The sequence below is a fragment of the Bombus bifarius genome, unplaced genomic scaffold (assembly GCF_011952205.1).
Source record: "Bombus bifarius isolate JDL3187 unplaced genomic scaffold, Bbif_JDL3187 scf7180000008026, whole genome shotgun sequence".
In the NCBI taxonomy this organism is placed as follows: domain Eukaryota; kingdom Metazoa; phylum Arthropoda; class Insecta; order Hymenoptera; family Apidae; genus Bombus; species Bombus bifarius.
The window spans coordinates 125,184-197,272 of record NW_022884399.1 but is presented as its reverse complement, the minus strand read 5'-3'; the positions used below and the strand labels follow the sequence as shown (position 1 = coordinate 197,272).

General features: G+C 29.0%; 4 protein-coding genes across 16 annotated transcripts; 2 read left to right on the top strand and 2 right to left on the bottom strand.

The window, feature by feature from the left end:
- Positions 1-26,961: 26,961 nt before the first annotated feature.
- Positions 26,962-52,754, bottom strand: LOC117207227 (phospholipid phosphatase 1-like). 4 transcript variants are annotated; one of them, XM_033447211.1, is made up of 7 exons: positions 46,953-47,323; positions 46,304-46,427; positions 41,638-41,800; positions 31,574-31,728; positions 29,813-30,036; positions 29,362-29,482; positions 26,968-27,476 (listed from the first exon to the last, which is right to left on the bottom strand). In XM_033447211.1, exons 3-7 carry the CDS (start codon positions 41,699-41,701, stop codon positions 27,111-27,113), a joined length of 930 nt encoding a protein of 309 aa, XP_033303102.1. In that variant the 5' UTR covers positions 41,702-41,800; positions 46,304-46,427; positions 46,953-47,323; the 3' UTR covers positions 26,968-27,110. The 4 variants fall into 4 exon arrangements, with proteins under 4 accessions (XP_033303100.1, XP_033303098.1, XP_033303102.1 ...); XM_033447207.1 differs by lacking the exons at positions 46,304-46,427; positions 46,953-47,323 and adding an exon at positions 52,422-52,754 and having other exon boundaries at positions 26,966-27,476; XM_033447210.1 differs by lacking the exon at positions 46,953-47,323 and having other exon boundaries at positions 46,304-46,698.
- Positions 52,755-53,783: 1,029 nt separating this feature from the next.
- On the top strand, positions 53,784-56,296 carry LOC117207250. Of its 6 annotated transcripts, XM_033447252.1 has the most exons (6): positions 53,788-53,997; positions 55,038-55,190; positions 55,441-55,530; positions 55,605-55,946; positions 56,023-56,100; positions 56,174-56,183. In XM_033447252.1, exons 2-6 carry the CDS (start codon positions 55,050-55,052, stop codon positions 56,180-56,182), a joined length of 660 nt encoding a protein of 219 aa, XP_033303143.1. In that variant the 5' UTR covers positions 53,788-53,997; positions 55,038-55,049; the 3' UTR covers position 56,183. The 6 variants fall into 6 exon arrangements, with proteins under 6 accessions (XP_033303145.1, XP_033303144.1, XP_033303143.1 ...); XM_033447249.1 differs by having other exon boundaries at positions 56,023-56,296; XM_033447251.1 differs by lacking the exon at positions 53,788-53,997 and adding an exon at positions 54,079-54,100 and having other exon boundaries at positions 56,023-56,296.
- Positions 56,297-58,800: 2,504 nt separating this feature from the next.
- On the bottom strand, positions 58,801-60,932 carry LOC117207249 (leucine-rich repeat protein 1). Of its 2 annotated transcripts, none has more exons than XM_033447247.1 (6): positions 60,874-60,932; positions 60,554-60,700; positions 60,248-60,428; positions 59,588-60,118; positions 59,211-59,506; positions 58,801-59,046 (listed from the first exon to the last, which is right to left on the bottom strand). In XM_033447247.1, exons 3-6 carry the CDS (start codon positions 60,413-60,415, stop codon positions 58,818-58,820), a joined length of 1,224 nt encoding a protein of 407 aa, XP_033303138.1. In that variant the 5' UTR covers positions 60,416-60,428; positions 60,554-60,700; positions 60,874-60,932; the 3' UTR covers positions 58,801-58,817. The 2 variants fall into 2 exon arrangements, with proteins under 2 accessions (XP_033303138.1, XP_033303137.1); XM_033447246.1 differs by having other exon boundaries at positions 60,790-60,876.
- LOC117207247 (DNA (cytosine-5)-methyltransferase 1-like) lies at positions 60,869-71,388 on the top strand. Of its 4 annotated transcripts, none has more exons than XM_033447242.1 (16): positions 60,869-60,921; positions 62,473-62,976; positions 63,046-63,409; positions 63,490-63,816; positions 64,008-64,160; positions 64,231-64,681; positions 64,761-64,960; positions 65,972-66,389; positions 66,486-66,809; positions 66,931-67,082; positions 67,224-67,558; positions 67,637-67,748; positions 67,836-67,985; positions 68,079-68,245; positions 68,319-68,559; positions 71,003-71,388. In XM_033447242.1, exons 2-16 carry the CDS (start codon positions 62,501-62,503, stop codon positions 71,237-71,239), a joined length of 4,107 nt encoding a protein of 1,368 aa, XP_033303133.1. In that variant the 5' UTR covers positions 60,869-60,921; positions 62,473-62,500; the 3' UTR covers positions 71,240-71,388. The 4 variants fall into 4 exon arrangements, with proteins under 4 accessions (XP_033303133.1, XP_033303135.1, XP_033303134.1 ...); XM_033447244.1 differs by lacking the exon at positions 60,869-60,921 and adding an exon at positions 61,098-61,148; XM_033447243.1 differs by lacking the exon at positions 60,869-60,921 and adding an exon at positions 61,129-61,164.
- Positions 71,389-72,089: the final 701 nt, after the last annotated feature.

The window sequence follows — 72,089 nt, the reverse complement described above, 5'->3', positions numbered from 1 at the left end:
ATTAAAGAGCATTGCAAACTGAAATTACAAATATAGGATGTACGTTCTAAACTAAATGATCTCGAATCTCAGCGAAACGTCGAATACACGTATAAAGAAAATATTAATTGTTCCGCGGAAATGAAATTTTCGAGTTCATACAACGTGTAAAAGATATTTCATTGTCGTTTCTTTCGTTCAGGAAACAATTGCAATGTACGTCGAAAATTTTCAATGATATTACGTTTTTATTTAGGAGAAATAATAACGTCACGGGTTCATTCATAAACTTCCTGTCCTGTATATAACGTATGTATGTACCTATACATTAATAGTAAAGCTGCAAAATCGATTAAAAGCCATCAATTTTTAAAAGAAACAACAGTTACTCGATAGATGCGTATTTCATGAAAATAAATATGGAAAAAAAAAGAAAAGACAGGAGATTGAATGATAAACATTCGAACGTCGATAAATACATTTGCTTAAAAAATCAGTGAGTAAGAAAGCTCGACAATATACCAATATACCGTCAAATGAAAACGAAAACGAGGAAAGATGAAATAAGGAGGAGGAGATGAAGGATAAGGAACAAGAACGCGATAAGTCGAAATGTCTCAGCTACGTTTCAACCTATTTTCATTGTTTACTGTTGCATAAGCTTTTATATAAAAATGAACAACGGATCGGAGTGGCTTTTCGGCGCGCCGAATTCAACGATCATTATTATTTAAGTGTCAGGTGGAAAAGAGAAGTGCGTTCGTTATACTTATGTAATAAATTCATTTGCAATTCTCTTACGGGCCAATATTCTCCACTAATCTCCTCTCGATGAACGTTTACGTATAATAGAAGAGAAATGCATGATGATCTGTAACTACATATTACAGTTCCATAACGAGATTCATCAATAATACCATTGTACAAGCCGATCGAATTATTTATAAATTGTATAAGAACTGTGTAATTGGAAATTTACGTTTCCGTTGTCATTTTTTATTTAGATTCAAATATTATCACGTAAAACGCATAAAACGTACAATATCTATTTGAGAAAAAGGAAAATAGTTAAAATTATTCAAGGAAACGCGAGATCAGTTTTTTTACTTTATTTAATTCGGCTACGTCTTTTGGATCAGTGTCGACGTAATCGTATTACTTCGGTGTTAAACAATTTCTTGACTTTGGAAATGACACGAAAGAGATGTCAATACGCGTGATTTCTTGTCCCAATTTTATCTCAAAATATATATATATATATGTATATATATATATATATTTACAAGCCTTCCTGTTTCTTGAAATGACAGCCAAATTGGAACGTAGATGAAAATCGGGGCGATCATGAGCAGGGTTAAATCAATAAGTAGAAGTTGCATGCACTCAGCGAAGAAATGTTCATTTCTAGAAGAAAATTGTATGTGAAAGAAACTGAAGGAAAACTTTATAGATTCTTTTTACTGGGAACGTAAATTTCAAAAATAAAGTCGCTTCAGCGATTGCATCGAATTAACGCTGTAATATTATTTGTAATTGAACGAATGTGTTTGGAAGAGAATAGTACAATAGTTAATCGAATGGTAATTTTTTAAGTTTGTGAATAGCTGTATAAAGAATTTACTTATATCTACGATGCACTTTACATAAGATATGCGGACAATCTCTGCATGACGAAACAAATGTACGAGTGTTATCTTTTCTTTCGTTTGCGTAAAATACACATGTTTATGTTTATCAGAACGCGATCCTATTTGTTTCGATAAGTAAGTAGGAACGAAAAAATTGAAACTGAATTTTCAAAGAAACAATAAAAGCTTAACTAATATGGTATATATGTACATAATAACATCTTGTCAATTTTGTTTAAAAATTTCTGATACGAATGATAACATAGAAATTTACGAAAGTTGTGATGACAGTGTATTTTTTTAACGTTGCTGACCATCAAATATACAATTAGTATACGAACGATCTTCTGTCTAACTTTATACTTAAACATTTTTTTCTAATAAACGAAAAATTTCATTCTCTTAATTTAACATTTGACAATAAAACTTTTAACGATATGTCTTATTATCGAACACAAAGCAGTCGTTCCTACTTTTATCTCTCAATATAAAAACGCATGCACGCGTGCTCAAACCAGAAAGATAAGATTTGAAGCACAAAATCGAGAAATTACGAGCTTCTCATTTGCTACATTTTTCTTTTTTATTTTGACCTCCATAATGATAACTATTTAAGAAGTAAAAATAAGGGAGTAAGACGCGATGGATATCTGTCTGTACGAAATGAAGAACCTTCGTATCCTAACTAAATGACAATTCAACTGGTCGGAACATTGTGAACACTTCCTAAGAAAACTTCCAAATATTCGACTATTATTATAGTTTATTGTATGTATTAGCGCGAAGAACTGAAGAGGAATTCGGCCTGCTGATCGCTCCGTCCGTATCGCACTTTGTAATTATGTACTGTAAATATTCAACGACGAATATGTTAGCAAATACACGCGCATTGTGTGATTGTAAATATCAGACGTGAAGAAGATGTTTGTTAAATATAGAATACGTTACGTTTTTCAAAGTGTCTATCGTTTTTACCCCTTTCAAACTTTTCATACTGTGTACCTTTGATAACGTACTTTCCGCATCATCCAACCCTTTCGTCTTCATTTCCTTTGTGAAGTCTCGAGGCTGATAAAAGTGGCAGAGCATCGTTCAAGGTAAGTTCCAATTTTATTATTACGCGAACCAAATTTTGTGCATTCTGAATTGGATTAAAGAAGCTTTCTGGAATACAGGGTTATGCATATAAAAGATAAATTGCAAGATACAACAAATATAATATACACTTGTGGAGCAAATCACGTTAACAATCTCAAAAAATGCAGCTTTCCATTATCGATTGAAAGATTCAAATATGGAGTAACAATTAATAATTATTAATGTGAATATACGTAATACACATGTATGCAATAGTGTGTAAAGGCATATGTTTAATAATAATGAAATAGACAAGATGCTTGTTAAACAGACAACAATAAGATCCAATTGCTTTTGCTTACTTTTGGAAAATATGTTGACACAAGACAAATCAAGCAATAAAGATTTGGAAAGATAAAACAGCATAGAGTCAATACGAGGTTAATTATATCAAATATTTTTTGCCACAATTTATACTAACATGTTAAGTATATCTTAATCTAATTCTAAGTCTATAGCGTGCTTAGGGTCCAAGCAAGGATTTATTGTTTCTACAGCGTTCAATTATGTTTAATTATATTATATATTAAATAATTCAAATTATTCCACAAATGCTCGATTACTTCAAATCGGTATTCTATGCTAGCCTTCATAGTAGTTCAATAGATACTACATTCATTAAAAAGTTTCAGATCTATTTTTAGTCATCGACGTTCACTATTCATCTTTCTTCAACGGATTATAATAAATAAACTTCACTATAGAATATATGTTTTTTATAATTATTCTAATCGTGGAATGAGTCTCTTCGTTTAATTTCGTTTACAAAAATCAAACATATTCATCTCTTATTCTTGAGTATACTTCTATTAAGGTATCCCGCGAAATATCAAATTTCATAAAAAAAAAAATCAATTTATGTTTTTCCTCTAGGTACTCATGAATTATTAATAATGTTATATAAATTGACGACGGTCGGAAGTAATCGAAAAAGATCCCTTCCATCGATAAGAATTATCGGAAATCAGAAAGCAAAATTCACTCGTCGACGATAATTATCGGTAACTGTAAAGATTACGTCACTCGTAACAGTTATTCGTAATTAATATAAAAAAATTAATATTTTTGAATCACCTAACTTCTTGAAAAATTCCTTTAAGATTTGCCGATCACTGCTTTGCACTTAAATAAAAAAGTTAGCTTTTCGTCGATGATCCTTCTCACAAAGATCTTAGAAACGACTATCGTTTTTGCTTTGTGTGGAATACGGCGAAATTTCTAAAAAGTTTCGAGAGTGAAGTTGTCGGAAAGTTTTTTTTTTCTTATTTATTAAAATTACAATCAATTCTCGCGAAGTTGTCGGAAAGTGGCAGGAATTTTTGTCAGAAATTCGACTGAATATGAGGATAAACTTCGTCTTCGCTGAGACAACATCGAGCTAACTTTCGTCACCTCTTGTTGTTGCATGTTCCAAAATATATCCAACAAACAGCAAACTTGTAGAAATATTTTGCCCACGCTGGCGACTTCTCCAAGAAACACGGAGCAACAACAAAAAGTTGCTCGATGTTGCTTCAGTGGAGAGGAGGCTTCAGGGACCGGCAATTGTTGAAAACTGTCGATAGAAATTTGGGATTTTGTAAGAGAAGAATATGGTGAGTAACGAGTTGGTATTCGAAAATTCGGTGAAAAGCGATTTTTTGAATACGACGATTTTTCGAAACAGTTTTCAGAGCAAATTTCTCCGGAATCGATGGGAACTTCTTTTCGAGATTTACGATTTTCTATTAGAATTAGGATAATAAATACGACGAGAAGGGCAATGGTTCGAAGAAATCTTCGGGCAGGTAGTTGCTTGAATACGAGAATCTTTAGAAATACTTTTAAGAGCGAGTTGCTCGCGAAGGGGCAGAAATTTCTGGCCGAAATTTCAGATTTTGCGTTAGAAGGACATGAGAATGATAGAGAATATACGGAGTTATTATTAGAGATACATATCATCCAATTCATGTTCATGTGGATGATAATGTATAAAGTTTAGTTGAAGAATACCTAAATCGATATTCGGAGATAATTGGTAAAGTATTTTTCGAAAGGAAGCGGGAGTTTTTATTAGAGACGGAATGTAAGGAGATCCGAACAGTGAACGCTAAACGAGACTACCTGAGAAGGGACAAATCCCAGTTGCCGCGTGTGATTAAGTCCTTCTCATAGAGCCAGAGAATCTGAATCAAGGAAAAAAAAAAGATGGAGCAAGGGAGGAAGATGCGGGGTTGGGTTGCACGAGAGAAGGAAGCATTGTGCAGATTCTTCGAGACAAAAGCGCGGGGCACGGTGCGCGCAGGGATCTTCCGGCGTGGGCTTGGCCCGGGGTGTAGAGGGTAAAAGGGAAAGATGGGCATTCATCGTAAAGCAACCCGCTTCAGGACGGACAAGTAAGCGAATTCACCTGAATGTAGGAAACTACCTGAATACCGCGCGCCAGTCCCGTGTTTGTTTCCTCCGTACTCTGACCTTTTCTTCTTTTTTAAAACTACCTACGCATCGATACGAATTTCAACTCTACTTGGCAGTAGTAGTATTTTCTGTTTCCCGAAGCATTCATGGAGGGTTTGAATTTGTCTCAATTAAGTTGAAGTTTGCTTGCACGTATTGTACTACTTCGAAACTTTACTTGCAAGTATGTACTTTTTTCGAATTATTTATAGAAGCTTCGGATCTTATAGGCAACGAATACGCGATCCTGCTTGCGACATACTCGAGCTCGTCGCTAATTCTAACGTAACCAAATTCGTCCAACGCTTTCGTCATTTCCTTTTCTCGTTTTCGATGATAGGAATATGTGATCGAAGCTGTCTCAGCCATATAAATCAAATCTTCGTAACAGATACTCTTCGCCACTTTTCGTTAAGGACATAACCTAACGTACAAACACTCACTACACTAAAGAAATAAATCAATCAAATTCGAAGATGGTATCCCACTGGGGGTAGCCATCCACATGTTATATTACTATATCACTAAGCTATAATATTTTACCAAATGTTCTACTGGACAAATTGTAAAATGTAAATAAATAAATAAAAAAAAAACTTTTCGTTAGACTGTATCTGCTGTTTGTTAGAACGTTCGATCGAGGTTTCGCATGTCTTACCACTAATGCAGCTCTTCGTTTTAGTTTCGATCGTTTAACGTTGTTACGCGTATCAGCAGTAAAAATTTGTCTCGAAAATTTCTACCTTTGAAGGGGTAAACGAAGATGTACTAAAATCACAATTTGTAAGGATTTGGAAGTTTCTTGCTATACGATGAAAATTGCATGCTGTGGTATTGCAAATATGTACATACGTACTACGTTGAAAAGAGAATTGGGGGAGCTTCTTGTATTTAACGAAGTTGAAGGAACGAAGGAACAAACTCGCACGATGTAATAGAAACCGTTTCCATGTGGAACAAGGTAGGTACGTGAATGTGGAGAATGTAATAACAGTGATGTAACACGATGGTTTCAATGCAATCGAAATACTGCAATTTTAATCGCATACTATGCACATCTATCGCATATTGTTACCAACATTTTAAATCCTCGTGCTGAAAAAAAAGAAAATTACAATGAATGTGACGGCGAAGAAATATCTTCTCACTTCGAAAACATATAAAACCGATAAATAATTTAAGTCGTACATCGTATGTAATCCCTTGCAACTATTCTCGTATTACCCTTTTTGAAATGTAGAACAATAAATATGAAAAAATGCGAACGTTGTACTATTCGAAAATCTGTTTGCTTTAACAGTCATGACTCTTTATTACACAATTTATATACCACACGTTCTATATCTATTATACGAATAATTTGTAATACATAATTCCTGCATGATATATACTCACAAATCCACATTTTATTCACTGGCTGACTTTTCGAACGAATCTATGAATTCAGAGACACCCTTCTTACGTTAATAAATATTTGTTTTATTGTAAGGTAGAAACACATGTACACGTGCACGTGCACAGACAAGCGTGTAATTATTAAGTCTTGCAAAGCTATTATGTGAAAAAGGTCGAGTTGAAGAGGAACAAAGTTGAATTGGCGAAATAAATGCAGAATTGTCCGGATGAACGTTAGATGACTGTTACGCAGCAACGACAACATACAGGTGGGTCATATAAGAGTATTTTAAAGAATACTACCGGCGAGACTCGTCTTCTTTCTACTTTAGTCCGGTTGAGCTAGCACCCCGATCCTGCCGGCACAACTTTTTCCCGGGCCTACAGACTTCTACTTCGCGTTGGTAGGTTAGATACCTCTTTTTGCTTCATTGTACGTTCGTCAGTACGTTTTTGTGCACATCTTTCCCACTCCCTAGTTCTTCCCTCAAGCCGCCCTCTCTTCAGCTCTCACCCTGTACCCGAGCGCTCGCTTTTTCCTATTTTTTAACATTTTCTTTTCTTCAATGCCTTAAAATGCAAAAATAAACGAGACCTCATGAACTGGCATGGAATTGTCCATTTGCAATCGTTCTAGTATTTTTTTAGAATTTTAATCGTCCCTTGTAAAAATCAAATTTTTCTCTGGAAATATCCAGTTCGATGAAAATCATCGAATCAGAGAAAAAGATTCTTTTTCCGCAGTTTCTGCGAATTTAGAAAACTATTTACTCTGGGAATCCGTGGACAATAGCAAAACCGTTGGTAGCTCAGAGCCATCGTCTCTGCTATCTTCCTCTTCGTCCCTCTGATTCTCTCTCTCGCACTTTCTCTTTTTCTCTCCTACCCTTCCGTCCTCGCTCTCTCGTTCTCACAGTCTCGTAGCTCCCTTTCTCTCTCATCGTTCGCGGCTTTCGCTCGTGCCGCTACTCTCTTTGTCTTTCAAAGGATAAAACGTGAAATTATTGACCGATGCGTTAATGAAAAACTCGCGACTTCTACTTTCACCGAAAGCCAACGATTCCGCGACATCTCGAATTTTATTCCGTCGGATTTGCCATTCGCAAAAATCATACTATACCCGATAAACAGCGATGTTTAAATTTATTAAAAATCTAGCAATATCCAACCGTTGGTCGATACCTTTTCGAGCGTTTATCGTCTCTCTCTCTCTCTCTCGAACCAGGCCTCCTCTGCCGTCTCTTATGTTCCTCACGCCACCCATCGACGCTACTACTTCCTCTCTTTTTCTTCCTCGTGCTCTTTCTTTCTCTGTCTCTTATGCGCGCACCCCTAACTCACACCCCACCCACGACTCCTCTTTACTCCCCACTCGTTCCCTGCAGCGGCAACTCCATCTCCTTCTCTTCCTCCTCATCCTCCTGTTCCTCCCGTGACTCACCCCACGCACACCGTCCTCCACCTCTTTCTCCCTTAGACTCTCTCACTCGCGCGCGCGCACGTTTGCTCGCACACTCACTCGCTTCCATTCTCTCACTCCTACTCGCTTTATTCGTCGTGAAACTTTTTATGTTGTATATATTAAAGGGAATGTATCAACCGCCTTTCCGTTAAAGCAGATATTGTCAAATTAAGGAAATCAACGGTGTTCGTCGTTGCACTTGCGACTTCCGTTGTTTGAGCAAGTGTAACGAGCGTCTACGTAAACTTCTCCGGCCCTCTCACGTATTTTTGAGCCCTTAAGGGCCAGCAGGTGAAAGTGGCCCGTCGAGCCTCTCAGACTTCTTTCCTTACCTTTCCTCTTTCGTTCTCTCCCTCTCTATCTCGCTCTCTCTCTCCCTCTTTCTCTCTCTTTACTTCCCATCTCCCTTTCGTGTTCTCTTATTTTGTTTCTTTTTTGTTATACAGAACGTACGATCGGAAATATGAAGAAAGTAAGAAAGCTAACTCGTACCATTCGTTCTACCCGATTCGTTCGCTCGTGTATTAGATTGCACTCTAACCTGCTTCGACAATGTTCTTAATTAAAAACGTAAAAACTAATGAGAAGTTAATAAATTTTTAGAACATTCTAAGATTCAATATCTTTAGAGAAACGGAAAACAGGGAGATATATACGTATGTATATGTATATATGCATATATTCTGCCTTATAACCCAAATTATTTACTTATGTATCTCTGTCTAATTTAAACAAAAATTATTTTTACTCGAATTTGAACCTCTATTTGAGTTATTTCTACTTTGAAATGTTCCTATTAGAATGTAAATTATACTTGTAATGTAGTCACAGATAGTTACGTGAAATAATTATACTACATTTTCTAAAACAAACGAAAGACAAGAGTTGAAAGATTCGAATAACTAAAACCAGCACCAATACGCATTCTAGATATTTAATAAACATACGTACATACTGACTATTATACATATGACATATAAAAACATATTATGCGTCTATTAATAAAAGTACTTTTAATACTAATGGTATTGGTTCTTACTCTATAAAAAGGCGAACCAATAAGCCGATTGCAAAATGAAATGTCAATAATTTTGAAAAAAAGGGGAGAATATGATTGTGAAAAAGTTTGGAAAGATAAGCGTATTAAAAAGTAAAATTTCAACTTTGATCATATTTCCCACAGTATTCCTATTAATTTGTTTAATCTGTAAAACGATAGTATTGAAAAATGTATATCTGAATTTCCGAATACTTGTCTCATTCTATAGATATATCATAACTATTAGAGAGGAAAATAATTGTTTTTGAGAGGAAAAGATATTGTTTTACAGCACTTTTTTAATTCCCCACTACATACATATAAAAGATTATATGTATACATTTTTGATTAAATTAAACTGTAGACGTTTTATCATTATATGCTCAACCGAGTGCAATGTAATATACATATACAAAGAATATATGTATATAATAACTAATTCGTGCACTAATTAAAGAATTAATTGAAGAACGCATTTAAGATTAGAGCAATATAATTGGAAATAATTCCAACTATAACCAGTCGTTTAATAACTACGAAATTGAACGAAATCTTTTCGAGATTTATAAAGGTTGTTTTTAAGTTATTATTGTGTCATGTGCAGTTATTTCTATTACGTATAATGTTACTAAGATAATAACATAAGATAAGAATCGAACAAGTATGAATAACCATTTTGATAGAACTTCTAGGAATTCGTGCATTTCATGGCTTCGTATGATTTTCAATGAAACGTGATGTATTCTTCCGTTTTTACTAAAATGAATGAGAAAGCGAGAAAATTATACTACTATTTATATTTCAGCAGATTTTATTTTTCTTTTAACGTTTACTCGGTCCTCGTGTTTCTTCTTTATTTGTTTTATTATTAATTTTCAATTTATGAAAGATATCGTACATCAATTATTCAACGGCATGTGCAGAGCTTTAATAGTTCACGTAACAATCGCATTGAATTAAATAGAATTCCATTTGCTGACGTTTCGCAACTCCCTTCGAATCATGATATATTTTCGATTGTATACGTTCGAATAGTGACAAATAATTATTAATTGTTTCTTTTAAGGTTTCATCTATTTGCATTTATAATAGGTACGTATAAATAAATAAAATATGAGCATTTAGTGAAAATACCTATTTAAAATTTAAGTGTCCGTCTCTACAACAGATAAGCTTAAATATTTCTATTCGAAGAATGGAGTGTATACTATTTTCTATGAGAAAAAAACGATCGCTAGCTGTTTCATTAGAAATTTTATTCCTAGCTAAAATAACTGATCGATTTTGCACGTAATGTAACCCTATATATTATCTTCCAACGGTGCACGAGGGTGCCTTGAGATTTTCAATTGAATGCGTCACAGGACGTCCTTCTGGTCTTGGCGTATATACGTTCTCCCTTGCCTATACCCGACAGCCTGCAAAGTTACTGACTCATTAGTTTCCGTGAAATATTTTCTAGAATTATATCGTGAAAATTATCTCGAACGTTCTCAACGCCACTCGTAAGTTCGAAGAAGGATGCGTCAATTTAGAGAAAAGTTTTTATTTTTTCAACGATCGTTAACGTACGATCGGATATTGTCCTGCGTACATCTTGACAAGAATTTTCCTACGATTCGAACAAACATCGTGAACGGAAAATATTTTGTCGGAAGAGTTGCGTTCCACGCAACTAGTAGCGCCATCTAACGTGACTTATTCGAAATTTTGAATAGCTAGAAAATTGGAGAAAACTGGTCGATGACAGTGACGTTGATTGGTTTTGGATTTGCGCGATCTACGTGAATGTCGACTGCTTTGATGTCACGAACTGTGCCATTATTTTGCCGGCGCATCGTACGTATGGTATATTAGGATTAAAGTGGATCTCGCGTTGTGCTTCGTTCGTTGGTATAAAGGGAATGCCACGATATTAAAGCCTGCAAAGCTACAGTGTCCCGTGCGCCGCGCCGATATCTTCGATACTGCGCGCTTCCTCTTTTCTACTCTCTATACTCTATCGGATGGTCACTCCTATTTCTACTCCTACTCTCAGCCTCGTTTCTAATTTTTACTTTAATTTTAGATATCATATCTGTTTGTTTCATTTGCCATGCTTATTTAGTCAATACAAATAGTGAATCAAATTTTCGAGTCAAATTTTTCAATCTATTTCTTTTCATTTTTTCGTAGAATGGTTCGACACGCGTGTTGCTCTTAACTCTTTCTCGTATTGCTTTCTTCATCAAGATCAATTATATTTGTTGTGGCGATTAAAGAAACGTTCACATTTAATCGACTTCTTTTAACCACTTCAGCGATGTATCGAAATAACATTTTATTTATAACATCGAAATGTTAGAAATGAAATAATTATTCAGGAATGCTTTTACTAAAATGTATTTTTATCCTGTCAAGAATAAAGGTATAATTAGAATGAACAAAAATATTATATATTTCTACCCAAGAAAGAACACGTTGCTTTTTATTCTATATACGATTGTGAACGATCAGATTTTTATATGATCGTCGTAGTTCTCTCGTACATCGCCTTTAGCGACAATTTTATCCTCATAGTTTTTTATTTATATTCATAAACTCGAGAATAGTTTCATCGTTTCTCATTTCCACGGTTTTCACAAAAACAGTCTACAATCTCCGAATATTTGGCACATTGAGTATTGAGATTACTTTTATAAAAGGAGAAAGATAACTTTAGAAATGCTTATAGCTATAGCGTTATTAGGATTAAGAATATACAATAAAGGTACATGTAGAAGGAACGAAAAAAAACCAGTTAATTTCAAAACCTTCCTAGATTAAGAATAATTTGAAACCTAAATAAAATTCGTTATCTTAGCTAGAAAATTTTTTCACACATTAGCTCTCATAATTGAATTGAAAACTGGCAGAAAAGGGAATCGATCCTGGAATATAGACGGAACAAGGTTTACGAATAAGTTGTTTAGGAGAAAGAAATACGTAACTCGATCATAATACGAAAGAAAGAAAGATAGAAATTGTGCGCGCGGCGGTAGTCGACGCTCGCGTTTAAATAAACGAAATAATCAACAGCGATGGCAGCACGGAAGAATTTTAATTTAACCGTATTTTAAGAGCATTAAAAATTGTTAGGAAGGAAAAAAAGAGACAGAGGGGAGGAGAGTGGGGAGAAAAAAAGGTGGGAGGGAGAGAGAAGCGATAAAAAGAGTGGAGAGCAACATGGATTGGCTTACATGCCACCTGTAGCATGGTGCCAGAGTAGCAGGGGAATGCGGTCGACTCGATCGCTGCGATATCGCTTAAAGGTCGGGAAGGGATTCATCAATAAAGTTTACTATTTTTCCGATATCGCTTTTCCAATTCTATAAATCGCCGTATAGAGGAGGTTTGCGTATACATAGGCGGTTCGGAGCGCGCACGGCCAGAAGAGAGGCCAGTTATGAATGGGCTACGTCGGTTGACGTTAATCTACCACTTCATCTCTCTCATCCAACTCCGTGCTGCTGCACCGCGCTCCGCGGCAATCTCACCACTCTCCCGCCACCCCATTTCAAGCCTCCATCCTCCTGCCATGTCATCCCCGTTCCACATCTGTGTCTGTATGATGTAGCTGTATGAGTACGTTTGTGTGTGTGCGTACATGCGCGCCGTTTCTCGTGTTCACCCCTGACCAATTGTTTCGTTGGCAAAAGAGAAGAGAAAAAGCGCTACGGGTACGGAACGCGGCGCGCGAATGCGAACCTTTGACGAAAAAATACTTCCACCATCGTGTTGTTGTATACGACTGCCTGGCTACTAAATTAAATCGCTCGTTTTCGACGCATCCGTCCGTTTACGCGCGAACAAAAAGAAAAACAAGCAACGAAAGAGAAAGTTTTAAACGAACGATAAAACCACGTGTTTACATCAACACCTATACCAACTCGATTAAGCCGTTGAATGGAGAACCTAGCTTTACCGCGTCTAATCATTCTACCCCAACGAATTCATCTATTTTCTATCGTCGTTCTAAATTGTCATAAATGGAACAAGACGTTAACTAGCGATAAATTTGCTTATCAAAAATCGAACCTTTCTTTTCTCCCTTCCAATTTTATGGCATTATTGTACTTAGAATATGATACATTCGCGTAAAACGATATACTAAACTCTATAATTATCTATGTTTTAATCTATACAGCGTCACAACGCACGGGCACAAAGGACTTTATCTGTCCGTGGATAAAAGTTAGCTGTTACATTTTTCGAAGTTAGTATCATCGAAATCAAAGATATCAGTAGAAGAACATAATAGGAAAAAGAAAAAAAAATTATATTTCCGTACAGTAGATAAAAAAAATTATTTTCAGGTCAAGAGCATCACAGCGTTATTCTACATTTTGCAACTTTGTATCGGTAGAGATCTATAAAGCAAAGTTGCCCCAAAATTCAAAGACAAATTTCTTTTTATCATATCGGATTCTATTCATTATGAGGACAAATAATGTTACAGTTCCATTAGCTTTTGGACTCACTTTATTTACAATGTGCTTTCATATCGCAATTAGATGCAGGGTAAATAGCATCTGTCGTCGCACGTAGATACCTCAGTTACACCATTAGCTATTCTACCTCTTCGTTTCTTTCTTCCCTATGTACTTCAGTTTTCGAGTTAAAGATGTTTAACCCTGTTACGATCCTCTATTCAACTATTATATATAACCATATATAACTATACGCTTAACGATAAAAAAGGACCTGTATATGCGAGAATCGTATTTCCAATTTTACGATTTAATTAAAGGATGAACAGAAAGACCTGAATTTAAACAATGATCGTTAATCCCAATTCAATTGCTCTAATCGGTTATTGTCGATTAGTTAACGGCCAATTGTAGAGTGTAAAACAAACATCTTTGGCAGTATATATTTTTCGTTGACTTGATACAAGTTCAAACACGATTTACCAAGACAATGCAAGATCACATGTGTCAATCGTCACACCACAAAAATTACTGAAACTTGGATGGGATATTCTACCTCGTCTACCATATTCTGCCCATCTTCCACGCTCAGATTATCATTTATTCCGCTCGTTAGAAAACTACCTCGATAATAAGAACCTGTCTTCTATGGGGGACTGCGAAAACGAATTGAGGTGTTTCTTTTCCTCAAAGGACTAAACATTTCTACGCCGACGTAATAACGAAATTGCCACGATGATGGCGAAAATTCATTAGAAGGAATAGTTCACACGTTGATTAAAAACAATACACGTAATGGAGAAAACACATGCTTCAGTTTGGCCGTAAAAATGGAACGAACTTTCCGTTCAATCCAATATGTTATTATACTTTTTAGAATGCTTTTTATTCCAAAAAATCACATACAGATACGTATATCTATGTACACTGATATAGAAAGTCTCGCATTACGTTAGATATACGATGACAAAAGGGATTTTTGCGTTATAGCAAAATTTGAATCTCAATTAAGAATTCATATTTTAGACAAAGATAGAACTATTTTAATGTTATTTTATATTATTTATCTTTCCATTCGAATTTACTGCCAGTCATGACTTCGAAATACTTCACTGTAATAGTTGATTTCCATCATTAACTTACGTCTTAATTACGTACAAATGTAAACAAAACAGATCCGTAGACCTTATATCATGCCTTCTTGATATAATTATTCCTACTTCCAACGTACAATTTGAACAGAGAAAATAGAATTTGATATAATGTCAAGAGAACATAAACATACATAATAATTCATTCATAATAAAACATTCATAATAGTTTCGATAGATATATTTTATAGTATATATGAAGTTAGCTTCCCATTCCATCCTATCGATCGGTGTTCAATAATTTGTTCAATAATTTTCAGTTGCTAAGGAATGTTCTTACTGTAATAGGTCTTTATTTACCTTCGTGTTTAGTTTTACCCCTTTGACATACATTTATGAATCATCTTGTATATAATATTTGTTACGTCGCGTGAGATGGTCCGTGCGACGTCCTTCATTGTCTGACCGTCAAGGTCTAAGCACAGACCCTCAATTAGATCCTCCATTAGACAAAAAGACCCTTATACAGACCCTCGATAAACCTAAGGCCCCGACGTAAACTGAATCTTATTAGTTTGCAGGAACCTTTAATCCTGCAAATATTGTCGGTTTATAACTGGTACTTAAAACTGGTATTTAGGTTTATTGCACGTTGTTACAAATTACGGAGAAAGCAGGTAGTTACCTAATGGGAAAAACGAATAGTTGTCCAACGGAAAAGCCATGAACAAGGTCACCCCCGAGCCACGTCGGTAGGAGGCTTCCTCTTCCAATCTTCATTTATTAACGTTAGCTATAACCAATGGGCATCGCGGATCGTTACCCTCACTTTTCTAACGAAAAGTGTGAACAACGAATCCACGTCCTTAGTTCAACAGACACACCCACACCGAGCTTTCCTCCGTAATCACACAAGAACGAACTTCACTTGTTCTCATAACGACAGTGCAGTCACTTCATCCCTCTAGACTTGTGCTCTAAACTACAGAGCAGTCACTTCATATCTATACTTAGTCTATTCAATTGCTACTTCTGCTACATCAAGAAAGTCATCTTCGTCTTATATTCAACTGTAAGGGCCTTGCTCTAATACGAAAGAACATTGTGCTCATTTATCGGAGTTTCATACGTCAAAGTATCGTCTACGATATTTATATTATACGTAACGGTGTAACTATTTAGTGTATTAAGTGTTGGAAACATAAATTTTATAACCCTGTTAATCGCAGTGTTATACCACATCAATCACCCCTATTATTCCACAAGAAATAAGGGGATCGATCTGTTCGTGGCGTCGATTCTTATAATCGTAACGGGAATTTATGACTCCCGTCGACGCGCTTCTTCGCGATCGCGTCTCCCCGCGATAGATCGAAAATACAATATTACTTAAAAAAATTTCTCGGGAAATAAATTGGAAATGCAGTTTGATACAAAATACATGTTTTTATTTACATATAAAAAATAAACATTTATTGGCAACTGCTTATCTACAATATATGTTACATATTACAGTGAAAATACTTTCTCACAACTTCTTCCAACGCTTATACTTATGCATATTACATATCGTTTAAAAGTAATGTATTTAGTAAGTTAACTGTTTGTTTTTCTATGTACTGATACAAATATGATATTTGTAGAATGATATTAATACTATGGTTGGAAACTAAGTGATTGCGGAATTTGTCAATAGGCGGTCTTAGCTCATTCTTTTGTTTTGTCAACGAGTTCAAAGCATCTAACCTATATCGTTTTTTCGTTGTTTGGACTCCCACCTTTAATTTAGTAAAAAATTGTGTCGATTAGTTATTTAGTTCCGTTTTTATCCCAATCTAAATATGGAAGAACAAGACGCGCATTTCAGACGTATTTCATTGTACTATTTCCGAAAAGACAAGAACAAGAAGTTATGTGCCGTATATGGGAATGAAGCCTTGAAAGAAAGGCAGTGTCAAAATTGGTTTGCCAAATTTTGTTCTGCTGATTTTTCACTGAAAAATGTTCTGGCCGTTCAGTTGAAGATGATGAGACCCATATGAAGGCCATTATCGATTCAGATCGTCATAGCACAACGCGTGAGATTACAGAGAAGCTCAATGCATCGCATACATGCATTCAAAAAAAATTAAAACAGCTTGGCTATGTGAGGAAACTCGATTTATGGATCCCCTTATTTTAAATAATAAGGATTTAAATCCTTCTTATTTAAAATATGGAATCGCTTAGTTGCCAACTATAGTTCCAATAATTAAATAAGAAAGATTTAAAATATGCAATCACCTAGTTGCCAACCATAGTTCCAATAATTTTTGGCGAGTGACCAAAGATGTGCGGGGCTTTGCATTATCATGCTGGAAGAGAACACCCTTACCATTTGCCAAGTCTGGCCGCTGTTAATGAACTGCATCACTCAGTTTAGCGAGTTATTGAACGTACACGTTTGAATGAATTGTTTGGTTTCTTGGTAAAAGTTCAAAATATAGAATTCCTTTATAATCCTACCAAACTGACAGCATAATCTTTTTTTGACGAATCTCAGCTTTTGGTGTCGTCTGGGCTGGTTCATCTTGCATTACCTACGATCTTTTCCGACTAACGTTGTTTTAAACTATTCACTTTTCGTCGCCAGTAATCAGTCGTTTCAGAAATGGATCAATTTCGTTGCGTTTCAGAAGCGAATCGCAGATGCTAATGCGTTGCGTCAAATGAATTTCCTTAAGCTAATGGGGGATTCATAAATCGAGTTTCCTGACATAGCCAAGCTGTTTTAATTTTTTTGAATGCATGTATGCGATGCATTGAGCTTCTCTGCAATCTCACGCGTTGTGCTATGACGATCTGAATCGATAATGGCCTTCATATGGGTCTCATCATCTTCAACTGAACGGCCAGAACATATTTCAGTGAAAAATCAGCAGAACAAAATTTGGCAAACCAATTTTGACACTGCCTTTCTTTCAAGGCTTCATTCCCATATACGGCACATAACTTCTTGTTCTTGTCTTTTCGGAAATAATACAATGAAATACGTCTGAAATGCGCGTCTTGTTCTTCCATATTTAGATTGGGATAAAAACGGAACTAAATAACTAATCGACACAATTTTTTTACTAAATTAAAGGTGGGAGTCCAAACAACAAAAAAACGATATATGTTAGATGCTTTGAACTCGTTGACAAAACAAAAGAATGAGCTAAGACCACCTATTGACAAATTCCGCAATCACTTAGTTGCCTACCAATAGTACATAGAGGTATTAAAAATACTTAAACACGTTTTGAATGATGCGGAAACTTTGTGCCAATGTCATTACATATGATGGTATTAGACATATTACAATTTGTACTCTTCTTGTATATTGTATATTATAAAGAATTATTACTTAATACAAAGTTTATCTGAACATCTGTTGTTTTGTAAAACCTCGAAGAATTCATAAAACAAATCTCCTTTTTTATTTTTAAGCATGCTTTTTTCCTTTGACCCAAGTGAAAAATAATGAACATCTAAAAATTGCATATTTTCATATACATATAAGTTTTATAATACATTTGTTCACTTCGAAAAAGCTTGCTTTTACAATAACTATGTATTTTATTCTAAAGTTTGAAAAATTACGTACTCAACATCTGAACGCATATTATAACAATATTAAATGTATAAATTTTATAGCTGAATCACAAATGGAATGTTGGAATAATACATAAAAATCATATTATCGTAAATTATTATTTAAAGAAATTGGTCTTTTTTTATATTTGTATCAATTCGTATTAATTCTTTTTCTATTTGTACTAACTGCAATAGTTGTGTTAACTGTGTTTGTACGAGTACAGTATTAAGTTAATATAATACAACTATTATTATAATAAGTTACTAATATTCAACTTTAGATGCATATAGACCTATAAATACACATAACTACGGAAAAAGTAAATAATTGAAATAAATATGGTATACTCAAAAACTTGCGTTATGTAAAACTTGTAATTTTGTGTATAATAATACATTTTCTTTTCTAAATACAGGTTGCATGATGTATAAATTAATAAATATAGAATTACCATGAAAATTTTTGCAGATTCCTCATCGCAAAATTAAAATTAGAAAATAGGAGCATCATTTCAATATTAAACAAAGTATTTAATCAAAATACTTTGTTAGTGCTAGTATAAAACGACAAATAAAATGTGGTTAAGATTAAGCAAAATTGTTAAAAAAATTCAACGATAATCTTCTAATAATTTAAAATCTACTAAACGTATATTTTTAATTGCTGAATTAAGAAATTAATTTTACGATAAATATACCTTGAATGCAATACAGTAATGTAGATAGTATTATGACAATGTTTCGTACTTTGCAAATATGTTTTTTTTTTCTCACGAATGTTAAAAATGTGCGAAGATGATACATAAATTATTTCATATAATATCTTCTTTTCTTGTGCTTCATTATAATTTTGGTGTGTATCTCGTTTTATACAAATTTCATTCCATTCTTGGGGAAATAAACGATACATATTGCATGTAATAACATTTTCCAGCTATTGTGCCGAGTATTCCCAGAGGCCAATCGAGACGCAACTTGGTTGATACCATGTTGATAACATGGATGGGATAGTAGAAATTTGACATATAAAATCTTAGCTTCGAAAAATCACGCGTTCGGAAGGTACAGATCTTTGTGTAATTGGTGTAGAAATGAAATTTTTCCAATTTTTGTGTAGAATAAAAGTTTTATTGTCGGAAAGAATTCATTTCTACATATTATATGTATGATAGATCTTTACTGTTATTACAAGCAATGTTCGTCAATTAGTACCTAAAAGAATGCAAGTATGGATGATATACATGTATGTATTTTTATGTGACTGAGGGATGAATATGTGTACGTATATATTAGGCTCAAAAACGCTCAATAAGCGAAAAAACTGATTAGCTCCTTTTAAAGAGGGTTATCAGCATTGATCTGGATTATATATATAAATCACTGTCGCCAGCACAGCCTAATAACGACGAACATCTATTATACATATGTAAATATATGTATATGATTCTGTATCTTCAGAACGCATGATTTCCCGAAGATTTTATTGTTTGAGTCTTTTCACAAACTTTATAATATCTACCAAATTTCACGTCTATCAAACACCGAGAACCATTCAGAAAAATATTCTACTTTTCATATAATTCGTCATGATCTCTTGGTATTTTAATATTTTCTAATATACAATTTTATAATTTTATATTATTTTATAATCATCCTCATTAATAAACAGTTATCATATATTGGAATTTTTATATTCATATGCTATATATATTTATGTTCATAAATATTATAAGTAATCTTAAATGTAAATATTACTATTATTTCTTTTCTTCTTTTCCATAAAATGCGAACATGGCTTACTAATCTTTAGAAAAAAGTTCAATTAATTGATAATTTGTATAGTATTTAGTATTCTTAATGGCATTTAAGTGCTAAATTCCACAACAAAAGATTCTGTAATTCACAATTTCACCAACATAGACTTATTATTTGGTTTCAAAGAAAAACAATAAACTTTCTTTTTCCGTCTTTTTAATATCTTTAACAACAAGCTTCGCTGTTTCATTATTTTCTACTAATAGATATTTATTTAGAAGTACATTGATTTATAAAAAATGCCGTAATATCCTTTTTTAATGTTTTCTTTTACATTGTATATCACGTAATATCATATGTGAAAATATATAAAAAGAATATTTTACAGATTTGTATAATTGTTACATTAAAAGATTGATGAAGAATATGATTGATGCTTTACATTTTCTCTCATGCATATCCATATATGTATCGTATACAATACAATAGAGCAACGTGTGCGATAAACAACAGTATCGTTGTTCATATTGAAAGAAAATATATTTTCTAATTAAAGAATGAACAGACGATATTTTTTAATAAGATCAGAATGTTTGTATTTAGATATGTATGTATACTTTTCTTCTTTAAAACCAAATATTGTTTTTTACATAAAGTATTGGAATAATATAAATATTACATAGAAAAGATGCGATGTTACATTAGAATAAGTATCATTTGCATACAATCAAATTCTTTCCAATATATCACAATTTTTATACATTGTTAGCGCAAACATTAATAGTAAATTAAATATAAACGGATAATATTATACAAATGTAGACGATTATATTTAATACAAAGTTGATTAGACATCTAACTACTGTAAAGAAAGAAATTCTGACAAATTTTCACCTGATTAAAATGTTTTTTCTTCAAATTCTTCTGATATATTATATACATACATATATATGTATTCATTATACAGAGTAAGATTATAGATGTCTCTATGAAGAAACCGTTGATCGGTCATTGTTTCGACATCAAGGATGTCGATACAGCCTGTGTTGGGGGTATGTATAATGCATTTGAAATCATTCTTATTTTCACACTCTTATTTTTGGATCAACGGCAACTTCTCAGACCGCGGCCTCTAGCAAGAGAACCACCCTGTACCATATTGCATTAAAATCTTAATTTAACACTCAAAAATTTATTGTTACGAAAAGAAACTGTATGCTAAAATATCAAGAACGGATACGAGTATATAATGGAGTGAGGAAATAATATTAAATCATCCAACTATTTTCCAATAAAATATGGCAAAGTGGAGATACTTTCATAGAGTCAAATATCATACAATGAATTAGAAAAATAATATTATACCTAAACAATATAAATACAAATCAATATACTGCTGAAGCCTAATCGTCTGCTTTCTAATCAGTTATTCTTAGCTAATCGATTAGAAGCTCCGTTTAGTTGATGATCAATGACATAACAACAGATATCTTAAACAGATAATAATTAAAAGATATATAACGACATTAATTCGATACTAAACTTTTAATTATCTAGCTATGAAGCTGGAAAGACATTAATTTAGCTGCATGACAACCCAAGAAAAGTCGAAAGTACTTTACGGTATTAAATATTATAATATTCATATGTTAAACCGCAAAAAAGAATAAATATTTTATCATAATACAAATTTCATTTTTCTTCGATCATAGTTTACAATGTAATATTACTGGACGGAATCATTAATGCTGATCATATTTATGAACATATATTTGTTAGATATATATACACACATTTAAATAAACTTGCAACCATTAATGGATATTGACAATATATCACTGAAGATTTTGGAATGTAATAAAGACATAGAATTTTCATAAATTGGAATAGCGAGTTATTACAAAATTTCAGTTTACGAAAATATTACATAATTAAAATATTATACAATAATATTAAATAATTTTATTTAAATCTTTCTTCTAATGACTTAACATGCCTTAAAGTGCTCTTGGGCTATAGATAGCGAAAATTGAATAACCGCATGTTAAAAACCTATAAATACAACTCTACTGATACTCCATGTTATGTAGGAAACTTGAATTAACCGCTTCTTTTCTTGTAACTATTTTTTGTTGAGTTTGGTTATAATAATTTATGTATATAGCTACTAGAGGCTATTTGATTATTTATTTTATTTTAAGCTTCACTCGAATAAAATGAAATATTTCCCTTTTTTCAAATGTATACTATTAACTGCAAAATTGAATATTTCTTTAACACAATTGTTTCTGATCATTTTGCATTGGAAAGTATTTATCTTCTAGAGTCAAAAAAGCTGAGTAATTTTTTACAATCTGCAATAAAATTTGCTGGCTTATTCTCCTTCCTCTCTCTCTCTATCTATCTATCTATCTATCTATCTATCTATCTATCTCTCTATCTATCTATTTCTTTCTCTGGATCATTAATTACTTTTCATTCATTTCATTTGTGATTGTTTGTTAAAGTTACTGTCCCCGAACTAGTTTGTTTCAATTAGTTACAACAATAAGAATGCACCGGCTGTTTTGAAAATTTGATAAGCTAAATTTTCTATAAGCAGATATTTTTTATTAATTATCTCAATAAAATGTGTAATGAATCAAAATATTATCGTCCCATTCCTTCCCATCATGCTACATTGTAGCATGTTCGTCACTATAACAAAATTAAAACGTCAAATCTATGTATGGTGAATGCGATACCGATAATAATAAAAAAAATCCTATTCTAGTTTTTCCAATACAATGAAAAGTACCAAAATACTTAGAAGGGAGGATGAAGTGGAAGGACAGAAAAATATTAGCAAGATTCAGATGTGGAAACGAGACCAAAGCAAGGGAATACTGGTAAGAAGAGGGAGAAAAAAGATGCAGGCTATGTAAAAGGAAAGAAGAAGACCTGAGACATGTAATAGAAGAATGCGAAATAACGACAGGACCAAAGGACACAGAAAAAGTACTAAACGAGATTGGAGAAGGATTAACAGAACTAAAAACAATAATAGAGAAGAGAAGGGCAATACAAGACGGGGAGGAACGACAATAAGGAAGCACAGCAAGGAGGCAAAAGCCCAAAAGTTGCCATAGTTTTAGAGACACAATAATTAAGGGAGTGCAATATAAGAGATATAATATAATAGAATATAAAAAGCGAGATAAATAAACGAGATGTAAAACCGGAAGCTCGTTCAAAGCCGAAAGGCATGAACAAACTAATAAATAAATAATAATACAATGCAAAGAAAAAAGGAAAGGTCAATTTTGGACAAAAAATTTAATTATGCATTTTATGGCATTGCAGCTATTAGTGAAGACTAAAGAAGCCGAAATTAAACGTTAAATATTTTTGAAGCAAATTCTTCATTTAGAATCAAACAGACTAATCAAAAACGATTGGATCCGGTCAAGTAGTCAAGTGCTAAAATAACAAATATGAGAAAAAAAGAACAGTCAACTAATTCAAACCTCTGTTACAAGATTTTGAATAGCAATGGAACTGCGTTTATGAAATTTTATATGTTAAACTTTAGGATATCTAAGCCCAAGGCATGTTATTGTACTATCTGCTCGAGTCTATTTTTCATTGTCTATTTCGATACGAATTAAAGTCATTTTATGAAAAAAGACATAAAATTGCAAAAAATTGCAAACTGCTTTCCTTGAACAAAAACATAAGTATATTAATTGAAGCGAGTTAAAAATATAGTTTTTGTATCTATCTACTGAAATGTAGTGAGTAAGATTATTTATATCTCCAGGAAAGAAATACATATATATTTTTTATAATTTCTATGTTAATGTCAATTCTATTTCTACTGGTGTCTACATGTATATACGAGGTAAAGTCAAATACTTAAAATACTATTATTATATGATAGATAATTTAAAACGAAATGTCAATACTGCTTTAATAAACTAATGAAAAAAAATAAAAATTTTTCATTTAGATTAGTTTGAGTGCATATATTCATTATACAGGATGACTCTCTCGCTTTAGGTAAGAGGCTTTAGAGAAGAAACAGCTGACTGGACATTGTTTCGACATCAAAGCCAACATAAACCAGAAATACACATAAAACTTTTCTTCCATCTCCATTATCGCTAAATAAATTTTGTTCGATCATAATTTCGTTTAAGAGCTCTCGTGCACTACCGACAATTTGTTGCTTATGGAAAGACGCATTCGTTTATATGGACATGTGCGCATTTGACAACACGACTACATAACGTTATTTTTCTTTTGTATCGCATCAATCAAAAATTCAATTTATAACGTTACTAAAGCGACAATTTTGTCGCTACCACGCGCATAACCTAATACCAATAATGTTATTGTTCGACTGTATTGTTATACTACATGATACTTTTGTTAATATCGCCAGGCTGTGTTTTACTTACATTTAGAATGACTTTGTTTTTAAATCATATACACAGATAGATTACTATAAGCATTCAAGTTTCATGAAAATTGAATCATTCAATGCAAAAGACATATATTAAGCATAAACATTAATGGAATTTATTTTATACCTAGCACAATATATTTTACCACCATTAGAATTTTTTCTGTCATTTTTAAATATTATAAAAGATAGGTTTGACCAAAACTTTTGAGCATTATACATCATGAAACATACATTCTGTCTAAATTTAAGAAATAATTTTCAATGTATACACAATCACATGTACATTAATATAAAATTACATGTGTTCATACTTTTTAATTTAATATATTACAAATTTCAACCAGCAGAGCATCATGATTTTTCTGATTCTCGCAAAGACATATTGCAAATCACTCTGATTACTACTAGTATGATTGTTACTAATATAATATTATTAATGCACTATGCATATTTCAATAATCTTAATCAAGAGAAAAATATAAATACAGAACATGGAATGTTATTATTGGAACTTATTATTTGAATATATTTACTGTACCCATGAGCAAGAAAAATTATCCCAAAAAATTTTATTCGGGATATCAAGAAATTAAGAAAGTATTGTATAAGTGAGAAAAATAATATTCTATTAAAATTTAATAAATAAAATATAATAGCCAAAATTATTAGTTAGAATAAAACTTAATCCAAATCAATTTTTATCTTTTCAACTTCCGTAGAAATTGAAAATAATTAATATAATTGAAAAGATTGTATTTATACAAAATTGTGATCTATAAACAAAAAGTACCATAATTTTTATTCATGTACTAATATGTACTAATATTCATGTGGTATATTAATAATTAGTAAAATTATTTATTCAAATATTTTCACAGTTTCTGTTTTCGAGGATAGAACTTTGGCTATAAACTAGTAAGATTTTTATTCTACATTATTTTATACTTTCTTGATCCCATTATTATTCTTACAGCACTCTGTATTTGTTCAATTTATACTCTAAATATGAATTTTACTCTATTATGTCTAAATATGAATTTATACTCTAAATATAAATTTATAAATATGTGTATTACATCTAAATAAGCTTAGAAATAATACAAATATTATATAAATTTAAAATGTGTAATTAGGAATGAATTATTGATCTCTCTCATATTAAAAAAATATTAAAAAAATAATTCTCCTTATTTTTCTTACATTAATTTGAAGTGTAGAGAAAGCTAATAAAAGAAGTTTTTGTTTGTTTTCAACACTGTTGTTTTAAAATAAGGGAACATTTTTTGTAACAGGTAATTGTGTAAAATAGAGTATGTCTCGTTAATTTCGATGACCTTCAAATATGTTGTTTCTTAGTAGCATTTTCCTATACATATACCAATCGATCGGCTTCATTTCTCAAAATATACAACAATATATTTAACAGTATGTTATGCAATAAATTAATTCACAAATGTTGTATTTTGTAAACAATTTTTCAATAATAACGGCTAGAATTACTACATTTTTAACTAACTAAAAATTAGAATAAAATGTAGCATTTCATATACAATTCATCAGATATTATTTCATCTTATTGTTAGTGATGATTGGATATCAATTTAATTCAACCTTTGAATTTTTTTTATTTATATTCAAAATCATTATCATCAATGAATTAAGTGTAGATTGACTTATATAAAAAATATAGTGCTTACGCCAGAATGTAATATAATCTTAACTTAAATTTAGCTGAGGTTTTTTACACATAACTCGGAAACTACAAAAGTTGACCGACGGTTATATACGGTATAAGAAACAGTTATACATATATGTACTTATAATTAGGACGTTAACCATGACAGCATATTTCAAGACCATCGAAATCAGTGAGATGTACAATACAGAGCCGAAAGATGGCTAGATAAAAGAATGTGGGTCTGATTGATTATTTCTGATAGACCCGACACAGTTATAAAAATAAGCAAGCATATTGACCGAAAATATCCCAAATACAAATAAAACCATATAGGATTGCGTGTGAGTGATAGAAAGCACTATGTAAGTATGTACCTATGTACTTTCCTTGCCCTTCCCTTACTCGTTATCCGTTCCGTTAATCATCTTTCCAGCTCTGCTATTCTATTTGACATAGTTATTAACTAATAGTATCGTCAAATAGTGGAAAAGAAGTTTCCTACTTTCAAACAAGATATTTTCCGCCTCTAAACAAGTAAACAGAATTCATTATCATTTTTTACCGTCTAATATTATAAATATGAGCATGATGAATAATTAACTAAAATCACACATGTACAATTAGATATGTCCGATTAATACAGTTCAATTAATAAACATTTGACGTTACGGTTTAGCTTTTTAAAAATTATTTCGATAAACGCAGATCGTAAATATAATATCACTACTAAATTATAGTAATTATATACATTGGTTAAATACCTACAAGAAAATATTTGTCAATATAAACTGTAAAATATAAGCCTTTCGTCTTATTTTATGAATATATTATCAATCACATGAAGAACTAAATTTTTTAAATATAATAGGCATGTCATATCAAACACTTTGTATAAAGCGTTTCTACTAAATTCTACTAGAAATTTTGAACATTTATACAACAAAACATTTATAATTCCTCTTTAAATCTTCTCTTATCAAATATTTTGATGTGTTAAGTTTTATTCCCTCCAGGTTGATGATTTAATATTCTTTAATTCACGACTTTCCGAAGGATCAATTATTGTTTCATGTAAAAGTTTCTTGGTGTTTTGTTTTCTCTTGTTGTAATTAATTTGTTCACTTTCTACAGGCTCACTATATATTTGTGAGACGTTTTGATTTAAATGAAACTTACGGCATGGCACTATAACAGTTAACATGCTAAAAGCGAAACCCAAAATGATGCCTGCAAGTACATCCCACCAATGATGTCTATTGTCACCGATCCTTGTTAATGAGCATATCACAGTCCACAAAAATATTATACATTGTAACCACGGTTTTAGGAAAAACGTCCGATCTGGTAAACGGCGTTGTAAGTACCACTACAACAGAAAAATGTATTTGTTTAATGTTATAAAAAAGGAAAACGATAAAAAGGATTTAAACATTGCAAAAAAAGTTTAACTAAACGTACATCATTTACGTGAAGAGTATTTTCATATTCTATCAAAAAATTAAACTTTTAAAATTTACAGAAGTTTCTGTAAGATAAAAAAAATATTGTTTCTGAAACAATTTAGTTTTATGTAAATAATCTTTACGGTAAGTACGTATAATAGATAAATCTACGAAATTAATATATCTACAAAAATGTCATAAAAATATAATTCAATTTATTAGACAAACGAATGATATGAATTGATGCAATGATGCATAATGAATTAAATTCATTTTATCTAAGTCGATTAGTACAATCTAAAGTCAATTATAGTTAACACCAGTACATAGCAAAGTCGATATATGTATACAGGGTGTCCCGTAGCAAATGGTACAATAGGATATGGAGTGATCCTACGTGAAAACATAAATCGAAAATATAGAATATTTTTTCATATGACTTTGTTTGATGACTTGTTGATTTTTTCATATGGCTTTGTTCTCGAAAAAAAGACGGTTTAAACGTATTTAATTAAGAACTGGTCTGATGAACGCACATGATACATTTCCAAATTTTTTTCTGAAAAATTTTACTCCACGGTTTTTACTTATTTTCGCATTTAATCTTCTATCGGTTATTTACTCCTATTCAGTCCTGAATTAACTTAGTTTAAGTATATTTATCAAATTTTGAGAACCATTTATATGAACATCTATACCACTAATTTCAAGACACCCTGTATATACAGGTTATAATATCTTCTAAGAGTAGTCACTATTTTTCAGATATTTCTAATAATGTGCCAAAGAAATGCTTTGTACGAAAGTTAGTCAGTTTTCAATCTGCTATACATTTAGATATTAAAAAATTCCAGTAAACATTTTTTCGATTTGAGGTCACAGTCAGGTTGAGTTTTTTAAGTGACACCACAAATTTTGTATTTCACAGAGTTGAAGCTGACGTCAAGATGAATTCCACGACCTACTTTCCATAACCATAAGGTGATATTGGATTCAAAACGGTATTATTGATATCGTTAAATTTGTTTAATAAACTTATTAATTTGTCCTTAATCTTATTTGGAAAATGTTATTTGATGAAAATAAAATACATTTTAACATTGCTTTTGTTGATCCAACCTGAATTTCTGAATCCAAAAATTTCTAAATTTTATTCCGAAGTTATAATATGATAGGTCGTTGAATTTATCTTGACGTTAGCTACGACTTTGTGAAGTGCAAAATTTATGACATCATTAAAAAAAATCAACCTTGACTCTTTATTGAGGAAGAGATTATTTTTTGAAATTTTTAATATTCGAATATGTAGCGAACCGTAAACTGACTATCTTTTGTTCAAAACATTTCTTTAGCAGATTTTTGGAAATATTTGACAAATGGTGCTTACAGTATACACTCTTTATGTATTTACATACGTATGTATAAATGACCAAAAGAAATAAAATAAAATGATAGAACAAAAATCTGTAGAAACTGTAATATAATTCTCAGTCTTAGATAGCCAAAAACTATGCCCATCAGAATTTTTTAATGTATAAAAAGTACTGGAAGATATAGTCATCCAAGTGATAATAAAACATGGCTCAAAGTCCTTTAAATTTAATGTTCACAATTTCTCTATTATTCCAGGCTCTGTATCAGAATTTTTCATCTACTCGTATTTGCATTGCAATTTTTTTCTAATAGAAATTAAAAAATTCGAAGAAGTGAATATATAAAAGTTCATAATGTATAATCATATGCAAAGGAATTATAATGTTATATAATCATATGTAAATACAATGTGTATGTATATATATACCTACTTACCACAATAAAAGTAGTTGTGAACATAGAGAGGGCAGAATGGCCAGATGGAAATGATTTGCTAGAATCCGAGACAAACCATTCTGAATGTTCTGTATTTGTACACGTATATTTTTCCACATATCTGAAATTCAGTATGTAAATTCATAGTACCAAACAGAAGATCACAGATGGTTTTTTAATCTTTATTTAAGTACTATCGAACTAAGATTTTTGTAATAATTAATTAAATATATTATACTGTTATTTAAAATTATATTTTTAAAATACCTTTGGTTAGAAAATTATCTCGTAGTTTTAAATACGATATATAAATGTAATGTAGTTATGTATAGTAAAAAATACAAATATAAGAAAAGAGAAGACCATTTTTATACTGTAAAATATATACATTCTTGTGGAAGATGAATTATTCTTACGAACAAAAATGTAATACAATAAAAAAAATGCTTACTCATTGGTGCAATTCTCTGCCTCTCGTGGTTTACACGTATCCAAAAAGTGTGGTCTTGGTTCGCCCACCAGAGTTTTCATAACATCACATATAAACGTTAAGGCAATTATTCCGATCGAATAGTGACCATACCACAACCATATTTGTTTTGCTCTTGAACCAGCGCATCCTAATTCTGTATCATAGCTATCTGCAGAGTAGCATACGAATTCAGACAGCCACATCTAAAAATATGCAAAATAAAATGTTATTTACAAAATTACAGAGGAATAGAATTATAATTCATTAGATTTACAACAAAATTAATAGCTAGCAGAAACATAAGTAAGACTTGCAGTAGCATAAATATATTATATACAGTGTAATGCCCCGTTAATATGCATTGAAAAGAACTGTTATTTTCCCTAATTTTTAAGAATAATCTAGGGGAAACGTTATTTTATCGAGAAAATAATTACACGAATAAGAGTAAGCAAAAAAGCAATTTTTATCGCTCAACGCTTGGCATTCAAATCTGGTGAATTAGGGGGTGTTATTCGGTTGATGAAAACTGAAATTTTTATCATTTTTTCTCTTTCTCGATAAAGGAATTCTAATAGGTTGCTGAAGTCTTCCTAATTAAGCTGATTGAGTTAAATTTCATTAATCCATTCATTATTACTTGATTAATAAGTAATGTTTAACTTGAAATTCTATAAATATAATTACTAACTATTTCCCATTATGCGTATAGATCTATCATTAAAAAATAATAATATTTCATATAGCAAAATAGAATTTGTTTCTTCATAGAAATAATGGCAATAGCAACGTCTTGTGACGCGTAGCAATATCCATTTTTTTTTTGCTATTTCCCTAAAATTTTTAAATATTAAAATACTGTAATGTGGAGTACACTAGATAATGTTAAACCACAATTAAGTTTATATTTAGACTTATTCAGTTAATCGAGAAAGTATTACTCGTCCACTGCAATCTCTTTTATTGTAGGAATAAAGATGGGAAGCTTTCATTTTTTATCAGTCAGTAAGTTATCGTTTGTTGGAAAACATTAAGCATTGAGCGATGATGACTTTATTCTTTCGCTCACTTTTATTTGTTATGCTTATTTGACAGGTTTGGATATGATTTGAACTTTTAAAATTCCAAATATTAATTAATATCCATATCCAGTGGATATTACTCACGGATTTGTTAATATTGACTTTGCGACATAAAGACATAAATCCTTATGTCTTCGATTTTGAATCTTTCTCTGAAGTTGATAAAAAATATAAGGGTGTGAGATTCGCAAATCCGGACGCAACTTATATGTATTTATAATAATAATTATGGCCTTGATAAAAAATGTCTTCTTATATTTCACGTAACGTACAAAAATAAATTAAATTTATTTTGAAGGCATTTTCATTTTATATCCTATTTTTAAATCTTAAAATCCTGGAAGAATTTCAATGCTTAAATGATTTCTATATACAAACTCAATTGATAAAATAAATTTGCGAATTTAATTCAACATTTGTAATTCATTTAGACTTTTATTTACTCATACAAATTTTGTATTCATATTTTAGAGTAACGCGTTCAAAGAGATATTTATGTTTCTAAAACAAAAGAATTTTTATTACTCAAATTAATAATTAATTCAAACAAATATTTGTGTTTGACAGTTTTTTAGAAAATTATAAATCCTATTCAGCAAATATTTTTAAATTTTTAGAAATATTAAAAATATTTTATATTTATTTTATTTATACATACCACGACGATCGGTATTAACAGACATCCAACAATCAAAAATGTAATAGAAATCGTATCTCCCATGAACTTGAATGAAATTTTTGGATCATTACAGTAAAAACCGATATGTTGCTGCGGAACTGTCCCAAATTCCAATACTGCTAGAAATACAATGACTGGAAAGTACAAGAGTACAATTGAAGATTAGAAAATATGTCTGTAAAAAGAAGTAAAAAATTGTAACCATTCAAACTTCAAATTAGTAAATACATAGACTTTGATAGTATTTCAACATGATAAAATTCAGAAAATTTTCTAAAATAATTCGCTCGTACATGTACAGAATGTTAAAAAAAACATGTCATTGCTATAACAGATAATTCTACACCATCGGTTCGATGCTGCAAAAAGGTATAAGCAAAAGAAAGTACCGGGAAATTGATCTTGACTTTGAATTTTAAGATGAAATTTCTTTTGCTTGAATCCTGTTGCACTCATCACGAGGATCATACTTGTCAAAGGAATCACGAGTTGTAACTTGTGATTCGATTATTTTCTTGAAAAATGATGCTAGAGTTCCATAGGCTGTTACATTGGCATCATTTACAATATGTTTACATTTCGCAGTCAGGTAGAAAATAAACAGCACGATATTAATATAGTACATTTTAATATAGTACGAGATAGTACATTTTAGGCCCTAACTTCGTAGAATGATGTACCTAACTTCATGATTTTAAGTTATTACAAAATTATTTACTGCATGAAAAAATTTTTCGCGCAAAAGTTGAATAATACCAAAAGAGAAACGATTCAGTATCTTTATAATCATATAGTCATAGGTAGTTTGCAGATGTTTATCGTGTGACATTGCAGTTGTGCAAATCTTTATCGTGTTAATAATGTTTATATTTTTATTTGATATTTTATCTGAAGAATTATCTGAAGATTCTACCTGTGGAAATAAACGTATTGAACATTGCTGATACATTATATAATTATACTGGTAATATATATACAATGATACATATAAATGTCAAGTAATCGAATAAAATCTCATTATTTATTTTATTAACAGATCAAGCATATATGTATGTAAGGTTTGATAATGAAGAATAAAAATCCTGTTAATTTTCTAACTTTTTCGATACGAATTTAAAAGAAACATAGTTAGCGAATGTTACAAAAACAATACAAGTATTATAAATTATTAATATTACACACTACTTATTAGTTAGAAAAACTTTAGTAAACTGTCACTTTCGACCGATACCAGAATTGAAAACATCATATTATGTACAAAGATATGTAAGATAAAGATAACAGATATCATACGATTGATATGAAATGAAATAAACCTTTGAATAAGAATTTCAGAATACCTACGTATATTTGTTTCAGTTTCAGGAAACAAAATAAAGTTTATTTGTTTCTATTTTATTTTAAAGGAGTATTCGTTTAAGACATATATTTGTTTTTATCGAAAAAACAATTTGTACTAAAGTAAATATGTATATTATAAACGATAATAAAACATACATTAAAAACTATAACATAACAGACGAAACGTTTTTCATAGTTAACAGTATATTATTTTTTAATAATTTATTGGCTTCTGACAAGTTGAATACGAAACTGATACTTTTAATTCAATATTTTAGTATTGCAACAGCTTTATCGTCACTAATATGGTATGAACACAGTATAGTCATAAATAATACATTTGAATATAATTAATGATGTTTAAAATAAAAAGAAAAGATATATGTACGTCCTCGTAATAATTCTACTATTTTATATCTATGTACATATATAGTACGTACTTAATTTTTCATGCAAGTCTTAGTTAATAATTATTTACAATTAGTACAATGAAAAATATTCACAATAAGAAAGATTTTCTCATCGACTTCAGTCATTTTATTTTAAATTCATTTATAACTAAAAGGAATTACACTATACAATACCCTGCGACGTAATTCTTTCCGTTGAAAACCTTATTGTCGTAACAATTTGAACACATCTAAACAAATATACTTTTTTCTTCAACGTTTTGCTAAATCAATTTCCTATGTACTTGTTGAGGAAAGTACACGTGTCACGACATGTTCCATTTTTGTTTTGCTCGATACTTACACAAACTGTATAAATTTAGTGGAGTTAGGAATTTAAAATCTTTCCACCGTGAGGCTACTTTTCTATTGAGTTTACTCTTGCCCATATTATGTAAATTTGACACGTGCTTGCAAACAATCAAAGCAACAACATCAGAAAGGACTAAAAATAAGAATGATACGTAATTGGAAGAAGGCAGCTAGGGAGGAGGGGAAGAAAGAGGCAGGAGGAAGGAAAGAAGGACGAAGAGAGATAAAAAAAAAGGGAAAGAGAAAATGAGAGGAAGAGCGACGAGTGCTCTTACTTCGAACACCAGTAGAGTTAATATCACACACGATACTGTGCGCTTGCTACGTGAAGCAATAGTTAAGTATTCGGCTCAAACTCGAACGCATGCGTATAACTCATGTGATTGCATAGCTTGTCTCGATGATCAAGCAGTTTTTCTTTTTGGGAAGGTATAAGGACGTGATTAATGAAAACAATCCTGAAACCTTTTCTTATTAATGCTATATCAATAAAGATTTTAATAAATGAAAGATACACTATTATCTCTTTAATGTCTTTTGATATATGAGCCATTCAGAGATCGAAAGAAACTGATTAACATCACGAAGTGGAAAGTAAAAAAGAGCGATGATGTTGCAAATATTATTTTTCAAATTTATCTTGAAAACTACTACTATTATTTATGTCGTCTTCCCATGATAAATGAACTCATGCAAGCATGTCTTCTGTCTTTTGAGAATTAAACATTAACCGCCTACTTATGTGATGAAACTAAAAAACTGACAAATAGTTAAGTTGATCAATGTAGCGCCTGAAATATTCATATATAGAATAAATTAGATAAATGTGAAATAAATTTATTGCTTTTTTATAAATTCTTTGCTCATTTGATATTATCGTTTACTACTATATATACTATATACTATATATATAAGTGGTAATAGTAATATATAGTACATCGTATAGTATATTATAGTGTATATATACATATATACTATTAATTATATATTATATAATTATTGTATATTAATATTATATATCTATATATATATTCTTTGTATTTGTATAAACATTAAATGGGACAATATCCGATTCTCATGTTATAAAGATAGTTGGACATTGGAACAAAATGTAATTTAAACATTAACATGTATCTAATATTTTGCAGCATTTTAATTTAAAATAGGATTCATACGTCTGAACATAGAGTAGTATAGATTATTTTTCTCGAGTATTCTGCGCTTGCAATTTTTTCTGTAGGTTCTTTCTTGGAACCTCCAGTTTATCTAAAAACATAGGTATGTATAAATATTTCAGAAACGATGAATGATACAGAAAATGTTCCAAACGATTTCTGTAGGATGTTAGAGACGACATATCATACTGATATTTACAATATTTAATCCTGCAATGGTCTTGAAAAGCCGTTGTGAAGGTCGCATTTAAATTCTTAAATGGGATTCTACATCCTATTGTTGCATTTCCTTTTACGTAGCTTAAAAGAATACAACATTCGCCTAACATTTTTTTGTATTACGCATATGTTTCGAAATATTTACACGTCTTCAGATGAAAGGAAAGAATATACTGTATACGTATATACCGCAATTTTTTATTGTTGCTATTTTATCACGTACTTAAATGATAAGACTTTGTTTTCCGATTTTGTGTAACATCATATAATAGAATTCTTTACAGAACAAATGTCTGTGAATCTATTATCTATTATATAAAATAAAATATTATCTAGAAATGAAAATGTTAAATTGATGGGTGTACCGTTATGTATTAATAAACGGCGCAAGTCTGGTGTACCTAACTAAAAATACCACAAAGTTAGTAAACTTGCTAGATAATACTAAAATTTTAGAACTAAAAATTTAAAATGAAAGAATCACCAAGGAATCACTGCATATCTACATAGTTGAGAACCAAGTATATACATACTTATGTAGTAGAAAATAAACTTTGATAGTTTTCTACCCTAAAATAGTACTTGGTTGATACAACACGTGCAAATATCACAAATCTCGTTTGTTACTTTTAAAAACTACGAACACGTAAACATAACAATATGAGTTTGAAGTGAAAGTATAATGTTCTTATGTAGAAATTTGAATTTCTACGCTTCTGTCAACTTTCTTTTGGTAGAAATATTTTGGAGATATACGCAAGGTTTAAGATCAATTGTTTTTGTAGTTTATCTCAGAGAGTTCATGAAGATATTTTATATCAATTTTTAATATAAATATTATTTCAAGAAAATCGCATTTAATCGTTAATTACTTTATAAATAATTATTATCATAGAAAATTTTGCTTATTTAAGGGCGATATAAGAATCGCCCTATCATTTTAGAAATTCCTTGCCTATCTGATGATAATGACCTGATTTATGGTGAGCAGGGGCTGTATTTTTTTTGTACTATCGCGCCATCTCATCAGTGGATATCTTATTCTTGTATTTAGAAAAATTTGTTGCTTTTAATCTATTAATAAACTTATAGTCTTATCACTTTTAATGTTAAGGAGAAACTTCATTAAAAATTGCTTCCAAAATAATATCTATAATTTTTAACTATTACTCATTAGTCGAGTGTTGCTGTATGCTTGCTCGTTACGAGACCATAAGGATAAATATATTAATAACGAACACAATATGATAATTCGTTATATTAGTTATACTAGTTAACAGCTTTAAATAATGCAATGGATAATTCACAGTGTCAAGTATCATATTTTGCATATTCTTAAATCATAAATAATAAATTCAGATGTCGAGATGGTATTATTACAACATATTCAAATACTTTTATAATGTAAAAGTTTCTTTCGTTTTATAAGGAAATAATGGATGCACAACATTTTTCGTTTTATATTATTTTATCGAATTAAGTATGATCCATTTTGTTCTATCCAGATAAAGATCACAACGTTTGACAGATTAGCTTTCATATTTGTATAAAGATGTATAAAGATCGTTGTAAAAGACGTGTCTGTAAAAAAAAGACACTTTTCGGACAACCTAATACTATCACTTCTACTAAATTCTCCTCATTTCAATTACCTTTGGATAATAAATACATATATAAAATTATACGCGTTTTTGCAATAAATTACGCCAGAAAATATTGATTAACATTTGATATCCAAATAATGAAACAATTCAGAGAAAAATCCTCTTGTTCGGTAAATATATTAATATATAAACATTTCAGAATAACAACGAGTCAGATAAGATGATATATTATTCAAATAATATATTTTACTTAAATAATGGTCAATTTATCATAAATAGCATCACGGTCAATATATAATATTTACTTGGAAATCGCTTACTTAAAAATTATCTAATTAAAGAACTAAAATAAAGTCAAGTATCATTGTATATAAATCAAATATGTATGACATACGACTTCATTATTATTAACAAAAATTACTGGTGGACGGGGACAATTGTAATTCATAAAGAAGATTATATCAGACATACATATTTGTATGAGCTGCCTTGCTTATTTTTTGTACATTTCGTTTAACTCAGAAATATGTGCATATGTTTGTTACATCATTGTTACTGCTTATATAAAGAAGAATAAATTTCAATGTCATATGACCTAAAGTTAAAACCTATGGTGAGCGCGTATATAAGAAAATTAAGCTATAGCCAAATGTTGCAACTTACAGATCAAATGTATAATATAGATACTATTATTTCTCTAACTATTAAAAATACACAAAATATTTTCATATGAAAATTGTTTAATCTAGCAGAGATTATTCAATTTAACAGAATTATATTTAGATTGTTGCAGATATTTTAGTATGAATGTATTTCCATCCTTTTGTGACGCCTTTTCTTCTTTTTTCGGGAAATTTATTGAAATGGTAATTTATTGAATATCTCAATGCCATCATGACATTTTCAATAGTACTGAAGTATAACACTTGCCACCAATATTCACAGAGACATTCAATAAATTATTGTTACGTACAGAGTGTACCATCTGGAATATTTCCATTGTGAAATAAAATTTGAAAAAAAGATTTCCTATAAAAGTTCTATAACTTTGTAGAAGCCGATATATAGTAAAAATAGTTTTATTATGCGTTACAAACGGTTAATGAGATAAAAAGGTCGATTTTGTTTTCTTAAATAGAATGTTATATTTTGTTTACTTGTAAGTAATAGACAAACTCGACCACCTATAATCTAAGTATTTTAAGGTCAGCGAAAACAAAATTTTCTGTTTAACTTTTGATGCTGCTGGCTGAGGTAATACTGTTAATTGCAAGTAAAAGCTGTTACACACTATCGACCAGTTGCCAGAGACACTGCACTGGGTTTAACCGTTCAACAAAATATACATACATACAAGGTTGTATGTACGCTATACGCACTTGATCACAGCGACCACGAAACACGAATGACGCGACGCAAAGGTGCGGGCGACAAATGAAATGATATGTTGAATCATATGCACGAGTTTACATGACAAACTTTCTGACTGATCTGACATAGGCGAACCATTGATAATTTAACAATTTGCTCGAAATTCATTCTGTTCGACGGTCCCTATAATGCCGACAGCTTTCGAGATTCGAGCCACCGAGCTTGGATGCTTGATTGCTTGGTTTTTAATCTCTCATCGACAACTGCATCCAAGCTGCTGCATTAATTCTTCCATGACTCAGTGATATTTAAAACGTATTGATATCAATGACGAGTATTTCAACATTTCTTTTGCATGTTTACACGTAATCAGAAATATCCTTACCACTTACAGGTTAGGACGTGTTCAAAAATAAGTGAACTATCTCAAGAATCGAAGATGAAACGAAACGTCACTTCTGAAGCAGTGCCACAGCAAGTTAAGTAGAAAACTTCGTTATACGACCTTTGTTAACCTTGCAGTACTTAGTGTTCCAGAAACTTTACAGCTAAACGAAACGCAACATTCTTTGAAAAAAAAAGAAAAACAGTTTCATCACGTCAATCTTCTACAACGCTATACAAATATTTTTACTATCCACTTGCTGCTACAAAACTACGCAATTTTTGTAGGAAATATTTTAGATGATGATGGAACTAGATGCTACATCCTGCATATGTACATATGTATATATGTATATATAATACGTTGTTAAACACATTGTGAAATACTTAATAAATAAAAATGATAAAATTATATAATTCTTTTTTACAAAATATGTTGATATTGAAATCTTCATAAGCAATAATTTGAAAAAGATTTAAATATTCCCCTGTGAAAGCAGAAAACTGTCACATGGAATTCATTGAACGTTTGCAATAGTAATTGCTGATAAGTGTATAACTTGAACTAATTTTATTCGTGTGCAAAAAGATCGATTAACAAACCCTAGTTTTTAAATCGAACTATTTTTATTTAAAATCGATATACGATCACTTTCAATTTAAATATATGTACATAGTATATACTATATAGAGGAGTAATATAGAGGAGTAATATAGAGGAGTTTATATAGAGGAGTAATTATTATAATAATTTCACCTAAACACCTCAAGATACGTAGATAATTTTTACCAAAACATGAGCTAGTAGCAACGAGAAAGTGTAACAAAATTTTCTTAACGCTTTCCTTGACTACTACGTGCCAAGAATCTCAAAGTATTCCATAGTCTATACATGTTAATGATAAAAATAGGTGAACGACAGCTTATTACAGATGAACGGCAAAGAGCAATTTTCGAATTCAGAATAAGCTGATAGAAATGAAATTTTATTAAATAGCTGAATATATTGATATCATAGACCGACAAAATAGTTCTGAAAATAAAATGTGCTAATAGATCTATGTACTTAGAATAAGTGTATCATATGTTACATCGCTTCTCTGAAGAATATTAGTCCAGGAGAATCGTAATCGTTCATTTCAAACTTTGATCAAAGTTTAATGTGAAAATTAATAATTACATAATATATCGTCTCCTAAATGAATTTAAGATAATAAGATGAACCATGCGCAAAATGGATAAGAAAATAGTGGAAATTTTCACTAATGAATCAAGATTTAGTCGTTTTGAATCACATGGAAAATCTTATATACAATGTCGAATAAGGGGAAATTTTGTCTAAGACGTATCAAATCCACTCTATGTGGATAAAGAAAGTGATAAATTAATTAGATATGGTTTGGGGAGGAATGACCATAAATGGCGTTGGTTCAGTATAAACGCTGAGTCATGTAAAGTGGACATGAGGCTAATTATTATTATACGTGTTTGGGAGTAGGGCGCCCTAGGGGGGTAATGATATTAATAATTTATGTGAAAATTAGATACTTCAAGAAAATAATGATCCAAAAATTTTACAAGACAATAATCTTAATTTTATGAAATGGTGGATTCGATATGAAACGCTGTGAATTGATGTTGGGAAAGAAGTATCGTTTTAAAGATTATCGAATTTATATTTAAATAACAGTACTTAACAACAATGTTATTTAATGACGCTTAATGACATTTTTATCTCCGACCTTCATAAGAGGTCTAAGAGTAATTATTATTCCTTATTACTCTGTGATAATTCTTTAGTAAATGATACTTTCTCCTTCCTTTTTTTAATTTTAGTTCTTGAAACTCATTTAACATGAAATGTACCCTAATTAGTAGGATAACATAGAATTTTATGTTCTTTTGTACAGTAATGCAATTTATTTTGTCACAACACAGTTCATTGACGTTTCACCGTACGCGTATGTACCAGTGCACCAAGTTATTTAGTGCGACACGCCCGGAAAAATTCTAAGCAGACGGTCGAGTCATACAGTATTGTATTACATGGTTTGTGGTTTTCCAGCCAACTCTCATTGCATGCACGATTCGCTCCTAGCGTGCATTTAGTTAGTTAACGTACTTAATATGTATCTTCAATACCAACTGTTATTAGATATACAAATGTCAAAAAGACTTATACCTGGTATCTCCTTGTCGTAAATGGTTTATTTTTTAGTATATCTAGCGTTTTAGTATATGCGATATTCTTATGACATTAGTAATATATAATATCTTGAAAAAAGTAAAATTGTAGTAATAAATCATAACGATACACTGAAATATCAAATTAATTAAAAAATTGTCTTCTCTCTCTGTGAAAAATAAATGTTTTTGTTCATTATAATGGATTATTAACGGCTCAACTAAAATAATCAATTAGATTTTATCATTTTTGGGAAAAATTAGTTTCTTTTAAGGATTATAGCAATTATTTAATTATAATTTTTTAAGTTGCCTTTATAGAAAAGGAATCAATGGGAAGTGTTCCTATTCGTCTCCTGTTTTCTCCAAAAGAAGAAATGTGGAAGTAGAACAAAACCATTTTAATAGTTTCTCATTTACTATTCATAAGTTCTGTTTAGAAGCAATGAATGACATGCTCTTCCGTATAGCTAATTGTCGCTTTAATTAACAAGTGAGTTACTTCCTCATAATGATCGAAAAAATGTACTAAATTAATGGATATAAATATAACATGTATACCTAACATAAAGTTTATACATATTATAAATATTGATGGTTATTCGTTTGATATCGTTTTAATATTTTTTAGACATGACATATATGTATTTATATTTTTCGCACTAAAATAAAATTAAAGATCTTTATATATTATACATGCATATATGCATTCCCTTATACAGCACAAAAAATGAAGGAAAAGCAATCATGACTTTAGCATTTCATATTTTCGTGTAAATAGACTACATAGTAATTTTTTAAGGATCTAATTAATAAAGTTAGCACATATCGAATCAATGAAACTGCGGAAATGTAAATTGATTACATTTAGAAGAATATTATTATTATATGTATGTAGTTGGAAGAAAAAGAAATAAATTGAATGGTATGTCTTAATGATGTTACATGATAATTGCACGATGAATGTAACAATTAAGAAAAAAGAAAGAGAAATAAATTCAAACCTGATAAAGCAAGTAATATATCCAGAAAGAGCACCCAACGTATAGTATTTTTACAGATACTCATGATCTTCTCGGAGACAGTTCGTGTCGTTACTCCGTCCGAATTATCCAGGATTTCCTCCAACGTCGCCGTACTGCAATGAGTCAACTGTTCCGTTGATCTCTGAAAAAAAAACATTTAGTAAAAATATGTATAAAGATTCGTACAGATAGTACTTTATCCACAATTACAAAATACATATAAATTTAGGGAATTTTTATACCGTGTGCCTAAATTCGTGGTACGAATGAAATCAAGAAGATTCTGTGGTTCAAAATAAAACGAAAATCAGCAATAACAAAATCGGATCAAATACTTCATTTCTTAATTCTCAAAGAGACAGAAATATACAATCTGGAAGATTATTTTATATGCGAATATAGAATAAAAGTTCTTCATTTACGATCAATCTGAGTATGATGTCAAAGCAATGTTATTCATTTATCTTCACTGCCGTATCATTTTAAGTAATATTATATTTCTAGTATCATCTACGTATGTATAGATGTATAATGTTGAATACAAAAACGAATGGGATTATCTAGAATCTAAATCAAATCTCTGATATTGTACATACTCGAAGTCACTGATAGTAAATTAATTAACTTTGATTTTATCGTAATCTAATAAAGATAAAATTTTATACATAAATATCTACTTAATAACATATAGTTAGGAATCTTTTCATCTTTAATGAGTTTTAAACGGGCATGTATCTATTTCTTATTTCAAATTAAACATTTCACAAAAGGCATAGGCAAATATGAAAGTTCCACTAAACCAAATTAAACTTGTGATGCATCGATTGAAACAGCTTCCTAGGAAAACCATTTCGACAAAGTTTTAACCTCCTGCCCCTATTATTAGGGTTATTGACCTAAGTATGATTTATAGTGTTACTGTTTGATTTCTTTTCTGATTATAGCTATAGTGTTACATATCTGGGAATTTTTGTAGATCTTTTGAATGAAAAACTCATTCTTAAAAAATAGGGGAAGTTTTAAAATGTCAATTTTTTATTGCAGTTGTTAAATGACGACATTTATACCTCTACAGTAGAACCTGCTTGTCATGTTTATTAACTCATAATTTTGTCAACTTTCCCGGGATAGTGCGTCATAGTTAATCATAGAAATTACTTGCTCAACATTGAAGATTTCGCAAAGTATCTCAGCAGGTCCAATAATATGTTCCATACATATAGTTAGTAAATTATCGCAGCAATAATGCAATTCTGGCTAGTTCTGTTTTTATTAGATGAGTGAATCGTATAATGTCTAACTTTTACTAATCTTCATAGGTGTCATCGTGGATCGCAGGATTTACTTACTTAACATTGAAGATTTTGCAAAAGGAATGACATTTTAAAATTCACTCATTTAATAAAAACAAAGCTATTGAGAATTGCATGTAATACTCGTATGATACGCATATTATATCAATTATATAAATAGGTCACTTTTCCATACACAGGAAGGTAAAAAATAGTAATATTCAATTTTTTTAACTGTGACGCACCATTCCGAAAAATCTGACAAAATTATGAGTTAATAAACATGGCAGGCAGCTTCTACTGTCAAAAATATGTCGTCATTTAAGAACTTCAATATAAAATTGACATTTTAAAACTTTCTCTATTTTTAGGAATAGATTTTGCTCCTCAAGAAATCTCCTTTCCACTAAAAAAAAAAACCTGAAAAAGATGTAACACTACCCTAATAATGAGGATACGGGAGTAAAATCAGCTATGTCCTTCAAACAAAATTAAACTAAACATTCGATGCAAATAGAAATTCAACATGTGTTATTATCGTAAAAACAAAAACTAATGCGTATAAAATTCTTAATATTTTAATTTCCAAAGATTAGCAGTTTTCCAATAATTATTTTTCTACTACCTTATAGATACTTTTAAAGACTAATGTAAAGCTCCTTATAGTTACTTATTGTAAGCTAATGTAAATGTAATTTATGAAAAGCTAAATATTCTTATGTAGATAATTAATTAGTAAAGAGCGTTGAAAGTGAAGAAGAGATGTTCTAAACTTCCTTTCCTTCTTTTTATTAGGAATTATACAGATAAGATTAAAGAATTGTTAATGCCCAGAAGATATTATTTATTCGAATTGATAATTTTAATTTTGACATCAACGTATCGAACAATCCCTTTTAATTTATTTTTATCAGTTGTACTAGAAGTTGATTATCAGATGTACATTAATTTAAATTCAATTGCATATATTTTATTCATCATCTAACTTAAATACTAATTTGCATGGTTGTATTTAATACGTATCAGTTACAGAATCGTCAAAACAATATTTCTTATTCTTATAGCCACTAATTTAAATACAAATTACAACAATTACCACTTGACTCTAATAAAATAACTATAACAATATTCAGTTAAGAACACCTACTTTATTGATAAAATAACAAGTAATTAATAAGAAACGTTGAAACAATGTTAAATTACTATGAATAATAAGTACAACACTAGCAACTAACCAGAACTGACGTTTTAATATCACTTGCCTGCCCTTGACATACTTTCTATCTATTCTAATCAAAATCTAATATCGAATAAAAATTCCTTAATTTTTTATAACCAAATATAAATATTCGAAATAACTTAAATCATAAATAAGTTCAAATGTACGAAAAAATAATCCGCATCAAATATGTGAAAATGCATAACGATATCTCTGACTTTAGAATAAGATACGTTTATACGTATAAAGATAAATACATATGTGTATACGTATATAAAATAACAAAGAATAAGTTTTCTAAATGTCAAATAACCAACAACATTACAAAATCATATTTCTTGCACCTAAAGAACAGTATTAAATAAGTTTACTGTAACTAATATGCTTGTGTTGCAATAGTATGTAGTATGTTATCGTAAACAAAAAAAAAGTTTCTGATTTATAAAACAAACAAAGATATATTTCACAGTGCATTTTTCTAAATCCTTCGTTTATCTTTCAAGAGAGAATGTGTTGAAAGTTTAAAAAGGAAATGCTATCAGAATGATTGAAAGAAATTACAAAGTTTGGAATAGCAGCTTAATCACTAAATTACTTATTATAGTTACTTATAAATATAATATCATACATTGAAAAGACGAATGAATATTAACAGAAACTTGTAACAAATTATGATAAAATATTACTGAATACGTTATAACATACAATCTTTAAAAAATGATTTTTCTCATTTAATATTTTAAATTGCAATACGAGAAATAATAATTTTTTTTATAGATAATAATGTTTTACACTTTACATAAATGTCCATATTATTGTTATAACTACTGTTATTTCGCAGCGTTAAAAATAAATATTTTTAAAAAATAAATACAGAAAATCTTTTAATGTGAATAAGAAATGCATTTCGTAGTAAACTTTGATATTCGTTTCCATATCCTATATTACTCAAGATTGGTTAAAACGTTCGTCATGTTTCAATTGTTCAATCCTACTTAAGGAGCTCAACAAGCCTTATACATACTTCTTTAAACTCATACGATTCTTTTGTCTCTTCCAGTCTTTTTCTTTAAACGGAAGTAAGAAAAAATGAAAGCAAAAACCAGAAAAGCAAAACTAACACAAAGAAAATGTGATTTCATAAAAGTAATTAAACGATAATTCCATTCAAACCATATACGTGTATATTTAAGTACTACAATGCATTACTATTTCTAATACTACGCATTATATAGGCTATGCAAACCATGTGCGAATAATTCTTATCGCAATCTTTTAATAGAGTGTTACGTATTTAGTGTTAAATAACATTATACTACGACTCTGATAAAAGCATTAATAAATTTCCTTCCCGTTCTTTTCGGTATAAAAAGTTTAAAATATAAGACATTTGACTTTCGCATTTGCATTTTTAAAAGATTATCTATTTCTTAATCGAACATTCTTTTAACTATATATTTAAAAAAAGATATAATATTAAAATACGGTCACGCGCTATTACTATTAATTAGGTCGAAGCTTCGAAAACCTCGATTAATGACACTTGATTGAAAAACATGGTAGCACATCCGCATATTCATAGGGGAAGACAAGCAGTTTTTAACTCATTGTCAGCTATTACTATGAAATTAATTAGGGGGAAAGAAAAACCTTGGTCGAATAAAGATACTAGTTCACTATACGCTGATCGATATATTAGACTTAATTTGACCGGTCTTATTAATATTTTAAATCTATCTTTCCCGGAATCCTCGTTTAACTTTCTTTTAATTTTCTTCAACCTTAAATTTAACATATTTAAGTGCGCAACTATATACGTACATATATATGAATAATATATTTATATAATAAAGTAACAATATATGTATAGCAATATTTGAAAACGATAATTATATATATTCTGATATATTTATGTAAACTATGACAAAATATAAAATAATTGCATTCTTTTATGTATAAACTCATGGTGGTAAATAGGTACAGAGTTAGCTTTTAAAACTAAATTTAAGATTAAAAAAAAGAACAAATACAAGAGAAAATATAGTTTACAAATTGAATATTTTGTAAAATTAACTTTTTTAATATCATATTAGATGCATAAAGTATTGAGAAACTTATATTGTTATATACGAACCTTTATTATTAAGATGACATTCTACTTCTACGAAACACCTTTAGTGGGACACGAAAATATTCGAACATCCATACAGATTCTGATCTTTATACTTTGAGTATCGACTAGATACTCAATAATAATTCTATCAGTTGAGGAAGAAATAGATAAATTTTACGATAAAAATGTTATCAATAGCGTTATCAATGTATGCGTACATTGCTTATAATAAACACGTGACAAATGTTTTATGAAGAAATATTGAAATCGATAAAACAGAAAAACTGTCGATTAAATATAACATTCGAATGCTTTGTAAATTATTGACAATTATTCATAAAACTCACAACATATCTTTTATGTATTTTACTTCATTAATTTCCTTCAATTATTATCCTCTCTATTGTCTGTTATCTCTTATAATCAAAATAATCACCTCGAACAATTATTAAAAAAAAAATACCTTTATATGAAGCACAAATATAAATAATAGTAATATAATATTTTTGGATGATAGTCGAAAAAATATATTTTCAATTTAGAAGAAAAGTATTTAGACTGGTTTCGAATTTAATAATAATTATTGAAGGTAATAATGTATCTCAGTTAATATTTAAATTAAGGATTAGCACTAAACACTTTTAATATTAACATATTTTATTTAAATTACGGTTTCATAAATTATGAGGTAAAAGTCTGCCATCATAAATTGAAGAAGAAGAAAAAACAGATTGTTTCGTCATTGTTCAATTTTGAGACAACCAAGCTTCGACGACAATCTGTAAAGACTAAAGACACTTTTCAACGTCTTATTTTACAATCATTGACTATATTTTAACATTGAAAGTAAGCACTGGAATCATAAGAAACTTTGAAGTATCAAAAACTACATCCAATAGCACTCTTTACTTTGAGAAGAATTAAATTGAGCATTAAACAACTCGCTATTTTATATGTATCGACGAATAACGATAATCCGATAAGAAATTTATTTAAAAAAGTAAGTGCCTTCGTATTAAAAGTAACGACACATTTTACAGAAAATATGGAACAGTAACTGGTTCAACTCGAAGCAGCGTCGAAACACAACTGGCGTACCTCGTCTTCAATCAACGACTTCCCTCGCAAGCTCGAATTAAATGTTCTACACACCCTCTTGTCCCCTCCACAGACACACCAATGAAAGGATTCAACACGTGTGGTGCTGTGCGGTTTAACACAAACGCTTCGATAATACCACCAAGACGAACGGTAAGAGGTCCAAAAGTAAACTACGTTATAATTTTATTCAGACTTTTAATTAAATTACTTAACATACTGTCTGAAAAGTAATGAAACTCTGTATTAGATCAGTCATATAACTGAAATATCATTATAGAATAAAATATTCTTATATTGATAAATATAAATGTTTTTCGTATATTATTCTTGTTACGCTGCTGTATCAGTAATACATCATGTTAGGAACTATGTACATACATATTTCACTCTTGTATCAAATCTTTAAATTATAAGGAGCAATACATTGCACTATATAATTAAAAACAATAATTTTTTATTCTTACTCTCTATAATTTTTATACAGTATAAATTTACGTAATATTTATAATATGTACATTTCTTTTTTATTTTATATAGTAAGTAAACTTATTTCTATAAATCATTGCTTCTTACTACTTTTAAATGTTTATTACGCAGTAATTACATCTACAATAATTGGAGATAAAACTTATAATATTACCGATACTGAAAATATGATTATTGTACAATTCATTAATAGTCAAAAAACATAATGTTCTCGTCTTAGACTTAATTCCTCAATACCAACGCCAACAGAAAACTTTCAGGACCAAAAGAATTAGCAAAAATAGAAAATATACTCGTATCATCGTATTAATTATATCGTCAACGTTTTATATTAACCATATCTTTTTGAAAAAGTGAACCCCGTGAAAGTCAAAATCTATTCACCATTTGATATTCACAATACTGACGTAGTATCCAGTGTATACATGTATGGAGGGTTCAGAAGCGAATCAGCGTAAATCCAACTTTCTCTAAAAATGTGTTACGCAGTTCAAAAACCTCTTTATTGTTGGAACAGTTGATAAATCAATTAAGTAATTACTTTCATGCGTATGAAATAGTTTTCAATACTTATATTGACCACAGAATTATCAGACAAAATTATACAGAGGACAATCAGTGTAAGTCAGACTAAAATCGCGTCAACTTTATGTTTAGTTCTTTGTTGTTTAAAAAATAATTGTACGCTGTTTTACTTACATCATGAAAGAAAGAAACAAAAGTACGCATTTTTTATTATCAGGAAGTCACCATTTCTCTGATACTGCATCCGAATATATATTTATCTGATAATAAGCGAAATTTATCTGATTGTGACGATGGTAAGTGAAACGAAAACTTTATAAGAATTTGTTATAAAGAAACTCTGTAGAATGATTTCCCATTTTATGAAACCAACATAAAGCCAGTATCAAAAGGAAGACCTTCGACTTTACTCAATGTTGTTCGGAACCCACTGTATTCATAGCGTAAACCCGTGAGAGAAGTTAAAAAGAAGTACATGTTTGCTCTATTACATTACATCTCTCTATTACATTTGCTCATTTTATACATTGCTCTATTACATTTTATTACAAAAAATACGAACATCAACCTGAAAAGAAAATCAAATGAATCTTGGTGCAGGAGATAACAGTGAAAGTGATAATCCAGACGAATATATTATATAATATAATTATATAATACATTGACTTATTCAAATTTTCCAATGGACATTCGATATAAATCACGATCTTTTCATTTAATCTAATTTCCTCTGAAACACCATGGCGATTTTCTTCTGTTTTTCTTGTGATCAAGTTCATTTGTATGTTATTTTATAAAAATTTATTTTTGCATTTTTACTACAATTGTCATTTTTTACAACAATTTGTAAAAACCTTATTTATCTCGGTTTTAATGCTAATGGACCTACGCTGATAGGCTTCTGAATCCTCCGTATGTACGTAGATGTGTCTTAAAAATGCATATCGTTAATTTATATATTAATCCAGTAACAAATGGCAATAATATACAAATTGCATGAAAAAGTCTTCCATATCCATTGTTAGCGTGGAAGATAACCTTTTATAGATCTAATTATTACATATATACTTCTAATGAAGTTCTATGAGTATTTACGTACATATATCGCTCAACATTTCCTTTCTGAATACATACTTTGCTACTTCCGAATTCAATAAAATGATTCAGTTTAAATACGAAGAAACGATTTCTAGTAAAATCCTTAAACGTACATAAATGTTGGCTTTTACAAGACATATACGGTAATTCTCTAAGAAATATCTCATATGTGCAGAGTGTATAAAAAGTAAATGTAAAAGCCGCCACAGTAAGACTGCACTTCCCGATCGATGAAGATTTATAAAAAAAAAATGCAAGCAAAATTGACCTTGACCTTGACATTCAAGGTGAAATGTCTTTATTGCATCGCATACTTTTATCCTTATCATGAAGATAAAAGGTCTTAAAGGAATCATAGATCGCAACTTAATGGTTCTCTTGGAAAATGATGTTAAAATCTCATCAATCGCGTGTGCGTACATAAACTTAATAACTAAATATATATGTGTGTGTGTGTATATATACAGGGTGGTTGGTAACTGGTGGAACAAGCGGAAAGAGAGTGATTCTACGCGAAAAAAGAAGTCGAAAATATAGAATAAAAATTTTTCGTTTGAGGCTTTGTTTTCGAGAAAATCGACTTTGAATTTTCGCTCGGTACACGTGCACTTTATCACGTCTCGTTATAACGGATATCACTGCAGATTTTTAAAAAAATTTGAAAAAAAAATTTTTATTCTATATTTTCAACTTCTTTTTTCGCGTAGAATCACTCCCTTTCCGCTTGTACCACCAGTTACCAACCACCCTGTATATATATAAGTGTTTTATACATATATTTTTTTTTATTTATAATATATTTACATTTCGCAGTCGGATAGAGTTTGCAATTGAGTTGAACAATTAAGATATCAAATTGAATGTGTTTTCCATCATCTAAAATCAACGTGTAATCTTGGGAAGAAACTTGGTAGGAATATAGGAATATGAGTCCGAAGCTATTTAAACAACAGTGATGGCCATATATGTACATATGTTGAATGTGGAAGCTGACGTGCAGGCACATCTATTACGCAGATGCAAAAAGAAAGAAAGAAATAAAGGAAGAAACGGGATGTCTAATGGTGTATCTGAAATGTCTAACATGCAACAATAGATGTTATTTACCCTGCATCAGAGTGCAAAATGTAACCATATAGTAAGCAAAGTGAATCCAAAAACCAGTGAAACTTTAACATTATTTTCCAAGGGACCGGTTGAATTGCGACTCATGGCTCCTTTAAGACTTTTTATCCTCATAATGAGCATAAAAGAATGCGATGCAATGCAAAAATTTGACCTTAAATTTCAAAGTCAAGGTCAATTTTGTATGTACCTTTTTATACAAATCTCCACCGATCCATAGGTGTAAAATCACGCTATGGTGGTTTTTACGCTTACCTTATACGCACCCTGTATATATACGAGATAAATCACCGATTTTAATGAAACCTATGTATAATGCAGTTTTCAATGAAAACAGCTCCCAAAGTTGTAAGTTATAAACATATTTCACGGAATATTTCGGAAACTATTAAATTTAGAAAAATGATTCGTGAGTAAAAATTTTGTTTTTAACTAAACAAAAATTAGTTACGTAAACAATATTTAAAAAAATACTTGTTTAAAAATATGATAAAAATTAACATGTTTTTGTCAATGTTTATTATAAAATGTTGATCCATTTTCATGGAAATTTTTACAAATATACATATATAAACTTCAAATAATGGAATAAATTGAAATTGTGATTTTTAATATTATAACAAAAATTATCGTCTTTGTTACTTTCGTCCGTTTTACATACATACATATATAGATGAAATTGTTAACCATGTATGATCGTAAAAACTGTAAAAATTCTAATAATTTGTGGTCTTCTACATGATTATAATATCTTCTTCTTCGAGTAACCGAAATTAGTACCCCACACGTAGCAACTCTTCTCCATAAATCTTCATTTTATTTTAAACTTCAAAATTAACTAGAAGATACCTTATTAGAGATCGTTGAATTCGTCTTTTTAGTATAAAAGTATAAAAAACAGTATACAAGGCAGTATTAAAAAAATATGCGATGCTATTAAAAAATTCCAGGTAACCTTGATATCTCAGAAGTTATAAAAATATATATAAAAGAAGATATAAAAAAAATAAATGTATCTATTTAAAGATCTGTCATCTCTATAAAGTACGATTTCCATTTCAAACATTTCTCGATAAAATTAGTAAATACTAAGTTATTTCAAATGACTCCTTAATTAAGTTATTCCAAATGACTTCTTATTGACTCATTCTGTGTATTAAAAGTAATTATGTGTAATAAAACAGAAATGTTTGTTCTTAAATAATAATTCTTTATTGTTCTTATATCTATATTAATAATTTACGACTTCAATTTACCGCTAATATGTCAGTTTTTATAAGCATGTATATACGTATATATAATTCAGTATACGCATACACGTAAGATGCAAGTTATCCGTTAACAATACGTTATCTTCAGTACAATTTTGTATATTAATTCTTTATTTCAAATTCTTATATTAATAATGTAGGAATCCATTAAATATATAATATAATTTAAAATTAAAAATTGAAAAATAACTGTATCTAAAAATTGCTTTTACATGTTATATACGTATATGTTACATATTATAAATCAATTTTTAAACTATCTAAATATTTTACTTAAAGTAAAAATAAAAATAAAATATTCATATGAAATGTATTCAGATTTCTGTATTAAATTATCAAAAGTCTTATAAATATAGAATAAAACTTTTGACATAAATATGGATTTGCATCTGAGGCTTATTGTCTATTAATTTGTAAATATAAATGCATAGAAATATGTTAAAAAAGAAATAATTCTACAACAGGTATGCTATCAACTATAAAAACAATTAACTTGAATTTTAATTAATTTATATTCATTGTTAAATTCTAACCTGCATTGTCCACGTGTAGTATTGATTCTTGGATTAGTGAATAGTTTACAAAAATATCATTCATAAAATATTGCAAATTAACTATATATTTATAACATATATTGGGATTGATCACAGCACACACGCAAAACAAATAATTTATGTAAATGTGACTACTAAAAGTGTGAGTGCCTCTCATTGACAGCTCACTGACAAACTCTGCTTTAAATAGCGTCATTGATGATTCAACTACAGAGTTTAAAGTGGTAGAGGGATTAAATTATTTAAGAAACACGAATTTAGATATATCCTACTAATGAAACATCATAATAAAATATCATACACCTAAATAACTCAAATCAAGAGAAAGATATACTAAGCAAATATTAACCCCATTATTTTTATTAAAATGCACTAACTCTAATATGCTAATTTTTAATACTTTCATTTCATATTTTATAAATACATAAAAAAATAAAAATACTAAAGTAATTGATCATATTGTTTTTGATAATATTTCAATTTATGCATAACAATTATTTTGTATTTAAATAATATGTTCGATATTGTTGTGAACTAGTGAGGGCCTGTGGCTCCCTCTAACATGAATATTTTGTATGATCATAGGGTAAATTCTAGCACCGCGAATTTAACTGTATACTAGCATAACCGAAATAACGAACAAAAGTTATTTAACAAATTTATTGATTAAATGTTAAAATTATTAATCAGTAACAACTGTGATTACTCTCAAATTTCGTATTTACTTTCGTTACCATGGGAAAGAACATTGCCAAATCATAAATCACTCGCTTCCTAATATTGTATACTACAAACAAAATAATGCTTCTTAGCATTAGTTAGTAAGAATTTGTCTTATTGGGTAACAAATTAATCGTAGATTGTCATGCATATCCGAGGGGATAAATGAGCCGCTTTACGACCCAAAAATTAGAGAATTATTAGAATCGTTGAATTGTTAGGACCGTCAAATAAATTTCATTAAAACGCAAATCTTATTAAAGTACTCAATCTATTATTTGAATTAGTTTTGGAATTGTTTGAAGTTGTAACGCGAGCAGAGTGCTTAGCACTCAACGAGCTGCAACCGCGCTAAATTCCCCTACTTTTGGAAAGGTCACGCAACGATAATAAGATCAAATGTGAATATATCCTAAATACCAAAATAATTTTTATATTGTTTAATACTCGAATCTATGAACAAAATAATTGATTTACAAATTGTTTTTGAAACATTGATGTTTTATAATTCATAATTTTTATTATTTACATGAAACTTAATGTTAAACAATAAATAAATATGTATACTTTATTATTAATAAACGTATACGTATATATATACATGTGTTATAAAAATAAGATTTTAAAATGTATTAATTCCTGTTCATGCAACCATTTTATTGGTCTGTTTTGTAATCTCTTAGCCAGTCAAAAATATGTTTCCTAGTAAACATAATACAAAATATAACGAATTGTATATAAACAATGTTGTTATCATCACAATCAAGCTTTAACCTCATACCCTATGATAAAGTGATATTATTTAATTCAAATCGTGATAGGAAAATACGATAGGGTAAGTACGTTAATTTTATATTACAAACAATAAAATTTAAGAATATTTCATAAGAAAATGAGTATAAGAGCTTCAGAATATTAGAGCTTAACTATCGCGAATTGTGAGTATAAAAGAAAATTGTAATATATAATAAGAAAAAAGATAAGAAAATAAAATGTAATAATAATAATATATATATAAGGGAAAACATTTTGATTTTTTAAATTCTTTATTAAAATCACTAAATATTCCTATATTATTTATGTCTTTAAAATGATTTATAGAATCCCTTTTAATTTCATCTAATTTTATAGTTACTGCTATATATAAGAAATAAATGTGTGTGTCTTCGAATGTTATGCATATTAATTCAAATTTCAAGCCTTCATAGATTGGAAAAATTTGTATCTTTGACTTTAAATGAAATATAATAAAGATTTTAGGTCCAATACCTTGCGTTTCACTCATTTATAGTCATTGATGTAATTTCTTCAAAACAACTAAATTTATACATTTTATTACTATTCATGTATGTTTCATTAAATAGTAATATGTCACCATTTATAAAAAATAGCTACTATTAACTCATCAATATAATAATAAGTACAATAAAAGACTAATAAAGTAATCCTAAATAACAAATAGTTCTTGCAATGTAAAAGTAGTACAGAACAGGGAGACAGTAAGTTCATAATTTGTTACAAAATTAAATTTCACATTTCCATTTTTATTTGTATTTTAAATCATGCAGCTTACTTGCTTAGTGATTTACAAATTATACTTTATTTATATACTTAATACAAATATCCTTTTATTTGCTTTAGATTATAACCAACTTTATTTGTTACTAACATGTATATACAATAAATGTATAAAATTTTTAATAGCAGTGTACGTAGCAAATATGACTAAGATATAAAGAATTTCCTAATTAGTATACATTATAATTATAATAATTGCAGATCACAAAAACAATTTATGTATTATGGAATTTACAGGATCCACAAGCAATTACTTACATTCACTTTCTATTAACAACCATATTTTTTAACTTTCAGATTACTTTTACAATGAGTTTATATGCTGATATTCAAAAAGTAACACAAATACCTCAGACAGATGAAAATGTTGTATTTGTACGTCGAAAAGAATCTAATACAGTTAAACGAAATCCAAAATTAAAGAAGTTCAAACCTCCACAGAATGCAAATGTTAGTAATTATATTGTTCCAGTATATCCAAACTAAACACTATTTTTAAACACATTTTTATTGGTAAAATAATGTAATTAAATAGCTAAAAATAATAGTAATTAAAATTCTATTGCATTAAGAAAATCTACTGACCAATTATTAAACCGAACTGAACACAAAATGAAAAATATCTTATTTTTAATGTATTTTATAAATTATATTTAATTATGTTTAATTCTTAAATTATTTAAAATGTTACTCTTTACAGTTGTATGATTACGATTGTAACGATGGCCCACATGATGTGCTTCAAGAACGTAGCATACATGAAAATGAAATTGCATCCTCCATTATAGAAGTAAATATAATATATATATTAATTTAAAACTTATGATATATACATAGGAGATACAAATAGATTTTGTTTTGCAGGCTAATTGTGGTGTTAACTATTCAAATGAAAAACTTGAGGAACATTGGAAACTTAGACAAATGAAAGCTAGTTTAAAATCCAAAGATTGTACTTTTAAGGAGAATTTAAAGTCTGATACTTGTGATTATAAAAATTCAACTACGGAAACTTGTAATGGAATTTCCATGTTAGAAACTAGTGCTAAAGATAAAAACAATATTGAAAATGTAGAAAGTACTTTAAAAAAATGTGGTCTTAATAAAAATGCAGTGATAAAAGGGCTTTTAAAAAGTCATACAATATCAATAAACGATTTACATATACCAAACGATTGTACAAATATAAGACAAAACAACATTCAGGTCTGTATACAGAATCATTTCTAGTTATTTATATTTTTATCATAGATATAATCGATAATTTACAGTATTTTTATAGAATGAAAATGTTCCTTCATCAAGTAGTTTAAGTCAAGAAAACTGTATGAAATTAATTCCATTCCCAGAAGATCCAGAGGTATTAGTTCAATCTTTACAAGTTCATGGTCATATAGATGAAAATAAATATAAAAATATTGACTTTTCTGTAGCACACATAGGTAAAAAAAAAGCAATTACAGCACGACAATTTTTTATTAATATGAGTGATAGTGAATTTGATTTTGTAAAGCCACATAAAATGGACAAAAAATAATTTAAATAAGTAAAAACTAATATCTGTTACTTTTAAAAAATATCTTTTAACGAAAATAAATAGTTTAATTTTTTATTATATATAAATTTTATGTTCCGAATATTAAAAAAAATTAAGTTACGTTATATTTATTGCAATTTTTTTAATTTGATAGTATCATTATAATAATACAGCTTTCAAACAATGGATTATTTTACTTTTTCATATCTTAAAATGAAGATTTTTGTTAAGAGATGTAGATAAAAAATCGTATCTTTGTTCTAAATGATATAGTTTTTATATATATCTTTGCAATAGGTATATTGACTTCATATTTTTTCTACTTCTAAAAATGTATTTAAACACTGTAGAACTCGGTTTATATGTATGAACCTTTCAAGGGACAAGTTGATTCATATAACCGTCGTTCATGTACGGAGTAAATTAATGAGGAGTACTATATAAAATAACTTGTTCTCTGTTGGTTTTATCGAGAAACGTCTTAAGTGAATTATGTTGCATTTCAATGAACTTATTTCTTTCCTAATATTTTATATTTTTTGACATGTCAAGATGATCTCGAATTTTTTAAATGATAGCGTATATTTTCTACAACATTAATCGATCCTGCTGGACATTCTCTACAAAAAAATATTAACCTATTTATGCTGAATACCGTTAGTAGATATTATAACTTCAATTTGTCAAATTTAATGTATGAGAGACAAGAACAGAATCGAAACAGTCTTCTTATGTTTATGTATATTAAAATATACGAAGCCATTTAAAAGCTGTTTAAATAGTTTTTTAAATACCATTAAAAAAAAATAATCTCAGAATACAAAAAAACAGTGTTGTATCAATCTGATGAATACTTTTAAATTAAAACATAATTCGTTTAAAATGTTTTTCGATAAATAATAATAAATATAGGTAACGAGTTATTTTAGGTAGTTCTTATTGAATCACCCTATAACAGAGATTCACCTACATACATATTTCTTCCCACCACCTACAATTTTTCGTTCAGTTAATTGGAGTTCATACATAATACATAATAATGTTACAAATTTGTATCGACTGTGAAACATGAGAATGGGTCACATAACGCGTACTCCTACTGTTTACATCTTATTGTTAGACGTTCATATAAGTGGATTGACGCTCGGTGGTAACTAAATAATAAAATAAAATAATAGGAGTTCAGCTAAAGTTCAGTTAATTTTAAGCTCAGTTAACTATTATTAAAGTTAAGTATTATTAAAGTTAAAGAAATTTAGTTCATACAAATAGAGTCCATATAAACGGAGTTTCTTCTACTGTTAATATATATTATAATTATGCTAATAACTAAATAGACTTTACAAGATTCATCTTTTAATGAATTGATTAATAATAGCTATAAAATGCTATAAAGAATAAAAATAATTTGTATATTGTTTGTATAATATTTTTTTACTGATTAAAAGTGTAATAAATATTTTTTTGTACTAGTATAAATTATATACTTTAAATTTCCTTATGCAATTTAAAAACATATTTTTAAATTTAAAACATTATTAAGATATAGTTTTAATATATCAAAATAGACTATAAACAATGGTAATAACAATATAATATATATTATATAATATTACTAGTTTTAATAATTCTAAAATGCAATATCACAGGTAAAAAAATTAGAGTATTGTAGAATAATTGTATAAAAATTAATTATTTGCGTTTGAGATAGGACTGATTGAACTAAATTTGTAAAAAAACAGTTTTCCTTCTAATAATGTTTAATTTTTTTTTAAATAAATTTGTGGAAAATGAACATTCTATATGTTCTACAATGCAAATAATTTTAAGAGATATGTTTTATATACCATTATAAATTAAAAGCAAATAGATTAAAAGAGAAGTGTTAATAATACTATATATAAAGTGCAATATATTATACAGCGTGCAACACTTGAACAATAACTCCTAAATATCTCTGTTTTATTTATAGTTTTACGAAAAAAGATTCTTATGGTAGAAAAACAAACTTTTTTTCGAAGTTTTTTTTATGAAATTTCAAGACTATTAGCATTTTTTAAAATCTTTTTTATTAATGCAAATTTGCATATATGTTTATATATGCATTTTTATTTCTTTTTATTTTGCATACAGCCATTACGTTACTTACATTCAGGGGGCACATTGATTGTTTCTATACATTGATGCATCTTCCACAGAGTAGAGAAAAGTTTTAATGTTATAAATATTTCTCAAAATTGGCAATGAGTTATTTTAATATGAAACCAAGTTTACAAAAGTAAAAATTAATCAGTTTAGCTTCTGAAAGGTCTCATTTATATATACTTAGGATTATGAAATAAAATCAACCATATTTTGTAATAAATAAAACAATTTAATGGAAGTAACACAAATCCTTATTACTGTAACTTTTATATACATTAATGACTTCATAATTTGTAAAAGTACAAAAAAAAAATATAAATAAGAATTAGGGATACAGACATTTTTGAAATAATATTTTTAAATATCTTTTTAATGCTCAATTTAAAAATAATAAATTATTTACAAAACATTGCATAATATACACATTTACTTGAACAGAAGTAGCAATCAAATGGTAGTAGAGTAGATTCTGTTGACTTTATAATATTTGTTGCTATATTGCAATCAAAACTCACAAATTTTCTTAGATAATAATGAAAACATGGATTTCCACAGAGACAATACTTTGCCTCATCTAAATACTTTACCAATGTAAATGGAATTATGCTTGCATCATATGAACATCTATATAAAAAAAATATGTTTTTTAAAACATTTCTGCTATTAATATATCTACATCATCATAATTCAAACATAAATTAAGATAGATATACATGTTCATTTCATTTTTTGTTACTAATTATTAAACCAAAAATAAAATAGCTATTTAAATTACATATCGTACAAACCTTGTTTTCAGAAATGACGTAGCTGCACATTCAGTTAAACTTGGCACATTTATTTTAGACTTAGAATATAATGCATAATGTACAGAAGAAAAGTCATTGTTTGATACGTCTACTGTAATCAAATGTAAATTCCTTATACTTCCAGGTAAGTAACGTAATTTGTTTTTTGATAGATCTAAATATTTTAAATTATGTAAATTTCCAAGACTCTGTGGTAAGAATGATAACATATTCTGACTAGCCTTCAAATTAACAAGACTCTCAAGTTTTCCAATTTGTTGTGGTAATTTGTATAACTGAATTAAAAAATATATTAAATAATGAAATATAAGTAAAACTTATAATAAATATTTTTATAAGATATGAAATGGACATACCAAATTATTACTTATATCCAATAATTTTAAGTTAGATCTTATAGCAACTTGATTTAACCATACCCATTTGAAAGCCCTATCAAGCCGGTTTTGTGATAAAATAAGTTCTTGTAAATGCTGTAAAGTGCCAAGTTCGTTTGGTAAAGATGAAATTTGATTGTTAGATAAATTTAAAATTCTTAAGCTTTGGAGTCTTAAAATTTGCCTATCGAATGATTTTCTATTTAATCCTACTAAATATAATTCTTCAGTTGTTCTTGGAAAACCTTCTAAAGTTGGATATTCAGAAGATTTATTAATCACTACTTTAGTCTTTGGTGCAGAACTCATACATTTTGGGTTCAAATTTGAAATATCAAGAACTGATGGATCAACCTTTTTAATTATTGCAAGTTTTAAAATGTGAATAAAACTTTTGAGTTGAATTTTATCAGATTGAATAATTAAATCATGAGGTGGTTCTATAAAGCTAATTGTGGCTTTTCCTTCATTAATAAATTTTGTATATATTTTGTCTACATTATTATTAATCTGAAAGAAAATGAAATATAAAATTTTTCAATTTTTTCTTAAAAAATATATATATATTTTCTTAAATAATTTACACATATTCAGATAAATTATTATAATTTATGAAATGTATTGATATAGACATTTTACCTTGTATTTAGTACCATGCTTATTTTGTAATGTTTGCAAAAGCAGATATATGTCCATATTTTTTACTGTTTGTCTCCCAATTGCTATTATGGAACGTAATGACTTTCTTCTTATTACATTTGTTGTAAATAATCTATTGTTTACTTTTATGTTACAATGAAGTTTCATGTTAAACAGATGACTGTTAAGCAAAATACAAAAATTATCTTATTATTTCAGTAAATATTTAATATTAATAATATTTCAAAATTATCATATATTTTTTAATATTAATAATTTAAATATTTTAATTAATTTAATACGTACTTGTTTAACTAGATATTTGCAATTATACACCGTGACAATATGTTTTTTAATAGCTCACAATAAAACATAAACAAATCGTTCTTCGCGCGTAGAATAAGAAACAACTGAATACATGTAAGTACTAGGCACTAACAAAAACTATTTAACCTATAAATTTTCATATGTCAGCTGTTGTACATATAAATTTCAGTATTTTCAGAAACATAAATAATAAAACTATTCATTAGTACACTCACTTTTAATTTAAATAAATGTAGGAGTTATTTATAAATTAAAATATCTTGTAGTTGACTAAGAAAAACAGATTTTAACAATAGCACCTGAAGGCGGGAAAATAAACGGACGAAAACCGTTAACGATTTTGAAAAGTATAACGAATACAAGAATTGTATTTATTACGTTGAATAGATTAATATTATATATGTAAATATACAATTAATTATATATATAGATATAAGTATATTTTATATAATACAGATTGTTAATTTTACTTTAAATTGAGATTGACTAATTTATATATTAAAATGTATTTGTATATTTATTAATGTACTGTAAAGACTTTAGTAACAGAGAAGTTTATTCACGTAAATTTCTGGTGTGTATTAATTCAGGTATTCAGTAGTACGTATTCATATATTCTTTTTTTATAAAATATTTATAAATTTGTGCATATACAAATGTAATTTATTGCAATTAAAAATAAATATACATATTACATATTTTATTTTTTATAAAAATACATAAGTAATTATCTAATGCCAAGTAATAATATTATGTAAGTATTATACGTATACATATATACTTCAACTTCAGATTTGTTTTATTAATTCTTTTCAAATATATTCACTGTACAAAGGAATACATACATGATAAAAAATATGTAATAATGATTTCCTTCTATATCATCTATGTGCCAAATTTTGAAGGTCACTGTGAGTTGTTAGATAGAACATTATATTTTTTTATAGAAATTAAAACAATATTTATTGATATTTAAAAAATTTATTGATATATACACCATGATAATATTGTCATAAATGATATTTAAATTGTATACTTTTTATAGCTATTTGGTATGATTACACATTATGCATAGGAAGGTCGATATTTATTATAAAAACGATTTTCTACTAGCTAGCTTGGTTACAGTCAACATTACTTTCATGTACATTTCTTTTATTAGATATAATATTATGGAACATTTTTATATGTAAACGTAGTTTATTGTTTATTGTAAATTTCTATTTCACTTTCCTCTCTTTCCTTTAATTTTTCATTTATCTGTTTCCCTCATTTTCTCAGTTCTTCTATACCTACCTGGTTATATTTACATTTATTGATACATCTTATTCTTTCCTTTTCGTATTTAGTTCTCATCTAATTTTTAATCTTTTCCTCTATGCACTTCTTCAACAATGGCTTCATTGAATTTCTTTCTGCCTTTTCTTTAAATCTGGCTTATCTATTAACTGATTTAATCTTGAATCTATTTCTCAATGTTTTTTTTCTTACAATGTAATTAGGTATCCATTTATTCAATTTTAAGAATTTACTATTTACATATAATATGACTGAATCATTGCAATAACTTTAAAAACCAAGTATTTCATTGTTATTTATAGCATAAATACCTAGTTAATCCTTTTTTATTAAATATGTGATTTTTTTTTTATTTCAACAGAAAAGTGGAAAATATTCTGTTCAAAAAATTTAAAATGATCTTTGAAGCTTGATACACAAATAATATAGAAGAAAGTAATCATTGCAACATTTTTAACATCAAATTATGTGATTTTATATATTTCGTTATATAGAGAAAGAATATTTATGAATAACTTAAGACTGTCAATTTAAAACACTTAATATTAATAATATTATCATAAGGCAGGAAATGAAATAGTGAAAGGTCATAGTGATAGGTCACCAAATTTTTTATATTGTGTTACAATGAAGTCTGTTGCATCCAAATCTAATTATCAACCATCTATAGTTGACATGTTTTATAAACAACTTGCTATGGGAAAACAAATAAGTTCTGATGCAAATAACGATAGAGAATTACAGAATTCACAAAGCATTAAAACAGAAAATAACATATCTTTGAAAAGTGAGCAAGATAAAGAAAACCATTATCCAGGAACAAATGAGGACTATTCTGATAAACATGTTGAAAAAAAAGTCAAGTTTAAAGATACTACAATTTTACCAACATCTAAAATTAAAAGTACAAATACATTTCATAGTAAATGTGAATATTGTCGTCAGAAATTAAATGATGATATCAAAATTTATCAGGGTCATCCAAATGGTGCTATAGATGAAGATATTGCTTTAACTGATCCAAAGTTATGTTTATTTAATGGTAATGAATCTTTTATACATGAAAGCGATCAACGCCCTCAAAATAAATTGACTTATTTCAGGTAATATTTTTCTGTTTTTTATAAACATGTATATTTTATAAAAAAATGATAAAACTATCAAAATTTTAGTGTTTATGATAAAAATGGCCACTTGTGTGCTTTTGACACTGGACTTATAGAAAAGAATGTAATGTTATACTTTTCTGGATATATAAAAGCTATTTATGAAGAAGATGCATCACCAGAGAATGGAGTGCCAGCAAAAGATATGGGTCCTATAAATGAGTGGTATGTATCTGGTTTCGATGGAGGAGAACTAGCTCTTATAGGTTTTAACACAGCATTTTGTGAATATATTCTAATGGATCCATCTGAAGAATATGCCCCTTTTATGGATGTTGTCAGAGAAAAAATATATATGAGTAAATTGATTATCGAGTTTCTTTTAGATGAAATTAATCCCAGTTATGAGGATCTGCTCAATAAGCTTCAAGTAATTTAAATTTATTATTAAACAAGTCATAAATAGTATAATTAATATAATACAATACTAAACTTATATCATTTTCACAGACAATAGTACCACCTAAAGGTATTACAAAATTTACTGAAGATTCTCTACTAAGACATGCACAATTTATATGTGATCAAGTATTATCATTTGATGATTCTGCTTCAGCAGAAGATACTCTTCTTATTACAAGTCCTTGCATGCGAGCATTAGCAAACCTTGCAGGTGTTACATTAGGAAAAAGAGTAAGCCAAAGTCAAATGCGACTTAGAGAACAAAAAGTTAGGAAACCTGCTTGGACTAAAGCAACTACTACACAATTAGTTAACAATATGTTTGAAAATATATTTGCAGATCAGTTAACTAAACATAATGATACGATAACAATGGTAAACTTTCAATTTTCTAAATTAATATGTATATTAATATAACAAATAATTATTAATTGTACACAAATTGTAAATTGTAAACAATTAATTGTATATATAAAGTCTCTTTATAAAGTACATATACGTTTTAAATGATAAATACAAATAAACTTTATATAAACTTCAGGTTTGTTTCTTTTTTATACCATTAGGGACCTAAACGACAAAGATGTGAAGTATGTGAACATTGTCAACAACCTGATTGTGGTCTTTGTAATGCTTGTAAAGATATGATAAAATTTGGGGGAACAGGAAGAGGCAAACAGGCTTGCATTAAAAGAAGATGTCCCAATATGGCTATTCAAGTAAAACAACTATTTAAGTAATTGTGGTAATCACAATCTAATATAATAAACATTTTGTATCTTTATTCAGGAAGCAGATGACTCTGATCCAGAAAATGAAGATCAATATGATACTTTAAGAATTGAAGTAGAAGAATGCAGAAGAAAAGTTTTTAAAGAACTTAAAAAAGATATTGTATGGATAGGAGATCAAATAGCCAGTAATAATCTGAAAACCTTTTACAGATCCGTTATAGTAGGTGATGAAAAAATAGAAATAAATGATTATGTACTTGTTGAACCAAGAAATCCAGCAATTCCATCACATGTTGCCAAAGTTATTTACATGTGGGAAAATAAAAATGGTATAAAACAATTTCATGCAAATTGGTTGCATAGAGGAAATGATACTATTCTTGGGGAAACATCAGATCCTATAGAATTGTTTTTGAGTGATGATTGTGATGATGTACCATTTAAATCTGTTATATCTAAATGTACTGTTATTTTTAAAAATGTACCGAAAAATTGGGCCGAATTAGGTAGTATATTTAACATTCATTGATCAAGTTTTTAATATAAATATCAAAACAAAAAATGTTTTTGACTCTATAATCATAGGTAATATGGATTTAAATTCTGAAAATGAAATAAAAGACTTAGATGGTAAAACATTCTTCTATCAGAAACGTTATACACCTGCAACAGCCAGATTTGAAGACCCATTACCAGATCCAAAATGTCTTCCTAAAGAAAATATATATCGATTTTGTCCTACTTGTGCGCATTTACGGGAAGTGGAACAATTCAATATGCCAAAGGTATGTAAAATTAATACTGTTCATTTTACTTGTGTTATACAGGATGACAAGGAAATAAGTGATCAAACTTTGGTACCGTATTCTATTGTTTCTAAGGATGAAAAAAAGGTCATACGTTCGGAAACTCTTTCTTTTCAAGATATAGACACTTCTTGCTTAGATCAAAAATATAGTAAGATAATACCATTATACAAACTAGTCAAATTATAATTTAAACATGAAAAAAGTAAACTGTATGAAAGTATCATTTTGTGAGTGTTATTTTTCAGCAAATAAGCTAATCAATATAAACAAATTAAAGACAAATTCACGTTTAGTTTAGTTTATGTCAATTGCATTTAGTTTATGTCAGTATGAAAAGAGCAATATAGGGTATTGAGAAAAACACATTTTTTCACAAAATTAGAATTATTTAAATATTGAGACAATTTATATATGAGGCACTTGAAATCAAAGGGATGCAAGTAACATTTTTCTAATATTGAGGAAATCAAGTTTGAAATTCAAATGTATTAAAAAAATACCATGTAATATCTCTATGAAAACTAAATTATATTTAATGCTTAACATATATATAGTAAGGAACATATACACAAATTTCTACTGAATTTCATCTTTTAGTTTATGAATTATTAAATATTTGAATTATGAGAACTTATTTCAATATTATTTGCTTAGCAGTAAATTTTTCTGACCTTAAATGATACTTTTATTCAATTAGTTGATTTAAATTATTTACAACATTATATTTAACGATTTAACTAGTCATTTTCATTCTTAATTCAAAAGCTTCAAAAATATCATCTGCATTCCTTTGATCCTAAGTGCATATGATATTCTCATATGATATTAGAAATTTATAATGAAATAAGTATAATACAATATATCAGATTTTTTTTTTTTATTGTTACATTATGTTATACAAGATGATAAAAGGTAAATTTACAATTTGTTTAACATAAACTTTATTTTCAATAACATTTATAATATTCATACTTTTTATATTTTAAGGTATATGAACGAATAGAAGAGAAGAGTACTAAGGAAGTTATTTATGGTTTAGTAAAATATAAAGGAGAAGACTATAGAGTTGGAACAACAGTATTTTTACAACCTAAAGCTTTTAATTTCAAATATAAAATTATACATCAAGACATTCAAAAACTAAAACAGGAGAATGTCGATGAAGATATGTACCCCGAATTTTACAGAAAATCTTCTGATCATGTGAAAGGTTCAAATTTTGATACCCCTGATCCTTTTTGTATAGGGTATATAAATGAAATATATGTTAGTACAAATGATATGTTAGTTGCACCATCTGACATTAAGATTAAGGTGAATAAGCTATATAGACCAGAAAATACACACAAAAATGTTACATTAATGGAACAAGCAGATTTAAATATGGTTTATTGGAGTGATGAAGGTACATTACAAAAATTTTATATTCTTATAAAAATCACATAGATATAAATTTTTGTGTATATATACATAATATTTTGTAAAATAAATGATTTTTCAGTTTGTAACATCAAATTTATCGAGGTTGTTGGAAAATGCTATCTTGCTTACTCTGAAAATTTAAATCAAACTGTTGATGAATGGACTGCTGAAGGACCGAATCGATTTTATTTTAATGAAGCTTATAATGCACAAGAGAAAACATTTAATGAACCACCATATCACGCTATTAGCATTGGTAAAAGTGGTAAAAGTAAAGGTAACCTAAAGTTTAAAGGGAAGAAAACAAAAGAGAGTGAAAAAAGAGCATTTGTTAGTAGACCTATTGAATATAATAAAATATCAAAAAAATTGAGAACATTGGATGTATTTGCTGGGTGTGGTGGTATGTAGTTTACTGCAAAATTCTTGCAAAATTCTACAATTTATTATATATTAATTGTTATTATATAATTTTAACATAGTAAATTGAAAAAATGAATAATTTGAACTAATTTATTTTAAAGGGTTATCTGAAGGTTTACATCAAGCTGGAATAGCTGAAAATCTTTGGGCTATAGAAAAAGAAGAAGCAGCTGCTAATGCATACCGATTAAACAACCCTAATACAACAGTATTTACAGATGATTGTAATATATTATTAAAAAAGGTTATGGATGTAAGTAGTATTGTACAATTATACAAGTTGTAATTTGTGCATTAATTATATATTATGATTTATAATTGTCATATTATATCTTTGTTTACTGTACATATAATGTAATATAATAATTATAATTTTTAAACATTTCATTTTTAGGGCGAAACAACAAATGAGATTGGTCAAAAACTTCCTCAGAAAGGACAAGTAGAATTATTGTGTGGTGGTCCACCATGTCAAGGTTTTAGCGGCATGAATCGTTTTAATTCACGCCAGTATTCTTTGTTCAAAAACTCTCTGGTTGTTTCGTATCTATCATATTGTGATTACTACAGGCCCAATTTTTTTATTATGGAAAATGTTCGAAATTTTGTATCTTTTAAAAGAAGCATGGTTCTAAAATTAACATTAAGATGTCTAGTTCGTATGGGTTACCAATGTACTTTTGGTATCCTTCAAGCTGGAAGTTATGGAGTCCCTCAGACAAGACGAAGGTTGTTGCAATTTTAAGTATAACTCATAATAGTTTAAAGTTGCTAATTTTTTGAATTTTATTTTATTATATTACATAGAATAATAATCCTAGCTGCTGCACCTGGACAAATACTTCCACAATATCCAGAACCAACACATGTTTTTAGTAAACACGCTTGTCAATTAAGTGTATTAGTTGATAATAAAAAGGTAAACAATATTTAGTACTATTAGACAATAGATAAGTGACATTTACAATTTAAGCTATATTACTATAAATACTAAATAACATTTCAGTATAGCACAAATTGCAGTTGGACAGAATCAGCACCATTTAGAACAATCAGTGTAAGGGATGCACTGTTTGATTTACCAGAAATTAAAAATGGTTGGAATAAAGAAGAGATGTCATATACAAACGATGCAATATCACATTTTCAAAGAAGAGTAATAATCAAATAAAAATATTTTAAGAGAATAAAACAGTTACTCTTTGCAGACAACAAATTCATAATACATTTTAAATTTATACCTTTTCAGATTAGAGGAAAACAATATCAACCATTATTAAGAGATCACATATGTAAAGAAATGGCACCTCTTGTAGAAACTAGAATAGCTCATATTCCAGTCGCTAGTGGTTCTGATTGGCGTGATTTACCAAATATTACTGTAAGATTAAGTGATGGTACTTATTCCAAAAAATTGTAAGTAAAGTATAGTTTATCAAACTTTATCTTATGTTTAAAAATATTGTATACATTAAATTTTTTATTTAAGAGAATATACTCATGATGATAAAAAGGTTGGAAAGAGTTCTACAGGAGCATATCGTGGAGTATGTAGTTGTTGTATGGGAAAGCAGTGTGATCCTACAGATAAACAATTTAATACTTTAATTCCATGGTGCTTACCACATACAGGAAATCGTCATAATCATTGGGCAGGTTTATATGGTAGATTAGAATGGAATGGATTTTTTAGTACGACTATTACAAATCCTGAACCTATGGGAAAACAGGTATGCAAAACTATTATCTTAAATTTAATTATCAAGTAATTAAAAACATTTAACATATATGTATACTTTATATTTATATACATTTAATTATTATTATTAAAAATATACAGTATTTCTAACACCAGACGAGCTGGATTATATTTTCATTCCAAATAATGTTAGAAAAGTCATAGAGGAAAATTTTATACTATTTAACGAGGTCTATCATCCTGTGGAGCAATTTTTTATATAAGATCATCTGCACATTTGAAAAAAATGTTCTTTTACAGTCTTTTCCTAATTTTGCTTGGGGTAAAGATGCATTCATAAAGCTCCTTACTCAGTTACTAAAATTATTTTGTTAATACAAAAAGCTATGCTTTTAACCCATTTGCATCATGGCCCTACTTAAGGTGCCATTTGAAGGCATCAGCGGCGTTCAACTGATGACTGGTCCCCATCACCGCGCGCGATCGGTCGTAGGTGCAGTAAATGACATCCGAATTCTTCATGGAATTCATCGAAAATTTACTGTTCAAAACGATTGGTAGATAATGTTACCTCGCAAACACAGCATCTTACATTCTTTACAACAAAGGAAAAAAATAAAAATTATTTATTTAAAAAAAAATTATTTAGATTAAAATGGAAATTAGATCATATTATTTCTCATGGAATTCTTTAAAATGGTCAATACATAATGGTACATCGCAAATATGGCATTTGAAGACCGTTTCTCTTCGAGTATGTTTAGATAAGCATGCAACACATCGCTTTGACGTTCTGCTTCCCTTTGCTAGAATTGGAGGTATCCGAATAGGAAAATGTCTACCAGTATATCGCGTTATCGAATCGGTAGATGCCTCACTTTTATATTTGGTAAATATTCGCCAATAATTTCTTCGGCTAATTGTTGTTTAACAATATGAAAAGCTCGATCCTTTTTATGATTTTTAAAAATTACATAACTGTTTAGTAACATCATGTCTATGAGGTAAAAAAATATTTTCTTATAGACTTCTTTACATCTTCGCATAGTATGAAATGTACTTAATATTTGATCGTCAACATCAACTCCACCCATATTCTGATAATAATCAATTACTACTGTTGGTTTTACACATTTTTGTCCGGTATATCGGTCTGTTTTCTCCGTTTCAGCAAATTCTAAACTATGCATAGTTGTTAATAAAATGACATCTTTTTTATCCTTCCATTTTATCGCCGCCATATCTCTTGTAGAATATACTACAGCTTCTCCCCTTTGTAATTGGTGTACTTTTAGTTCTCAAGGCATTTGTTTCCTATTAATTCTCGCAGTTCCACATACGTTTGTTTTCATGTCATGTAATTTTCGATACAATTTCGGTGAACTGTACCAATTATCAATAAATAAACAATATCCTTTGTGCAATCGAAATGTTTTTACGTGGTACATACATACTAATGAAAGTTTTTTTTATTATTTGAATAACTTCTCGGATTTTTGTGAGTGCATCATTAGAATTATTATTACTGGAAAAATGTAGATTTTTAGCAATAGAAACAAATCGCTTACAGCCCATAATATTCTTAAAATATGGTGTTTCTATGCTTTGATCTACAGTCCAATAACTCTGAATATTTGGTTTAGAAACTAAACTCATTAAAATGTTTAAAGCAATAAATACTTTTAGTTCATCTTCTGAAAGAGGCATAAAATTTGCATCGGTTTTTCCATGTTTATTTGTTTCTGTAACTAGCTTTGTAACTAATTCTTCGTTAAAAAATAATTCAAAAACTTCCCTTCTTAACAGGTTTTGCGTACTAACAGTTGCACCACCCACACTTGAAAAATCATGTATAATTGGTGTATGATTTTCAGCTTTCCACATGTAATCATCATTTCTAAAACTATCGCACTGATCAACTTCGCTGTTTTCACTTGATGAGATCCTACAGATACGTTTTCGAGTATGTCCTATTTCTATACTTTGATCCAAATCATCAAGATCGTCAAAATCCACTAGGGCAACTAAATTTTAGTTTACATTATAAAATTAGAATATTTTTTAAATTTGAATTTGTTAAATTTGATTAAGATTGACAGTACTTATTCATAGTGGCAGTTAAAAAGATTTTCACAACAAAAGTAAGACTTATTTAGAAAATAATGAACTGATATAGGCGAGCTGCTCACAAACGGGTCAAACGTGATCTCCCACATCTGAAGAATACTTAGCGACTGGAATAAAAAGCAGTCGCAGTCTCGTGGATTATTCCGCGCTTGGTGATAGAAGACAGTCGCAGCGCATTGATTAATCCGCGCTTGGATGCAAATGGGTTAAAATGTTTCAATATTTAATTTTATGTATCATATCTTTTTATATAATTCATATAATTAACTTATACTTGGTATAATATGAATCATAATTTTAATTAAAATCATATACAGTTAATGTAAATAATCGATTTAATCTTTAAGGGTCGTGTGTTACATCCAGTACAAACTCGAGTAGTAAGTGTACGCGAATGTGCTAGATCTCAAGGATTTCTTGATTCTTTTCGATTTTATGGCACTATACTTGATAAACATCGACAAATTGGAAATGCGGTTCCTCCACCACTTGGAGTAGCTATTGGTCATGAACTAAGAAAATGTTTGCGAGATGAAAGTGTGATAACTGAAACTGATACAGAGTTGCAATTAAAATCTCATTGAGTTAAATCTAAAACACATGATAAAAACGTAGAAGAAAACACATAATGAAACATGGAATATTAAAAAAATGAATTTAACTGTGACTTAACTGAAACATTTACAAGTTATTAGATATTCATATAATGTAAAAGTACTTCTAAATTACTATATCTAATTATTAATTTTAATTTCATATAAATATCAAATATAATTTATAAATATATTTATTCAATCTACTTATTTGTATCTTTTATATATGATTTTGAGAAGATGTATGATTTTTATCTTTGTATAATGTATTTTAAAGCTCAAATAAATATCCATAAATATATATAAATAATGCGTCTGTATTATGTATTTCAATATTGGTTGCCACAAATGCCAAACTAGAGGCAGATTTCATTGTAGTGGTACCGAGTATTTTGCAAATATCTTGAAAAATAAGATCGACCGTCGATTACATGTATAAGAAAAAGTTATTCAAAATATTGAGTTTACAACATATCCAAAAATTATTGAAATCGAAGAGTAGGTAACTTTTCTGCAACTTCATTTCCATCTTTTTAATTTTATTTTTTCTGATTAAAAAATTGAAAAACCCATACAATTTATTAATGTTATTTTTCTATTTAATAAGTCGTATATACATATGTTAGTGGATTTTGTAGACAAACTTTTAGTATTCATGATATTTTTGCGAACTTCTATTTTCTGTTTTGGTATATGTCATATGTGACATCTGCTCCTTTGTTTTGTAAACTGTAACATTTCCAGCCGATCGCGATGTACATATTTATGACAATTTTTGTATCTTTTTTGCAGCTTTCGACTGCGAGTAAAATTTTCATCGTCTGATATAATATAAGCCATA

Bases quoted from the DNA above. Each gene is read 5' to 3' on its own strand.
- LOC117207227 (XM_033447207.1), bottom strand. The intron at 30,037-31,573 runs GTATGTATAAAT...GCATATTTTTAG, and splicing joins TGTTAATACCGATCGTCGTG to ATGTGGCTGTCTGAATTCGT. The intron at 27,477-29,361 runs GTAAGTAGGTAT...TTTCTGTTGTAG, and splicing joins TCACAACTACTTTTATTGTG to TGGTACTTACAACGCCGTTT.
- LOC117207250 (XM_033447249.1), top strand. From the start codon at position 55,050: ATGAGTTTATATGCTGATATTCAAAAAGTAACACAAATACCTCAGACA. The intron at 55,191-55,440 runs GTTAGTAATTAT...TACTCTTTACAG, and splicing joins AACCTCCACAGAATGCAAAT to TTGTATGATTACGATTGTAA. The intron at 55,531-55,604 runs GTAAATATAATA...TTTGTTTTGCAG, and splicing joins TTGCATCCTCCATTATAGAA to GCTAATTGTGGTGTTAACTA.
- LOC117207249 (XM_033447247.1), bottom strand. From the start codon at position 60,415: ATGAAACTTCATTGTAACATAAAAGTAAACAATAGATTATTTACAACA. The intron at 60,119-60,247 runs GTAAAATGTCTA...ATTTTCTTTCAG, and splicing joins AGCATGGTACTAAATACAAG to ATTAATAATAATGTAGACAA. The intron at 59,507-59,587 runs GTATGTCCATTT...TTTTTAATTCAG, and splicing joins TGGATATAAGTAATAATTTG to TTATACAAATTACCACAACA.
- LOC117207247 (XM_033447242.1), top strand. From the start codon at position 62,501: ATGAAGTCTGTTGCATCCAAATCTAATTATCAACCATCTATAGTTGAC. The intron at 67,559-67,636 runs GTTGTTGCAATT...TATATTACATAG, and splicing joins GTCCCTCAGACAAGACGAAG to AATAATAATCCTAGCTGCTG. The intron at 68,560-71,002 runs GTATGCAAAACT...TTAATCTTTAAG, and splicing joins CTGAACCTATGGGAAAACAG to GGTCGTGTGTTACATCCAGT.